The following is a 60,948-nucleotide window of genomic DNA, read 5'->3' on the forward strand; positions in this document are numbered from 1 at the left end:
GTGCCAGAGGGAAATGGGGTCATGATTTGTGTAAAATCAAAAGAGCATGAGAGTACTGAAGACATTTTATTGCATTTGTGTGTAAGGTTATGGGATTTATTGTGCACTAAAATGACGATTGGCCTGAGGTTGGCACTAGAGGAAAGCTCAAGCAATGGATGAATGTTTTTCTCAAGTGTTATCTCTGCTGTTCCTCCATCTTTCGCCTGACCTTACAGGTAAAACGCTAACCTTCGCTCGGACCGTGGACATTCCCCGGTCGGTGTACAACTTGCGCTTCTTTGCGTCGTCGGTGCTCCACCACACCAACGACTGCAGCGTGATGGACCACATGGGCTGCCTGAACTACACGATCCGTTCCCCCGTGGGAGTAGGTGAGGAGAGCTCAGAGTGTGTGTTTTAAAACCTCTCCTGTTGGTGATGTGTTTTTAAATATGTGTGTGTGTGTGTGTGTGTGTGTGTGTGTGTGTGTGTGTGTGTGTGTGTGTGTGTGTGTGTGTGTGTGTGTGTGTGTAGCTGGTCTGATCAGCCCCTGGAATCTCCCCCTGTACCTGCTGACCTGGAAGATTGCACCTGCGATCGCTGCAGGCAACACGGTGGTGGCGAAACCCAGCGAGATGACCTCCGTGACCGCCTGGATGATGTGCAAGTTGATGCAGCAAGCTGGTAGGACTACAGCACCCATAATGCAATAGCGAGCCATTCTCTTAGGAATGTGATTCTTGACAAAACTACACTTTTACTGGGTTTAAAATGAGTAATAAGGAATGTATGAACGTGCCTGTTTCTGCAGGAGTCCCTCCAGGAGTGGTCAACGTTGTGTTTGGCACCGGCCCGAGGGCAGGCGACGCCCTCGTCGGCCATCCCGACGTCCCACTGGTCTCCTTCACTGGGTCCACGGCAACCGCCCAGCGCATCACAGAGCGGAGCGCCCCCTACTGTAAGAAGCTCTCACTGGAGCTGGGAGGTAAAAACCCTGCTATTATTTTTGCGGACGCCGACTTGGACCAATGCATCGAGACAACGCTTCGCTCCAGCTTCTCCAATCAGGTAAGTTTATGTTTATATTTGACATGCTCTTGTGAGCGTTATTATCAAGGCTGGTAATTCAGAACTGCAGAGCCCCCAAAAGCTCAAAGCCCATTGTGGGTCAACTGTTTTATGCAAATTTAATTTGGATTTTTTTTTGTGATGTTTGCTCAATTTAAGCATCACAAGTCATGGTCTGTTAAGATTTATTTTTGTTAAAATTCAAATCAACTGAAATGTTTAAGATATAGTTTGACATTTTGAGAAAACCTTCTCATAAAGTTCTCAGTAATCATATTTCTCTATAAGGGTCTACAGGTGGGTCCTCATCTTGAAGCCCTACTTTAACACAATATGCGTCAAGAACTTTATATTAATACTTCATATTTCCAGATTAATGTCTACACACAGCACATTTGGGACCATGTTTCTGTTTTCTAATCTTTAAAGCCTTTTAAAGTGATGCATGATTAAACAATACATTTTATTCTTATTTATTGCTGAATTGATGTCACCGAATGACCATTTGTCCACAAGGGGGCGATCACAGTCCATATTTTGTCCCGAGGCAGATGAATGTTAACCCGTCTGAATCCTCTATCTTCCCCCTTCCTTCCTTCTCTCAGGGAGAAATCTGCCTCTGCACCAGCAGGATTTACGTAGAGAGGAGTATTTACTCCCAGTTCCTGGAAAGGTTCGTGGCTGCAGCCAAGCAGTGGAAGACGGGCGTGCCCTCTGACCCCGGCAACAACAACGGAGCGCTCATCAGCAAAGAGCACCTTGAGAAGGTAATGGGATAACTAGTGTTTCCATTGTTTTCAATACTCATAGAGTTTAAGTTGAAGTCCCCCCCTTTGACTGGATCCTCAGGTTCGAAGCTTCGTAGCACTCGCCAAATCCGAAGGCGGCGTCGTCCACTGTGGCGAAGGGGTCGACCGGCTTGACCTCCCCAAGCGCAACGCCAACGGCTATTTCATGCCGGCCACCGTCATTTCGGGCGTATCCGAGAGCTCCCGCGTCATGCAGGAGGAGATCTTCGGCCCCGTCACCTGCGTCAGCCCCTTCGACACGGAGGATGAGGCCGTTTCCAAGGGCAACGGCGTGCGTTACGGCCTGGGGGCCACCGTGTGGTCCCGAGACGTGGGGAAGGTTCACCGGGTGGCCAAGCGGCTACAGGCGGGCATGGTGTGGACCAACTGCTGGTTGGTGAGAGATCTGAACCTGCCCTTCGGAGGGATGAAGAACTCCGGCGTGGGGCGGGAGGGGGGGAAGGACTCCTACCACTTCTTCACCGAGGTGAAGACCATCACGATCAAACACTGAGGGAGGAAAGAAGGATGATGATGCAGAAGTCTTGCGGAAAAAGTTTCGTCGACATCAACTTTTTGTTGTCGGCAACTCTTTGGAATTCAAACGACGAATGTCTCCTCCTCCTGGATTGCTGGAGCCTGTAATAAAGTCCCATTTATAGAATACCAAAGTGGAAGAGAATAAACAAGCAGAGATCCAATAGAAATGTTGAGTGAAGAGGAAATACTTCACACTGCAAAAACACTTTTCATTAGTTGTTCAGCTGAATATGTTTGACTCACCGTCTTCCACTGAAGCATTGAATGGAGCGTGTTAGGGCTTCAGATTTTGAAGAAAAATAAAAACAAAACAAAAAAACAGATAAGGCAGAAATGTATTCATGGCCCATTTCAAGAAAAGAGATGGTATGTGCCTCAGGCTAACCGAAACCAAAGAGGAAATCATTTTCAAATCAATTTTAAGACCGAACTGCTAATTCTGTTATCCCAAATTAAAACACCTTTATATAAATTCCACGTCCATTGAGTTTTTATGGCTACTTTCAAACGACGTCTATGACACAATCTCCTCCAATGATTGATCACATGTCAGATCCTGGGTCTGTCAGAAGTGAACAGCTATGTTGACGGGTTAGCGTTCACCTTTTATCAGCACACTTTGTACTCTTTACGGCCGTCATGGTTAACCTTAATGGCTGTCTCGGTCAAAGTCTCTGTTTTGGAATGTTTTACGTATGTACTCAAAAGTAACTGTTTTACGTGGAGTTGTTTTCATGTCTGACCTGCTGACGTAGGGAAAGTGAATGAATGGCAAACCATCCCGTGTGGTGGCTGGACAACATGTCTGGAGAGAGGGAAAGGTGAGTGAACTACATGACCTAGCATGCAAACAATACCTAATTATCTAAAATAAAAATAAAAAAACTCTACATATTTCAGCTGATGGAAATGTCATGCATTTTGCTGGTATTCAGTCATAGGACAAAGTATCAGACAAATTCAATTCTTGGCCTGATGGTGGTGCTAGATCACCAAAGCTATAACAGTTCATCCTGATGACATGAATATTTCTACCAAATTGAATGGCAATCACTGGACCAAAGTCACATTTTGACTGCGTATTTTTAGGGATGCAGCGACCCGACTTTTTTCGGTATGGAATAATAAGACTGCAATAACCGGGCTTTGGGTCAGTCGATCGCCCGATACCAGATACCTATCCAATATCAATGAATTAATAAGTTTTATATGAGTGGGATCATTATTTTACCTGTAGGGAAACATTGCTTACTTAACTGTTTGTAAAACAATTTTTTTCAAATAAATACATAATAAAATAAGTAATAAACTTTGCAATTCCATCATGTAATATATTTCTAGCCAATTGGTCACATTGTTACAGATATTCCAGCTCTTTGAGTTAGTATCGACCTGATATCGGTGTGGTTGCTCCCTTATTTATTATTTTTGACAATCAAATCATTCAATCATCAAAAAAAAAGAAGGAAATACCAACTTAAAATGATGGGTGTCACAAAGGATTCTCAATAATACGTCACTTAAGTGAAGATCAAAATCCCACCTGGACTTCTGATCATGATTTAATGGCGCGTGAGATGACATTGAAGATGACATCATGCATGCATATGACCATGTGACCCCCTCCCCTCGTACCGCTTTAGGAAAAGGGTGCACGCAAGGGACCCACCCTATCCGTAACGCGAGTGTGTAAAATCACGTCCCCCAGTGAGGTGTAAGTGACATTTACCACAGAGCCTGTGTGTGTGTGTGTGTGTGTGTGTGTGTGTGTGTGTGTGTGTGTGTGTGTGTGTGTGTGTGTGTGTGTGTGTGTGTGTGTGTGTGTGTGTGTGTGTGTGTGTGTGTGTGTCCCTGTCCCACCCTCTGTGTTTTGGCTAGTGGAAGGGTAATGTGCCGTGTCACGCTGCATGATTGCATACACACATAACTGTGCTTCCTAGAACATAGCGTGTGATGAAATGGATACCACCCAAAAGTCAGGTTAGGAGGTCTGAAGTGGCGCGTTTCGTTGCACCAGCACACACACACACACACGCACACACACCAAGTCAACGTCTTACAAAAAAGAATGGGAACAAAGTAAGTCAGCAATTATTTCCTTTCCCTCCGTTTCCGCCCTTTTTTCTTGATTTATCTTTTATGTCCCCCCCTCCTCTTGTGGACGTTTCATTGAGAAGGAAAAGGCTCATTGAAATAAGTCTCGTACGTGACTTTGAGGACACCGCCGGTGGCTTCGGCCAAACCAAACTAACTTTCACCTCACTTTATCAGGCAGCGGGAGAAATGAAACTAGAACATCCTTCCATTTTATAAGTATGCGAGGAAACTGCAATATCTCGCTCGCCAGAACATATTAACGATCTGTTTTCATGCTGGCTGCAAGGATGTGATAGGGCTCCTGCAGAGGGCCCTCTCATTGCTATATAGAACAGCCGTTCTTTTTTCTCTTCTATTGGTCAAAACCCAGTGCAATACGCCTGAAAGGTTATCTTTGTATGTCTTTTAATTATAACAAACACACTGTTTGGAAAGGGGTGAATGTGTATAAGAGACATACAGGAACCTTTATGTTTATGTTGAACTAACGCAACCTCGTCCATTGTGACATCTGAAATCAGAGTTCAAATCAGGCTTTGGGCTTGGTCAATGAAAAGAAAAGGCCTTTTCTTAGTCGTATGAGAAGCATAAGGGCCAACTGGAACAGTAGCAACAAAACCAGCAATCAGGGCTTTTCAGCTTTTATCCTGGCTATATTCTTTTTTCCTCCTTTTCTCTCTTTTTTTTAATGCCATGTGTCACACAGTAGGCTTGCTTTCTCTCACCACAAGCCTCTCCTTCTCTCCATGCTCCCAGCCTCTCAAGGCTGTCTGTCACATCTAGGTTAAGGGAATTTTCCACAGTGGGCGGCCGGGGCTTTGTGGTAGATAAGCCCCGAGATGAAGCGGGGTCCTGAGAAAATGCTGTGGATCAAGCAGGTTAAGCAAACTCAGCCGAGAAACCTCACGTGTGTGTGGAGGGGACCGAGAGGGTTTATTTGGCCACAGAAGGCAAAATGTCTGCAGCTGCATGTAAATCTCTGTTAGGTGCATTATATTTTAGCAGTCTGAAGCTAGGGCCACATGCACAACCTATCAAGGAAAGATTTCAAAAGAGCATGACAAGGTCATAAGTGACGAGATGAAGAGTAATAAGTCATTTCACAAATGTCATCCATTTAAAGCGTTCATTTAAACTATTCTTATTGTAATGTGAGGCACTAGCCCTCCTTTTAGCTCCGTTTTTGGTCTCCACCAGCTGTTAAATGCTCCACTATGTACACTATAGCTACCTGTGTCTGCTGCATAAGCAGATGATGTAACATATAATGGGATTTAAAGCTTGTTTGCTAAATATGACACCTTTCAAATGACATCAAAATAATAATTTCTAACCCAAACTCAGCTGTATCTGCCCCTTCAATAGGCTATGGTGTGTGTTTCTAAATGTTCACCCCGGAGAACCGTGGCTGACCTTGAATGCTTAAGGTTAGGATAAGTTGTTGGGCAGCGATCACGCAAAAGTTTTTGTTTTTGCAAAGGTTTTTGTTTTTGCAAAAGTTTTTGCTTTTGCAAAAGTTTTTGTTTTTGCAAATCTGGGGGTAACCATCGCGATACAACCAGAGAAAATAATGGCAAAACTAAGTATGTCTGTATCATAACTTAAGTTACATAACTAAGTGAAGTATGTTAGGTAAGTTAACTTATGATAGCACAGGTTCTACCCATTGTCTTTGCACTAGTGGCCCGTGGTGCATGACACCACCAGAGGGCGCTGTTGTAGAAGTTTTAGGTTTTTCTCCATGTCACCTTGATGTGTTGGGCTAAACTAATAGCAAACTAATTTTGTGCATACGTGTGTTTAACATGAACTTTTCCAATCGCAAGTGGGGCCTGGCAGCCACGTATGCCATGGTGGGACAAAGAGGGGCTGATATTGTTCTGATGTGATTGCATGAAGGGGAAAATCAACACTGCAACGCTGCAATCATGAAACGGGCCTGAGACACCAAGTGTCAAGTCAATCGCAGCAGAGGTTCACTAAATGGGGCCGTTTGATTGCAGCAAAACTCAATGATTGTGCACTTTTCCCCAGTTCAGAGGCTGAACTGGGATGTGCTGTTAAACTATGAACAAATAAGGTGAAGCTGAAAACTAAGCGGCCTCTTTCAGCACAGTGAACTGAAGGCTCAATTTCTCTATTTAAACTTTTAACTGCCCTTCGTCGTAACTCTTCAAGATCTTCATCAGTAAGTCCAATTTACTGTTCATTTCTTCTTCATGTATTGATTGAGGGATTGACTGACATGCATTGAACGTGCCTGTTAGTCGATCTGAGTCCTCAGTCCTGCATGTTCCAAGACAAAGTGTTTTTGTTTGGTTTTGAACAGAAATCACTTTATGATGTCTGTTTTGGAGGTAAAAATGTGCTGCTTGTTGTCTTAATGCGGCTATAGATCGCAAGCACACTTTTAGGCATCGCAATTCACCTCCCATGGCAGCAATGATTCACGCTTGAATAAATAGCTCCCCTATCTCAAAGTGGTTCCCCGCTCATTATCTTTCTAGTATTTTGCCATTGGGAGTTCTTCACACCCATTTAGGAAGAGCTAGTTAGTATCTCATTCTCCCAATAACATAATGCAGGGGCAGGTACAGAACATTGATCCCTTTCTCATAGTCCTTTTGCAACACCGTCTGCTCATTTCTAGTGCAATAGACGTCACCGATCCGTAGGAGAAGTTTGCATAGCATCATGTTACAAATGCAGACACGAGACGACACAAAAGCTTGCAAAAACAACCAAGAAACCAGGTCAGCATGGAATATTAGATGTTTGCAAAGGGAGGTTTTCTTTTCCCCCCCCTATCACAATCTCAAGTCTGACATACGAGAAGAGTCAAGAAAATAGGTTACTAGGACCATGCTAGGACTATTTTGAAAATCCTTCACTGACTTATATAAAAGACTGTTGTTGCAGTGGGGTTTGAATAAATTTAACATGCAGGTTATTGCAGAATAATGATCTGCCTGTCCTGTGAAACCGAGCTACAATAAAATAGCATTTTTTTCCTTTTCGCCCTGCTGATTTCAAATTTAAGGAAATGATTTTTGTTCTTTTTGAATGGTTCAGGTTGTCATACCAACGTGTTTGCAACAAACCTGTTTTTATGTAAGATGCAGTTGAAGTACAGTGGCATTCAAGGTACTGCAGGCAGCAGAGTGAGAAGTGTCACCTGATTTGTGGGCCAACGTTCCTGACACTCCCTCTCCGCTGGTTACCTAACAGCACTCATCTGACACGGGGGAAGAAGAATACCGAACATGTTGACACTGCGTTCATGCAGGTTATAATTCATCATCAATGGAACAGAATGATTGTATGTGCGTGCTCACGTCTACATCTGCCCCAGATAACACATTCAATGTTTCACGTTAATGTGATGAATGTCTTAAATCCCATGACTCACTCTTCTTATAGAGTGCATTTCATACTGTCATGCTGTATGTCGATACTTGTTTGAGTAACCTACTCTACAGTTTGTGGTGCGATAAGGTTTTTTGGCCTGATTACATCGATTGTGTACTCACAACATGTGCCAACCAGTTAACCAATGTCACCGCTGACCTTGTCAATGTGTCACTGTCACAGGAAAGTGTCCCCATCTGCTTCACGGCAGCCGGCATCATCCCCGTACCTAATCACTACCGCTCTCTGGCCCCGCTCTGATGGAGTGCCAGAACCCGACAGATCCACAGATGATGTCATCTCTACGGTCTGCCAGCACTCGTGCATCTTCAAAATAACAACACTTTTACCAGACTGTTGTTGATTTCAGCTCAGCATCTCCCCGATGAAACAGATTGGTAAATTTAGCACTCTGGGCTGGAGTACCACACTCTGCAACTGGTAATTGGACTTCCTCACAAACAGACACCAGGCCCCTGGGAACACTGGAGCCCCCCAGGGTTGCGTGCTAAGCCCCCTCCTGTTCACACTGTACACCCACATTCTAAACTCAGAAAAAAGGACAGGACTCTACGGCGGGTGATTAATACCACCCAGAACAGAATTGGTACTGACCTACTGAGCATCAGCGTGATTGGTGAAAAGGGGTGCCTGCCAAGAGCTCAAAGGATATTAAAAAACAATACCCAACCCAGCCACAGCCTATTCACCTTGCTGCCATTTGGCAGGCGTTACAGAAGCATCTGCTGCCGTACCAGTCGACTCCAGAGAAGCTTCTTTCCTCAGGCTGCGTGACTCCTTACTTCATCCTCCATCTCCACATATAACACAGTTTTGTATCTTTTTCTTATATCAAAATGGGACTACATCACTACATTTTGTTGCGCAACCCTGTTAACAATAGATGAAGCTTGAAAGCATGAATAATGTGCATGGTGAATGAGGTATAGAGGATGGAGGAAGTGGACCAATGCCGTTTGAAGCCTGATAAAATAGCTTACGCCGTTTATGGGAACTGTCTTTGTTAGTTCAAATGACTGTCTGCCAAATATAAAAGAATATTATTTATCCTCCCTTTCATGCGCTCTGTATTCACTATCTGCCTTTCAGATCTTGCTGGATCATTTCAGACCGGAGCCCTGGGTGACTGCTTGACCTGGATTTATTGTGACTTAATTAAAGGGTTTTGAATGGAAGCAGACAACTGACCTTTCAGGTGAGTATATTTGGTTCAGGGGTCTTTTCAGTGGAAGTCACTTAATCTTGAAAGGTTATTCGATGTGAGATAGAGTAAAAAATAATAATAATGAGAAGTTTAAATCTTTTTTATTCAAGAATGTTACTTAGAAAAGCAAGTATTTGGTATAGAAAATTGGCTGCAGTTTTGAATCATATCTCATGGAATTATTTGACTTAAATATTAGGTTTGGTTTTCAACTTTTTGTAAACTGTAAGTTTATTATTATTAGTAATGCAAAAGCTTATAATGCTACAGTAACTTCTTATTTGTAACTGACTGTTTTTGAATGGAAAGTAGTGGCAAAGCCATTCTTTAGGTTTTAGAGATGCAACCCAATCAGAAAATCCCGAGCATGAAGCAAACTAATAGCTACTAATAACTCACTGTTGGAAGGAAAAACTTATGATTTGCTGGTGCAACCAAATAACATAATTCTGATGCAAACCAACCTTTTTCTTTATGTTTCTTGAAAACTCCATGACCAGGAAAGACATTTAGCCTTACACGGTCTCAATGTGGGCTTCTCTGCTGCATGCTGTTGAATATATGAATTCAAATTTCCTACAATAGGCCCTTTAAAAATAGACCTCATTGCAGTAATATCACACTGGAAAAAAAGGCTCACGAGGCTTGATTTCATTTTCCATGCAGAGAGGGAAGGATGACACCGAATCCTCCCCTGAATGGAGAAATAACGAAGCCAACGTGTCAGGGTGGAACAGTGTGCGAGGCCCGTCGCCTCCAGCACGGCTGCCTCACAAAGGCCATCAGAGCTCCGCTGAGACCAGCACAGAGCCGAGGCCTGTCTGTCTGTCAGTGCGTGGGTGGATATATGTGTGTGTGTGTGCATAAGGGGAAGAGCAGGGAGAGAGAAAAGCGAGACAGAGGGGGAGAGTTGCCTACTAAACGCTGACTGGTTCGTTTCAGGTTGCAGGACCAGATGGCCCAGTTTGGCTTCTGATTGCTCAGGCCATTGTCCAGGTAAACATTTGTCTACTCATGCACGTACATAAAACGATGCATACTGGAATAAACAAATCCTTTCCTCCCAGCCAAATGTTTCACATTAGTTTTCACTTCCTGCCTGAAAACTTTCTCTCTCAGCTTATAGCTTCTTCTCAGACCTTCCAACCAAACGGTGGGGTATTGATTATCGTATTGGATAGTAGAGTGAAATGGACCATTCTATGATCCGTGACGAGTTGAGGACACCGGAGTGTGAGCTTCTCTTGCCTCTGTGTGTGTTTATTCTGTAAGGCTATGGTTATGATGCAACCTGTTTGAATTGTCACTATGGGGAACTTAACTAAACTTACAAAGCGATAAAGTGATAAATATCAGCTTCCAGAGTTCTCCATCAATCCCACCGTCTGTGTATTCCTATCTGAGGTACAGTTGGTGTTATCGACCTGTTTTTACCCCACCAGCCTTTATTTTCTTTTCCAATCTTCCCCCGCTTGTGCAATCCATCTATCTCTTCACCACACTCGTATTTTCCTTCTTTTGGGGGGGATTGCACGCTTTCCTGCCATTTCATTGGTTAGCCAGCGACACACCGCCTCTGGCAACGCGCCTACCAAAGATCAAACGCACCTCACAAACACAAAGAGTGGCCGACCCTTCCTGGCACATGGCAGACAAGGCGCCGAGTGACCTCTCCATCTGTTTACATTTGCTTCCTGTCCATGACCAACAGTCCGACCTGCGTCTGACAACATTGATCGCTTGTCTCACCGTTGATGTAGATGATAAAGAAACTAGAATTCATAACATCCAAATTGCATATTATCGTACATTTATCTATTATTCAATCTCACTTTTCATCCATTTCTCTGTGCATCTAACTGTGTACACATTCTATGACCTAAATGTAGGCTGTAACATTTCCTAACACACCAAATGTTTACCTATCAAATCTGTGCAAGGCCAATTCTGTTCAATACTACTATTGCATTGACTCCACACACACACACACACACACACACACACACACACACACACACACACACACACACACACACACACACACACACACACACACTCTGACGCAAACACTCAGTGCCGTCTTGTTCAGGCCTTTGGTTAAAAACGGGGCCCTTGTCTCAGCGCATTTCCTGACTCGGTGCAGAGAGAAAGGGACGCTTTCCGGGGATTCTTCTGCCGTGTCGGGCTTGTCCGTGTCCATTATTGCAAACACACACACATTCGTGCACACTAAACACTAAACACTCCCGAGGGAAAATAAAATGACTCACCGTAATTTCACTAATTGGCCGTATGCCGTCACAAATGCGACCGCTTGCGAGCAGACAATGAGCCTGTTCGTGTCCTGTGTTCGTTGGCCGGTGTGCGAGTTCTGATATGATCGAAGCTGGTTTCCCGTTTTTACATGTCCGAGCAGTTCTCCACTCCCGGGACGTTTGGTGAACCCTGGACAGTCGAGATTATTCCTGGGGTTCTGAGTAAGAAAGCGTTGTTCTTACCTTTAGCACTTTGATCATAGCGCTGTTGTACTTAAGGTATCCTCACTGAACAGCTATACTCTACTCAGACGAGGACCTAAAACTTGTTTCTATTTTGTCGCTCTTACTTTATCGGCAATGATATGTTGTGGATTCTTTCTTTCGACAAATGTACTTATTGTAAGTCGCTTTGGACAAAAGCCCTAAAGTTCTTTTTCTATCTTTTTCTGACTTTTCTGGAGAAATAATATACTTTTTCTTCTCTTTTTGTGTCAAAACGTATTAAAATGTAACTCTAATGCATCTCAAATGTAGTCATAAGGGAAAGTCACATGAGTTTGGCAGGCCTTATTCATACGTTTCACCCTCCTCTCCCACTTCACCGATAATTGGACAATTTGGCTAAAGTGTATGTGTACTGGTCCTGCATGTATTGCGTAACCCTCCACTTGGGAAGTGCTTGAAAACGAAGCAGAGCACTTGTCCTGGCGTGCTGTCGGTCGTGCCGCTGCAACCAACTGTGGGCTTAACTGAAGAGGAGAGAGAGATGATCTAAGAGGGACACAAAAAGAAAGAGGGCTGTGTAAATGCACAGTGGGGCCTCACAACACCCGTAGGCCAGCCATAACTGGCCCAGTGGGATGCTGTGCTCAGGATACAACGGGACCAGTTGGGGCGATGAGGAGAGGAAGAGGAAGGAAGGCAGGCAGGGAGGAAGGAAATGTCAGAGATGGAGACAAAGAATGAGCTGGAGAATAAATCCCTTCTGAGAAAAGAGAAGAAAAAAGAGAAGAAGATGAGATATGGAGTCACGATAATATATTTTCAATAGTTGCACCATTGAAAGCAATCTAGTTGGTGGCTATGAGGCTCAACTTGGTGGTTTAAACACTATTACTAAAAGGAATTGGATTTGCTTGTATTGGATTGGCCTCTTTATTGTAGCTCTTCTAGACTGGGAAGGCTCTCATATGATATTTGGCACTTTCCATCTATAGTAACATACGTCACACTGACGTTTCATATGATAGGTTTAACGGCAGAGAAAATGAAACCTGTATGTCATTTCACTGCGAGTGGCTGGATGATGAGGTCAGCCTGCTGCTAAAAATATTCACTCCACCTGCAACGGCCAGACTGGGATGAAATACTGCTTTCAAAATGCATAGTTTCCTGTCAGTATAATTACATAATATCACATTCAAGCCGCACTCAAGGCACTGAGAATAGCAAAGTTGTCAATATATTTGCTATGTATGATCAAAACATAGTTTCTCAATCAGCTTGAGCGGTTCAGTAAACACATTTTCTGCGAAAATAAAGACATTTTTTCAATGAATATTGAATATTGTAGAGAAATACGTACTGTTTCAAGTTTCTCGGAGCTTTAAGTCTTCGTAATGGATCGACCTATTGGCTGCGTGCATTGACATGTAGAAAATCAGTAGGCTAACTGGGTTAAAATGATAGTGTGGTTTCACATCTTATCGCAGGAAAAAGTGCTTTCACCGCCAAGTTGATTTTTTTTTTGCATTGACCGCGACATCACGTGACCTTTTCTTCCAAAGAGTGGCCTGATGCAACCATATAATGTCACAACACGTCACCTTTTGCAGTGTTTTCCACACTGACGCAGCATTTAACATATTTTTCACGCAAAGATTTTTTTTAATCAATTGACCTGATTCCCTCAAACTGACCCGAAACAGCCCATAATTGGTCAATTCTGATTGACAACAAAAATGTCCACATGCTTTAAACCTGGCTTGTGCAATACTGTGGCGTCCCCATTAGGGATTTCTGGGAAGGTCTAATTGGATTGATTCAACCGCTATGAAAGCACATGCTTGTGTGTTTGTACTGTATATGCACATGTATCCACAGCAAAGCTTATCCTTCTCAACCCCCCAGTGGATTATTAGCTCGTCTCTCCAGATACCCTCGCATAAACACTCAAATAACAACGCTGTAAGATGTACACATGTTTATGTACAAGTATTGCAAAAGCTGGAAGGTGGGAGGATGTGGGGGCGAGGGAAGGAGGAGGAGAACGAGGTGCATGTTTTGTTTTGGAGTCTGAGGAAAAGGTGTGTACGGTTCAGGTCAGCATGGAGCCAGTAAACACACTGGAGGAAACGCTGTGTGTAATGTGGATGAATGAACCCTGCGGTTACTGCAGTACACACACTGAACATGGAGGTCCACCAAATCACTGAGTGAGCAAGTGCTATACATTTGCGCCCTCTTTCAAAAAGTATTAGTTTCAGCAAAAAACGCTTAGAACTGAGATGATTTTTTGTTTTTCTAGTTGTTGGCCATCTTGTCATGTTGTATTCTACCATTTAGAGAAGCTGCAAGACTTTATTTTTCACTTTGAACATTATTAACAACATGCTTCAGATTTCATAGAAGCTGAAGCAAAGTTCTGTAAATCTGTATGTCATTTTAACAGGTCTAAGCCGTTTCTTCCTATTTTCTAATAATGCAAATAGAAACTCAACCCTTCACATGCACTTTTTCTGGAAAGTCTAGCCAAGATTATTTATTTTGCAGAGATGAATCAAATGAATGTATAGTTTATATCACCATAAATACAAAAGAAAATATGCATTTGTTTTTAAAATAATCATATCCCACAATATCCCAAATGCTTCTCTTCTTTTTTTTATTGTGATCACAGAATATTTATTCAAATAACACATACCAGAATAGTGCACATGACCTTTGGCTTTTGAAAAATAGGATAGACATTGTAGCCAACAAATATTAAAAAAGAGAGGTAAGATTTCCTTATAGCCATGTCTCTAAAAATATCTAATTTGATGTGATCAAATCCTTTGTCTGATATGAATGCTGCTATCTCAGTCATACTATATTCAAGCCCCATAAAGGCTTTGGAAACAGTAAGCATTTTGTATGATATGGTGTATTAAAATGATGCAGATGGATATAGATATAGATGTTCCGCATGCTGCTGTTGCCTCGCTTTAAATCAAAAGGAAAATAAGTGGGGATTTACAAAGGAAGGCTGAAAAGACAGAGGATAGAGACTGGGTCATCACCTCCACACGGACTGATGGAGGCTTTGTGCTGCCTATCTATTTAAAGAGAAGAGCAGCGTTGAACTCATAATCAATGGCTAAAGGTTAAGGTCTGTATAAACAGAGGGGGTTTTTTGTGCATCGGTTCTTTTCTGGATCTAAGTCACTACCACTTGCATACATGTCATCAGATTGCGTGTGTCTGTGTTTGACCTGCAGGACATCAGCTCAGACTGCTGTCTCCATGGCGAGGGCTGCTTCCTGTCATCAGAAGGCTGGGCTTCCTGTGCTGAGGGCGCCGTTACAGTCGATGCGTGGACTGTATGTTTCTCATTTTTGGATGCTTGTCAGCGACAGGCGGAAGGGTAAGTCCGTGAATGCATATACAGTAAAAAGGAAACAAATATTGCATCAGTGTACAAGTACATTCTCAGAGGGACTAACATTGTTTAAAAGCTAATTTACTCCTGACCCAAAGAATCCTACTGGCCGTGCCTCGTCCCATTGTTTGGACGGCGGCAGGTCAGGGAGAAAGAAATCCAGGAAGCTGTTTTAATCCTGCACGCTGCATGACTCACCCTTTCATCTAGATTCGACTCCTATCAGCACGAGACCAAAAAGATGGTGGCGAACTCGGCAGAGGTGGGTGGGTGATGTTCGGGGCGAGGCTAGAGGTGGAGGGGAGCCTCTCAAAATAGCAGTGGCAGGCCAGAGCCATTGTTTGAAGTGTCCCAGTGTCTGTTCTATAGACTACTCCATCCCCGTTGGCCACACCCCTACTGCCACACCGGACTGGACAGGAGACACACAGGCACCGGGGGGGAAACTCTTTCACTGCAGGCCATTCTTTGACGGCGGCTATTGTAAAGCGTCAATAGGACAATAGCAGGGTGCTTTCCGTGAAATACATTTTGCAGATGAGCGTGCCGAATTGAACCTGAACCTTTTGTACTTTTTCTTTATGCATTTCAAATGACGACACGTTCCAGTTATAGAACAAAAAGGTAGTCTGTGTAACTGTACAGTATATTTTTTTGTTAAAATTATTCCAGTGACTTCTTAGTCCCACTGATCACTTAAATCCTCATCAGAGGCATGACAGGAATTCTCATGACCTTTTCTACGTACCTTTCATGCTTTTTACGTGACTGATGCAAACATAACAATGCACATACACACAATTCTTAAGGCAGTTTTGTAACTTTTGAAAAAGCAGGTCATTTCCTGCAAGGAACAGTAATTCTTTGGTCAAATTGGGGCCAAATTCACATTCCTATAATGTAATTTTTGGAATAAAATTAATGCTGAATGATTTAAAGGTACACATTTTGAGTTTTTGACCATGCTATAGATGGTTTTCAAGGTTTCAAACGCTTCAAAATCACTTCCACAAATGTTTTTTTAAAGAAAGACAATACATTCAACATATTTATTCAGCCCCAAGAATGTACAGAATGTGTTTTAGTGAGAAATAATGAATGTAAACTTTGTTCATTAACATAATAACTCTATGGGCACTTAAGCCTTAGCCTTAGCAAAAAAACAAAAAAACAACCTTAAATAACATAGACTGACCCAAAATGAATAGCTGGTTTAATCAAATCTTATAATATATTTACAACGAATAGTTGTATAACTTCATTGCTCAAAATACATTGTAATAGGACACAGATTGGATCATGCAGACAGTTGGTTTATGGATTCTGAAAGTAGAAAATAAGAAAACATTAATTTATTGTACAAATAGACGAGCCAACTCTTGTATCTGTGACATGCAGCAGTTGTAATATAATACTTCCTCGGACACCAGGCCGCTGGTTTGCCTGTAATGCTTTCCGTAATATCTTCATTGCCCAACATTGACAGTGAGAGAGGGAGAAGTGCTGATGTCCATCTGACTTTTCTGTCTTCTATCTCTTAGGAATCTGGTTTCTGGGACTCTCTGTTCTCTCTCACAGCCCTGTGGCATACCAACGTTTTTTTGTTTTTTGTTGCAAGGGATTGTTGACAACAGAAGATGTTGCTGTGTTTTACACTTACTTAAAAGAGTTTTCTGCAACTGACAACTTACATTACACTGTTTGTCCCAATGGAGCAAACGCCTCCCGTCTGCACCACACAGGATCAAACATTATATACACGCTGACACTTGCATGACCTGGCTCTGATACACATCTGACCAGGTGACAGTCAGCTGCTGCTCTGCGGTATCTGATGAAACTGTTTCATCTGACATCACCTGACATTTCAGCGAGGTACTGCACCCTGCACAGCGAGGCATCAGCATACTTACGTAACAGCTAATATGTATAAAGCAGAACTAAGAGAGCGATAAAGAGTGGCAGGATTGCAAAGAACACCTACACCATTTGTGTGTGTGTGTGTGTGTGTGTGTGTGTGTGTAAGAAGCAGTAGGTGTCACAGCAAAAATATGCAGCATGCCAGAGTTATAAAAGTGAGTTTTTCTGCAGGAAAGTTGCAGCCTACTCAGAGATTAGATAAAAAGAGAACAGGCTTTGAGCGCGGAGGCATCATTCTGATTTGGAAACCAACCACTCAAACCTGGACCGAGCTGTACTTAAAATACTTCCCTGTTTTATCTTTTCTGAGTGCCAGGGCTAAGAAAGGTGCAATAAATCGCCCCTCAAATACTTTTCCTGTGATTGTCGAAAACTTTATGACTCATTGTATTGTCCCGCGAGGCGAACCATACCCATCTGGTGCACGGGGAGGATAAATGAAACCCTGTAAAACAATCCGTAAATAGCATCTGCCCCATTTTGGCAGTAATCTTCAAAACTGGCCTCCTCGAATAGTGCTACACACACACACACACACACACACACACACACACACACACACACACACACACACACACACACACACACACACACACACACACACACACACTTGCAGCCAGGAACACATGGCTGCGTGGCGTTAAATAGATATTACAATTAAATTAAAAAATAAGCAGCGCTATTTCATAAAAAAAGCACCCTTTATACAGGGGTAAACCCATTTTAAAGGGTGCCTTATTTAAATCTAAATAAATAATCCACTGACCACAGCCCTCTGACATGACTGACCCTCATCCCTTCACGCCAAATCCAATCCATTCATCCTGCTCCCATGATGCAACTGTGAAATCAGTGATGTAATATCAGAATAACTACAGCAATAGCCTTTGGCGCAAGTGTTTTTTCTTCTTCCCCCAACAGAGAAAAACGTCAAACGGAGACATTAATATTCCCTGACAGACAGAGACAGAGCAAACTCACCAAATGATTACACTGAATAGTTATGTAACCTTGTGTGTGGTTGGGGACTGCCTCCTCCAATCATATCATTCAAATCTGGCTGTCCAATCAGAACCCTTTCTACAAACAAACACAGGTGGATAAAAAAAAACATGGTGAGGAATGGAGGAGAAGTTCATCGCTTATCAAAGAGAAACACATTTTTCCCTTTTGACCTCTTTCTCCTCTCTACCATTCTCTTTTATCCAGCTTTATTCCGCTTAATCTCTTCTTCTACACTCTCGTCTTCTTCATCTTTCATAAAGCTATCTTTGTATCCTTCACAGATCTAAGCTTACACGCAGACACGTTGTGCTGCATTTCGCAATCAAAGTACGAGTTAAGTGAGCACGCTGCTGATTTATGAATGTGCTATCCTTGCTGGGAATGCAGGCTGATCGCCAGCCCAGAGAAACTAATTACTCTGTCAGTTGGGAGCAATATGCCAGACCAGGGAGGAAGAGGATGCTGAGGGGAAGAGGAGGAGGAGGAGGGGGGAGATAAGGATGGAAAGAATGAAGGAAAAGAAGGAAAGATAATTAGAAGAAATAAAAGCGTAAACAGAGGAGGGAGATTTGGGTCGTGATAGTAAACAATTTGCTTTGGAGCGGGGGGGAGAAGGGAGGAGAGAAATGCTTGCTGACTTAGAGGAGTCAATTAGTAAGGAGTGTTGAGAGGAGAAGGAGGATAGGAGGAGACAGAGCGCGCACACAAACGACACACACGGGCAGGCGATCAGTAGAAATAATAGTGATGTCACGATCTGCCTGCTCTGTATACAAGACGTGATCCACCTCACCTCAGCTGCCCTCTGTGTGTGTGTGTGTGTGTGTGTGTGTGTGTGTGTGTGTGTGTGTGTGTGTGTGTGTGTGTGTGTGTGTGTGTGTGTGTGTGTGTGTGTGTGTGTGTGTGTGTGTGTGTGTGTGTGTGTGCGTGCGTGCGTGCGTGCGTGCGTGCGTGCGTGCGTGCGTGCGTGCGTGCGTGCGTGTGTGTGCTCATGAATTGGCATACCAAGACAATTCAGTCACCGAGTAGTTTCAGCAGGCCACCGGTCCACAGACCTGTACCGCGCTGTCATTGGTCCGAGGGATGAGCCACCTCAGCCAATGAGCTGGCAGCGAGATTTTATGGCGACGCTTTGTGGGTGTGCAATCAATTTAGGTGTGTGTGTGTGTGTGTGTGTGTGTGTGTGTGTGTGTGTGTGTGTGTGTGTGTGTGTGTACAAAGAGAGAGCGGGAGAGAGAGAGAAAGCAGCATATATGGTCAGAAAATAATAACATTAATAAGCAAGCCTGCAACATACAATGTTTGTGTCAGCATTTTCCTCAGGCTATAGAGAACATACTGCATAATGACACACTAGAAGCGACGTGATCCACACACACACACACACGCACACACACACACGCAGCATCTATTTATCATTCTGCCTGACTCCCTGCCTCCTACTCTTTCCCTCTTTTCTTGTGCCAGCTAATGGTTAAAGGAGCAGAAAGAAAGCCCTCGGGAATCAAACCGCAGAAGTCAAAGCACCACAGTCTGCAACCGGTGGTGCTTTGTACGCCGCACTTGGGCGGCTTCTTCATATTGGGATGATTCAAGCAGGAGTCACTGGGGATGAACCATGCATTCGGTGTATTTGACATTATGCAAGAAATTAAAAACACAGCTGGACTTGCAACAGGTAACCAAAATGTTCCCTTTTTTTTCTTGCATTTTTGCCCATTCCTGGTCAATATATATATATATATATATATATAGATATGATTCTGCTTTGTTACTTTTGTTAAGAGAGTGCAACGCCCACTAGTTTATTACTTAGAGAAATATCAGGTATTTTCATATAGTGGTTGTAAGTTAACGATACAGTTGATGTCACAAAATATCTGATGAAGCGAAATTTTTGCCCACTTCAACAAACAAATCTTGAAAATCTCACAAAGTCACGTTGTGTCTTTAGGGAGTCATTTGTTTTTGCAGGCGGTCAGATTTTCTTTCTATTTTTGTTTTCACTGTTTTTGTCAGGAGAGTATGTATTTCTTTCCCGGCTCAGTATTCCCTGGAACGTGGCCGAAACATCTCCATTTCAAAGCATCGCCGGAGTCTCTAAATCGTGTGTGCGTGTGCGTGTGTGCGTGTGCGTGTGTGTGTGTGTGTGTGCGTGTGCGTGTGTGTGTGTGTGTGTGTGCGTGTGGTCGTGCATGTGTGTGTGTGTACATCAGTGCCCGTGTTTGCAGGCGGCAGAACTCCGTGACGAGGACAGCTGTCTGAAATGTTCTGCTCAAATGTTCAGTGACATCTATGTTTGCCTCTTCCCCAAAAGCAAGACTCTTATCTTATAAACATTCTTCAAAGGCACACAAATGACTCGGCACTTTTTTTTTCACCCAGAGAGAAACTAAGTGAGCTGAATCAGGGACAGAGAGAAGAGAAGTCCTCAACAATCCTCAGTCTGTGCCGGTCTATAATAAAACATTTGATTGATTCATATTTACAACAAATGACATACTGTATATTTTACATTATTGTGGATGTGTTTTTATTTCTTCCTGCCCTCAGGTCCTTATACAGTTAATCCAGTACAAAGGATGATTTAATTTAATTATCTATGCTAAAATAAGATATAAGCTTACCTTTGCCTGTTTGAATGAGGCTCTTAGAAGTACTGTGTGTAGAATTAAGTGGAAAATTGTGTTTTTATTCATGTATAATCACCCGAAACCCGAAGTTTTTGTGTTTTGTTTTGTGAGCTGTTAATATCTACATAGGGAGTGGTTCCACTTCATGGACAAAGCAAACATTGGCTCTGAGCCTTTTTGCATTTTTACATTACCTGAAGTTCACCCTAGTTCTCTGACACGCTTGGAAAGGGAGGGGTCAGTGGAGAGGTATTCTGTTTACGCCACTAAATCTTATATACTCTTCATTTAGGACTTTATATTTCTCAATATGCAGTTTGGTTACACTTGGATTAAGGTTTTGGTGGTTCTGTCAACAACAAGCAAATCAATCTCTTTCAAAACTCAATAATTCAAAACACAATAATCGCTTTAAATGCAGTTTCTGAAGACCAGCTTGACTCGTGATTTATTTCTCCAACTTACATGTAATTAAATGCATTCAAAACTGAACATGTGCTAAAAAAAAGTGTCCATTGCTTTACATTTGATGCAACAAAATACACTTTGTTATTAATACTCCGGTATTTTCTTTCCTTTCCCTCAGCCGGAATCCTTAAAGAATCCACATGAATGAATGATGAAGGTGTTTACCAAATAAAGGCAGGAATGTGCATGCGTGTGATCTGAAGTAAAATAAGCAATGTGTAGATGGGGGTCTCGGGAGTCGGTGTAATGTGAGAGAACAAAGAAAACAACCACACTGCCTGGATGAGAAATGCATGTAAAACAGAGGGAGTAAAACAACAAGCCTTAAAGATGGAAGAGAATAAAAGATGAAGTGTTGCTCACTGGGGGCTACACATCAGCCTGCTCTGTCTTCCCCTGTACAAGAAGTTTATATTTATCCCTTTTAGATGATTTCACATATTTCTGCAGAAGTGGCTGTATTTATTCTATATAATATGTCTCATTTTTAAATGTTAATATAATGGAGAAAAGAAAGCATCTCAGTTTAACAGGGATGATGAATCCATCCAGTCAACCTCTGGGGCAGCAGCAGTTCATATTGTCCTCAGCTATGACTTTTGGCATGTAAGGAATTTAAAGGACAGGAAATAGCTCAAAGAAAACTCTTAGGGGTCATCTCTCCAGACAACATAGAGCACAGCAGATAACTTATCACAGTCAGTATCCGGCTGAATGGGCCACAAAATCGAACACAATCTAACACCGGCACTTTAATGCTGAAATCTTGATCGCCTTTCAGTGTGCTTCAGGAAAACCTCTGGAATCAATCTGTTGAATTTAATATAATAATTTCATGTTTCTATGCATGCCCAGTCAGCACAACTAGGTCTCTGATGACACAGCATGAGTGATGCTAGCTATCTGACAGTTTATAAATAATACATATAATAAGATTTTTTTTTTTGCATGTTGCGTTGCTGCACCGACAACATTTACTGTTGATGCTTAGTGTTTTTCATCAAAGACTTTCTGTATCCAAGAGGAATTCATTTGATTCTGGACCTAAATGTTAGAATTAATTGCACCTAATTTAGATTCTGTGTATCTGAATGCTCAGTGTGAGCAAATATTTTGTTTGTGTGCTCTTGGTTAATATAGTGTTAGCTTCTTCTGACAGCTCACTGGATATGTGAGGGTGTGTGTGTGTGTGTGTGTGTGTGTGTGTGTGTTGGGAAAACAGAAACCAGGCCACATCCCCTGGGGAGACAGACTGAGGCTCATATCCAATGCTCTTTATGAAAGAGAGCTGTCCCCCCTGTCAGATCTCTCTTCTCCCGGCGCCTTCATCTCCCTCCCCTCTTTATATTCATCTTTTTCTTCTCTCGCTCACATCTACTCACCCCTCCAGCACACTCCCCTATATTTCATTCATCTCTCCGTATCTTTTCTCGGAATCTATCAGGATTTCACTTTGAACTAGTTTCTCTCTCTCTCTCTCTCTCTCTCTCTCTCTCTCTCTCTCTCTCTCTCTCTCTCTCTCTCTCTCTCTCTCTCTCTCTCTCTCTCCCTCTCTCTCCCCCCGTACATGTCCTCTGCATTCAAGATGAAATTGAAACTCTTACCTTACAGCTGAAGCAGACGTCTTGACTCACGATTTATTTCCCGCAACGGATAGACTTGGAATGATTAGAATTTCCGAATCATTAGGAAATCAGTTGATAACCAGAGTGCTTTCATACAGGATGGCATCAAGTATGACTCATCAATCATTCAATGATGCTGTGTTTCTGGAGTTTTACGAGCAGATACCCAACATCAGTCTCTTAAACCATCCAACAACTTTTTTTTTTATGGCTGAATAAATCCTGCTGCATTGCAAAATCACTCTTTAACTTTTTTTTTTTTGAACACAGGAATGTCCCTTTTCTCCTTATCAATGTTTCTCATCTTTCCTCCCTCTGCTCTAGACCCCCTCATAGTGTTACCGTGGCGATGGGGGGCCGGCCGTCACTCACTGGTGTGGCGCCAGATAGGAAGCAGCTGACCGCTGTGCAGGAAGTGGACAATGAAGGACACACTGAACACTGAACCTCAGGCAAGTAAAGGTATACATACATATATATATATATATATATATATATATTGGAATCATTTAAATTAACCTGGTCAAAAGTGATTACTGATGCATTTAAATAGGAATAAACAGGATTGTGTCTGAAAACAAAATATTCCAACTTTATGGGAAAATTTTTATATATATATACACACACACACACACAACTAATGTAAGCTATGTTCATATATTATTTAAAATCAGTTAAAACGGTAGGGTTGAATGAATGAATCATTAATGCCTATTTATGCAACAACAAACAAACATAAATAATAAATATGCATTTAAATCAGTTAGAAGCGGTTTATCTGATATCTGCTGCTGGTGATTGGTCCGATGATGATCCTGACATCTGAGACTGAGGTCATAGTTGTTTAAGCACCAACGATTACCTTACAAGGAAAAGAGTAAATATAAGATTTCATAGCCAACGCACAGATCAGGGCGAAGGGAAAAGATTGGCATGCCACGAGCCTCCCGGGAGACCAAAGGCAGAAACAAAGCGTGTCTGTAAATAGGGCTGCTGTACGTCTGCATGCTCTCTGTGGCTCCTGCAGACTTCCTTATCTGACAGGCATCGCTCTCTGAAGTCGACGCTTCCCATTGTTCCTGGAAAGGCTGGAATGTCACAGCTGGTTCAATGGGAGTGACAGAAAGGGGCAAAGCAAAGGTTTGCCATGGGTCCATACATGGAAGCAGAGCAGACAATGGGGGACGCTTCCACCACAATAAGATGTGGAGTTGCCTCTGATCCAGCTGTGTGTCAAAAACAATACAAACGCATGAAACACAAGTATAATGGCATTAAAAAAAACATTCTTTTTGAGCAAAACTATTTCATTTAAACATACAATGTAGTTTAAAACTACTTAAAATGCCTATACGACTATTGATCTCAGGATTATGATGTAAATATTGTTTGGACCAGTCGGCAACAGAAAGAAAAAGCAGATTTATGGTTCACTGTATTTTTAAAGGAGAGACACAGGCTGAATATCTCAACCTGCTGTTTTTCCCTTGAAATTCAGAATTTTGCTTTGGAGGAAACAACATCTATATATATATAGAAGTTTTCAAAAGCATAAGAAACAAATCCCATATGAATAAAGACCCTTTTTATGCCTAGCGTGAAACTTTCCAGTCTCATAACTTTTTCAGCGGTTCAGCTCGGTTGAGATGTTAAAAATCGGGGTCGGATACGGTCTCTTTTTATTTTTTTGTGCAGGAGCAGAATGAACAGGCACAACGTCACCTTGATCACTTCCTAACAAGCTCATTTGTGCAGCCGAGGTTGAGTTTATGGCAATTTTGCTCCAGTATCTGACATCCCAATAATAAGTGTTTGTTATGTTGGGTTAGCATTCTGAAAACGACATCAAATGCAAAGGAAAACATGCAAATCGCCAAAACGGGAGATGCAGCACGCATGCAACAAGTGTGTGTGTGTGAGTGTGTTTATTCATGCCTTTGTGTTTTCTGGGGAGAATGAGATCAGCAGATGAAAAGATGTGATTAAATGCCTTTCGCTCGGTGTCCTTAGAGACACATGACTCAGGTGTGGGCGCTCACGAGGAGGTAATTTGTCCCCGAGTCCCCCCAGTTTATTCCTGTCAATCATCCATTGAAGACTGTATTATTGAAAAGGTCACAAGGCAGACAGACAGGCGGAGTAGAATATTTTAAATAGTTATCAGATCAAAATGGACAGGCAAGGAAAGGGATGGGGCCAAAAAAAAGAAGAAGAAATATCTCACCTAATTTCATCAGTGTCTTCAATCCTAAATCATCCTTCTTTCCAATATTCAGACACAAGTTTCTGCTCCACATTATTGATTTACGGAGCATGAAGTAGAACAGAATGTTCCTACACAACAAGCTCAGACCGTAGACCAGGTCAATCCCTGTCTCAGTATGTACAAGACAACCACAGCCGAAGGCACATACAGCACATACTTCACATTCTATACCTTCCAGGTCAAGTGAACGGCGTTCTTCATATGTAGGCCTTTCAATTATGTGTCCAACTCAAATATTCAACTCAAACTTAATGTGAATAGAAAGTCCTGATTGCTCCACACCTGCTGTGACCGCCATGCATTTCTTAAAATACATTTTTCAATCTTTTTTTTATGGTTAGGGAGTCCGAAAATGATCCATAACCCATATGGATTACATCGTAGTGCAAAATTGTTCATTTACTTCCTCTCATCCATGATAAGCTTATAGGCCTAGGGTGAATATGTGCAATATCTTGAAAGCAGCAGTGTAGGCCAGCTAATATTCACTCTATATCATATCATATTATATCATGTGTTCTCCCCTCCCCTGTCCCATGAGAGGCGGGTTCTCACAGCGCCTGTTCTTCCTGTCCCTCCGACCTTCAGGCAATTGGCTGAAAATAACTGAAAGTGAAAATGCTGAGAGGGTGTTCGACTTCTCCGCCAAATTCTTCACGTTCCTCGGCTGTCACCGCTTTGAAAAACCCTGTGACACGAACCACTAACAATGCTTTGCTATCCTTTGGCGCTCCTTGCACAGGTACATTCTGTGCTACAATATGTCTGGAACAAAACACTCACGCAAACACACACACACATCATTTTTTGGCAGTGATTCCTGGATATAACTGTGTCATGCGAGTAGAATCAGAGAGAGAAAAAGGAACAAATTAATGTTAAATTAGTGTGTGAGTCATTAATATAGTACACATGCACGTTTTTGAGCTGCTACAAAAGTTCATGACTCTCAAGGTATCCCTATTAATGAAAATAACTTTTATCAAAAATAAACTGCATGACTTAAATCACAGCAACTGAGGGATAAAGCACTCAAAAAGAAGTGAACATAAATCCCAGATCGACTAGAAAGCATACACACTGATTTATTATCGTGATTATGTTCTTTATTATAGTAATTATAGTATACGTTCATTTGAATGTTCTAGTTACATGACCTGGTGTCTGCTGCAGATGTCTTGACCCAAATGACACCATTATGTGCTCTGTGCATGGAGGACGGCGTGTTTAGAATTAGCATTGTGTTTGAAATGTACTCTACAAATGGGGCTTTGAATCGTCACAGGGTTGGACACGCTGACAGGAATTCTTGACATCAAGCCAACATAATAGCAAACACACTGTACTTACAGTGTGGATTCAGTCCTATAATCATTTCTGAGGCCTGGGTCAGGTGTGTTGCTGGAAGGCATTGCTTTATATTATAAATATTTTACATTATTGGGTCTAACTTGTAACCAGATGTCCGGGACATGAGATCCTCCAGCTAACTAAAAAAAAGAAAAATGGTGTGTCACTGTTTTCTTTCATCCCCAGAATGAAATAATTGAGTTAAATGATATAATAAGGTTACAAAGACCGGAATAAGTCTTGATATTTTCAACTCGAGTCAAAATCCCAAATGTTATTCTTTGGGTTTTCAGTTCTAAATACTTTATCATGCATGCCTCACTATTTTCATATACCTCAGAATTGTTGCATAACATAATGATAATTACCTTTACCATTAAATCAGTTAAACAAGTGATATTCATTTGAAAGTTTCTTAATCTTTGGGGTTTGAGGAGGATATCAAGTCTCAACCCAAGTCTGTATAAAGTGAAACGACATTTGACTCTATAAACGATAAGACTGCCATTTCTATCGGCAACAAATCCAATTAAAAGACCAAAACTAATTATAAATGAATCTGCTCCTCAATGCTTTGATTTCTCAAACCTGTCTGTGGCATCCAGGCCATTCATTCCTGACTTTGTATAAACCTTTTAAAGCCATCTACTCCGAAAGGAATCATTTCTGAATTTTTGTTTTTGGGACTACTTTCAGCAGCGGATTAATAAACATACAGAGCCTGTTTATTGTGGTGAAGGAACATGTTACTCAGTGCAACTGCTTAAACACTTTAAGTATATGATGCAAACAAATATGTTATATTAGCCTTTAGCTCCACAGGCAATTCCAGATCAATTCTTTGTTGGTTTTTGTCTTTTTACATACCTTTTTTCACAACACAAGGTATATAAAATATCATGGGTCTGAAGGCAAGACAGGAAATTTGTGACTGGAGTCTCGAGTCCAAGTCATGTGACTGGACTCCGACATGTATCAAGCACTGACTCTAATTTTTTGGTGGTCAAAGGTCACTGTGGCCTACCAAAATGGTCAAAACCCATTAATCATATGCTAATTATGACAATCTCACACCATGAATATGACAACATAATGAATTTTTTAGACAGACGTGGATGTAAACTGTAACCCGTATGGATGCCGGAGGCACTCGACTGGAAGGTGTGGAATGAAACATGACAAGTAAGTTAAGTTAACCCTGCAGAGGGAGTCTCACTCGCTACGTGTTGCTGCCGTTTCAGCTGACTGAGCACCGTGATCACATCCGGCCAGCGAGCCATTGTGATTGGTTGTCTCCTCTCCGGTTCTTTTTCCCCCTTCTGTCCTCTTTAGCTCAGCACTGCGGTGCTGTCGGTCCCATCGGGACTTGTTTCATGGCTGCGTTCCCCTCCCATGCACACCAACGCCGCGCTGCACCCCGACACACAAAAACACACACAACCTCACACACACACCGCCGTCACGAGGCACGCGAGCCTGCGTGTGCATCCCACCTCACATCCCATGCCTCCTTTTACGAGCCCCATTGCTACTCCTACGCATCACACACACACACACACACACACACACACACACACACACACACACACACACACACACACACACACACACACACACACACACACACACACACACACACACACACACACACGTGGCTGCTCATTAGGCAATGATAGATACAGTAAGCTTGACTTTAGGCCCTGGGGAGCCTTGAGGTAAAGTACACGACTGAAATACATACACAGGCATGAAACACCCCCACACTCCCAAAAATGGAGTTCATCACTCTATTCATTAGTCGAATGCGGCTGTCATAGGGAATTAATGTGGGTTACTGCACCTGTCAAACGTCGGTATTTACCAGTCAGTTATCTTGATACCAACACACACACACACACACACACTATAGTTACACCTTGTTTCATAATCCTGTGTCATTCCAACACCTTTGCTTCCTGAGATTATTCTCACAAAACAAATATTGTCAGTTTGCCTAACAATCTCACGTTCCCTATTACATCTACAGATGCAGATATTTTCACTTTCACCTGTTGAATCTGATTTGAAGGAATCACAGGATTTGTGACAATGTGGGAGCGTGTTCCCTATAATCAGCGTGGGAGAGAACTTGCAGCCGTGTGCGAGAGAAACGCTTTTAGAGATGCTCTTTGCTGCAGCCGGTGGAAGCAGAGCTATATGCTTAATTTACAGAAGCGACTCCGAGTCGAGAGCAGCTTTACCAAAGACGGTGGATGTGAGTGGGTGACGGAACACTATAAATGTGACCGCTGTAAACAATAATAATATCATTATTATCTCAATCGTATATATCGCCACTGTAAGTCTACATAACTCGGTCATGGTCAAGTTTTTTTTTTTTTTTGCAGCTGATACCATTTGCTGATTTTTACGACGACGTAATAGGGCCACTGTAGGAAAAAAAACAGCGGAGAGAGGGGGCAATACTAGAAAAAAAGTCACATTTGCAAGTTTATAAAGTCATATTTACGATGCTAACAACCGGCCTCTATGCTAGCTAACTTCCCATGAATGTACGCATTAATTGTTCTAATTAATACACAGAACATGTGACAATTCCTCATTAATTAGGGTGATAGATGTTGATGGTTATTGTTGGTTTTATTTATATGGTTCAAATTGTCATCTTATGGGTGTTTATTGATTGGGTGGATGGGCTAAGATGCTAGCACTTGTTGTCCTAGCAACGGCAAACATTGTGGAACCAATACTTTGTATATATTGGCTTTATATATTTATAAAGTGGTACATTTGCGACTTTGTTTCTTGGAATATTGCCCCCCCTCTCTCAGCTCCGTTTTGAGCCAGAAATCCAAACATCCAGAAATTCATTTTAACCTCTCTAAACCACCAAACATTCTTAATCTTCTACGTTGTTATCGCCATCTATAGTGGTTATGTGCATTAAAAAACAAACAATTCAAATGACCAGGAATTAAAGATTTTATTTTTATTGTTAAAAAATCAAATTTTTAATGACGTACTATAAGATGTTTACTGTTAAGAAGTCATATTCCCTCTCTAATATCTATATATTGCAGTGAAAACTCAAAAAACTCAAAAAGTTTTCAGTGAAAACGCCAAATTTACATTTAAAAAACTTAAGCTTAAATTCCAATTTAAGCTTAAGTTTGAAAAAATCATGATAATATTATCATTTCAATGAAGGCATCATACAGTAACTGAATGGAACAACTGCAACGGTTTCATCAGAGACGAGTTGGGGTGTTTCTCTTTCTCTCTCTATAAAAGGGCTGATGAGGATAAGCAGAGATTCTTCTTCGTTATATGATCAAAACATACCCAGAGGAGCTTATTAGCAGGCTGAGCTAGAAAGTGTATATTCCACCTCTGACCATCACAAGAGCTTAAAACAGCCTCGCTTGGCTTTCTATTAAAAGTTCTATCGGATGTGTACGATGTGATTATTCCCGGTAAACAATAAGCATGAAACTGCATGTAAACACACACCGCCACCTATCAGCTGTCGCCGTCGGATGCTGTTTTTGAGGGGGTAGCGGTTACATATCATACTTTACTTGCATCCAGCTCACTTTTAGGAAAATCCATTATTTATCAACTTTGCAATACTTTTGGCAATTCTCTGAACCATTTAAGAAAGCTTGTTAATTATTCATGGGCTTGCATTTAAATTCTCAAGAGCAGCAGAGAATCTGTGGGTCTTTCGGGAGATCACAGAATAATTTATGTGCTATAGAGCGATGTATTTGAGTGAGAAAATTGTTGCGGTTATGTAAGAGCGTTGCTGCTGTCGGACTACATAATAGAGATCTACAGATCTACGAGATATTTTGTCAAACCGGGCCTTCTTTTAGGATTATGAATGGATTCAACGAAGCAAACCTCTGCTGCTCACATTTAAAGAGCACCTTTTTTCTTTTGTTCCATTGTCTAGATGCAGTGAAGTTATTAAAAATGCACTTAATAGCTCAAACAATCTTTTATATCCGTCTGTGCTATAACCCTTTCAATTAAAACCATCCAATCTAAGGATGTTGATAAAACTCAGTGCATGTAAAGACTAATACAACTTTTTTTTAACGCTTTTATAGTGAAATTAGATGCAAACAGATGCCGGAGAAACAAAAGAAAGAGACAAATCCTGACGAGTTTTCCACAGAACAAAATATGTTTGCCTCAGTAAATTGGAGGCCACCCCCTGCTTTTGTGCAGTTGGGTGCAAAGCTGATTCCACCAATCATGGTTCCGTGTCATTACCGATGAGTCACTGTAGACTGAGTCCTGATTACAGTGCAAGGAGAACCACATCCCTCTCAATGTGACGCTGGGGCAAACCGTCGTGCTTGTTGCATAATCGCAGTTTAATTTCCACGTACAGCCGCGTGTTATCAAGAATCACCTTGTTTACACAGCGAGGGGTGGTGTTGCTTTTTTTTCCCGTTGAATAAGCAGTTCCTCAACATGTTCAAGACCATAACAGCCAATGTGGTTGTACTATTGTAAATAACACACTCCAGGAAGATGATTTATTTCAATAGCATTTATGCAAATCAAATCGTGCATTTATAAAAAGTCACTAGTACAAATATTCCACATGATTATCCTGGGTTTCCCTCCAACCGACCATGAAAGTAGTTTTTGTGACAATAACGAAGTGCTATGTTCTGATAAAAGAAGAAAAAAAGAAGCTACACAAATATGTCCTTGGATATCGCCCCAATTATGATTCAAGTCACACTTTGACATTAGCTGCTGGAAATGCCTCAGGCCATTTGAGTTTTGAGTTACAGCCAGCAAAGGTCAAGTTCAAACGAATTTCCCTCATCATTTGTCAAGTAGATATGACATTTGTGTGATATCATACGAGAAATGATTTTCCATGCGTTCTCCATACGAGTGTCCAGCATCACGAGTTGTAAGATGCACCTATAGCCACATAGCCACTGCCTATGTTTCTGAAAAGATGTTTTTTTGGGGTCAAAATGAGAATATTTGTCATGTTTCTTACGTTGGTGTTGTTAGTTAAGTATATGCTTGTTATGTAACAAGTTGGGAGCCCTGCACGATCCGGCTCACAACTTCCTGGGTTATATACAAATATTGATTCATCGTGTGAACAGTGAATGAGAGCAGCCTGCATGGGTGAAGTCAGTAAACATCTTTTAATTAATAATTAAAGACGACAAGCCGTCATAATACGAGAAAAAAATGCCAAACGGAAATAAAAAAAATCTGTATTTAAAACGTTATACAAAATGAAACTGCTCTTTCCTTTGGCAAAGTACTTAATTTATTAAGATTAGTATTCATTTGTAATGCAATACAGCCAGCTCACAATCAAAAACAGGATTTTAATTGTTGCTGCCAGGTTTTGCCGTGCATGTGAAGTGCAAGGAGCACGACTGACTTTTATCGTTCTTGGGTGTTGCATCAGGAAATTAAACCCTGTGTTATAGGAAGGCAAGGGCATACACATAAATATGATAATGTGTGTGTGTGTGTGTGTGTGTGTGTGCATGTTTGCATCAAATCCAGATGGACCAAAGCTGTCAGGAAAGATAGCACACTACATTAACTCCTCACACACTTACTGTGGCGGAGACATTTTGGGTGTCCCTGTCCTCTTCAGTCAGACAAGAAAAGAGGAAAGAACGTAGAAGGGGGGGATAAGTTTGAAGGAGGGAGAGAGAGAGAGAGAGAGAGAAGAGGGAGGTACCACCATCTACTGCAGCAGAGAAATGAGCGAGCGGAGGAACAGGGGGAGGGCAGAGTGGTGATGAGGGTGAGCTGGGGGAGAGAGAGAGAGAGAGAGAGAGAGAGAGAGAGAGAGAGAGAGAGAGACAGAGAGAGAGAATGGGAGGCGGTGTTGGCTCACTGCGGAGCCCCTTCATTGATAAAGTAGCGCTGGTGTGAGCCAGAGGACTGCAGCTGGACACATCACATCATCCACTTCCTGGGTGTTTGTTTACAGGCGGACACCACGGCGACAGCCACGCATCCACTCACAGTGCAGAACAGACATCACCACTGAGGACACACAAACACACACACACACACACACACACACACACTAACTCACACACAGATCACACACGGGCACGCTCTCATTGAAACGGACATCCTTGCAGACTCCCCCTCCTCTCCTGGGTATGGGGGCATGACAACAGGGGAAGGGACACCTGTATCTTAGGAGCGAGGAGTTGGTGCGTCTGATCTGGGAACAGTTTTCGGAGGATTCTGAGGATAAAACAAGAAGAGAAGCTGTTGAAGCTGCAGGAGGAACCAGCCAACGCACCAGCAAACAGGTATGGAAGGCATGCATGCATTTATGCACAGACATGTAAAGACACACAGCATGGGAATACACTTATATGTGCACGGATCAACTTCACACACACACACACACACACACACACACACACACACACGCATTTCAGACAGTACACTGAGATGCTTTCTGACTTCTGGCTGTTAACAGCAACAGGAGCTGGTACCTTCCTCCTCCTCCTCCTCCTCCTCTCCATCTTTTTGAGTGCACTCTCTCTCTCTTCCTCCCCATCTTTATCTCCATCACAATAATCTCTCTCTCAGTGCAGCATCCTGCTGCTGTCCCGCACATTTTGGTCCATCTGTTTCCTCCACCTCCCCTCACTCTCCTTTCACCCTCTTCTTTCCACCTCTCTCTCTCTCTCCCCCTCTCTCTCTCTCTCTCTCTCTCTCTCTCTCTCTCTCTCTCTCTTCCTCTCTCTCTCTCTCTCTCCACACAGAAGCATCCCTATCATTTTATGCCTCCTCGTGCCTAAAACAACTCTCCCTCTGCCTGTTTCAATCCCCGCCAGTCTGTCCGTCACGCTGGGCTCCACGGAGGCAAGCGGCGTGCCGGTGTCGGCCATGAAGCTGGTGAACGGGGGAGGAGGAAGAGGAGGAGGAGGAGGCGGGGGAGTAGGAGGAGGAGGTGGAGGAGGAGGAGGAGGAGGAGGAGAGAAGACTGCGTTTTCCTTTAAGAAGTGCTCCGCTTTCCAGTTTGTCAAGAGAAAGGTGAGTTAGGGTGACACACACACACACACACACATCCACACACACACACACACACACACATTTTGGGATGGATGCATATAAGCATGTGTGTGTATGCTCATGCAACAACACAACCAGAGTGAGAGGTATGTTGGCTGACAGAGGAGATGTCACAGCAAGAGTTCCCTCTCTCTATTTGTGTGTGTGTGTGTGTGTGTGTGTGTGTGTGTGTGTGTGTGTGTGTGTGTGTGTGTGTGTGTGTGTGTGTGTGTGTGTGTGTCAGAGATGATGTCATTGTGAAAAGCTAAGCCATGCTAATCAAACGCTAGATTGGACTCCTTGCGTACTTGTGCCCACTCTGTATGTGTGTGTGTGTGTGTGTGTGTGTGTGTGTGTGTGTGTGTGTGTGTGTGTGTGTGTGTGTGTGTGGCTCCAAAGCACTGTTGCATTACAGAACCCACAAGTGTCTGTTGTGTAGAAAACATGACATCACTGATCTGGAGAGGTCCTCCAGTTTGGGATCTATCAGCACATCCTGCATCGTGCTGCAGTGCTTCACACGGCTCACCCCCTGTGTAATGCTAACGGTTTGCATTAGTTCATTGGTTTTCTGGGTTGGCGTGATTGTGTTTGATTGTGTGTGTTGACTTCCACTTTTGCTACACTATTTAGACACAATTTTACTGCAGTTGTCCATCGTTTTGCAGGCCAGACGGCTTCTTTTTAAAGTGAGAAACTCAACTAAACCCTTATTAATGACTGACTCACGTTCTAACGAGCCACCAAGGCTGCAGTTATAAATGTTGGTAAGTCATTAATAAAGGGTCAAGGGTTGTTTGCTTATAAATGAGACATCAAGAACGAGCTAAAAGCAAAAAGTGAAGTATGCCAGAAGAGGATTTTTCCCCAATCAGGCACTTTAAGGTATTCTTATTGCTGCACAAAGATTAATAACTTGGTTATTAACATCAATAAAGCCATTATTTACTACTTGCTCACCCTTTTTGAAGTATGCAGCATCAGACAATAGTAGTTACTCCTTTGCTTGGATGGCATGCAGATAAGAAAAAAATGATGTAGAGCTAAGAAAAATTAATAGATAAACAGAAAAGTAATCAGCAACTTGATTGAGAATTGATTCATTATTTGGATAGTTTAGTAAAAGTGCAAAAAAAGTCACTGTTTCTGACTTTTCAAAGAAATTATCATTATTAATGGTAGTAACGTCATCATTGCACTCCATGCTAATGCTTATCTGTAAATATATAAAAATAAAAAATAAAATAAATCAGAGTCGATGAAAGTCAAGTTCCAAAAGAGAGGCGATAGGCCTACATATGGATTCCCAATGAATTGATGCTGGAAATGATGTCATAGCTCTTCTGATTTCCTGCCAAACTGGTTGACGTGATCAGAGTGGTTGGACTGGTGAACTCCATCAGAACCTCCATTAACGTTTGTTTCATTCACTGAAAACACGCCAAGCTTGACAAACGGCTCCACTTCTGCTCCCTCCGATCTGAATCACCGACTGCCGGATTTCCATCCGATCAAAAGAAAACATTGAGCAATATGACTGCAGGGCATGATGGGAAGGAACTGGCTAACATTACTTCCAGCTTGTGGAGGGGATGTGGGTTGACACATTTATTCAATAACTACTGTATTGCTTTGGGAATATGTTTTCTATTACCCAAAGAGTGTAATAGGATAAATCAGATGACAAAGTTATTGCAGGTTATTATGTTGAATTTACCAAATGTTCAGCCTTAGGGAGAGAATATAATCCAGGGTATTTGGCAATGATTAACAATGATAGGTAGCCTTTAGTTTTCGGTTGCTTTGATATATTTAGATACTCGTCTGATTGTGTTCTAGGGTTTTCCAAAGCGTGTGTTCTTCTCAGATGGCGTACACTATGGTTGTGGATCCCTGATGGCTCGGCCGGTTAATATGAGCAGATTGTGTTGTGTTAACACCCACTCGCAAACACAAACACACTCCCACAGGCACATTCTGCTGCGATGAGTCTCCCATGGGATTTAAAATGATATATTTAAAAAAAAATATGAATCCGTAATTAAGAGCCTGGGGATCCATCTATCTTTCTATGACAAATCTTTATCTGTTCTTGACTTTCTTTTGCATTTTTCTCGATAAAACTGCTTTTCCTTTCGCAATCCTCGCGACCAAAAACAACATGCATCATCAGCTCCACATCAGAATGAATGTGTGCTGCCGTTCTGTCTATACGAGCCTGATTACAACACGGGAAGAACATTCCAGAGCGAGCACTTTCACACACACGAGTAAGGGAAACCATGGAAGGAGATACAGAAAAACAGTGACTATATATCAAGTGTTGATTAGACATTCCGTTTGTGCAATATGGGAAAGAAATGAAATGCAACATTTCCCCGAAGTTGCATCAAAATATCATCAGCAGCTGAGTCGGCAGCTTTTCGAGACACGGCGTCAAACCAACTCACCGAGAAGACGATGCATAGCTCGTCACTGCTGGGATTACTGTGTTTAAGCTTCAGGTCCCACCTCCCGTCATTCTCAGCTCGGAGTGACACGTTAAACTGGAGGGATGACAGCGCGCCGTGTGAACCGCGGGGTGATGCCAAAAGCGTTTTCTCAGTTCGACTGTCATGGCAAATAACAAAAAGAAAGCGTCCTCTAATTGGATGTACCATCAATCCCATGTTCGTGTTGTGTGAAGACACTAGTCGTATTATTTGAGGAGTGTGTCATCAGATCGGCGCGCTAGTCCTCCAGCGGCTGGCTTGTTTTTCGTGTTGACCTGCTTGAGTGTTTTTCCTTAAGCCTCGACATGCCCTGACGTGCTGTCTGGCTATCCTTCGACTCAGGCATGTGTGTGTGTGTGTGTGTGTGTGTGTGTCTGGCCTCCGTTGGCCACTGCCCCTGTGGTGTGTGTTTGCTAAATGTTCGATCCACGCAGCAGGATGAAAATTCATAAGGCTTCTCATGAAAATGTAGCTGTTGCTTCCCTGTTGCTCTCCTTCTGTCTAGCATGTGCCCCCTTTTTTCTCTCTCCACTTTCATCACGTCTCCCCCAGTGTTTCTCTCCCCTAAACACACACACACACACACACACACACACACACACACACACACACACACACACTGCATTTGCAGTTCGTGCCAGTGCTTTTCTGGGAAGTCTTAGTCACTGCAGAAGAGATGTGTGTGTGTGTTTGCGATGAGCTTTGCATGCACCAACATGCTCATGAACACAATGTCGCACTCATTGTTTTTAGCATAAGGCTGCTTATGCAAACATGTAAGTGGCACGCAATGGCATAAAAAGTGGGTATGGGCGCCACAACGATGGTTAAAAAATAATTATAATATATAAATATACATATTTTTTTCTATATTTAGCTGCGTATTAGTTGTGCATTTCTAAATCATTTCTGCACTCCCTTAATGTTACAGTTGGAATTTTCTCAAACTGCTTTTGACCCGAAGGCTTCTTTCCCGTGCAGGTACGGAGATGGATGAGGAACCCCAAGGTGAGCGTGGAGAAAGCTCAAGGGAAAAGCCTCCATTACCCGTGTCCCAAGTGTCCGCTGGCTGACGAGCTGTGGTACTCGCACTTCCCCTCGCCGTACGGCTGCTGCCACTACGGCGGCCTGCAGGGCGGACAGTACTACCAGGAGCCCTGCTCGCCGTGCCCTGCCAGGGGGCAAACCAGCGGCCATGACAAGAGCAAGGGCTGCAAGGTAAGACAACTGAGAGAGAGAGAGAGACAGAGACAGAGACAGAGACAGAGACAGAGAGAGATGCATGTAAATGCGTTAGCGTCAGTAGTTAGTCATTAAGTCAATGTATCCTGTGACACACAATCAACTGCAGTATTAAACTCCTCAACAGACACACACACACACACACACACACACACACACACACACACACACACACACACACACACACACACACACACACACACACACACACACACACACACACACACACGCATTCAAAGACGTCACTCAAGGTTCAACAGGTCAAAAAACAAGTGATCCCTAAAACAAAGCAAGGTCTACTCACTCAATAATCTACAAGTGTAAACATGAAAAGATAATATTACAGGCAGTCTGGGGAAAAACATATAGTTGTGTTCTTTTTCTATCCAGTTAATCTACTCTGTCAGATGTATCTTCCCCAGGGTATGAACCATATAAACCAAATAAAACCAGATTATTTTATTCCACAGAAATGCACTCAAGCTTTCTATACTTAGCGTTGGAATAAGAAGGTGTCCGATGTTTTTTCTCCATTGAAAGAAACTCACAAGGGAAACCTAACGACTGAATGAAGGGTGAATAGGGGCAATGCAAGCTATAACATAAGGCTTGCCATACAGCGACAAAGTCCAACCCCCCTCCCACCATGAATCTCCACGTCTGGCCACACTCTTTCTACAGAGCTCCCCCTCTGTTTGCCCTTTAGCGTGTATTAAAAGTAGTCAAAGAAGCAAATGAGCTACGAGCAGGACTCCACCATGAGTTATGTAACACAAACACGGAAGAAGACTGGGGCGTTTTTTTTTTGCAAAAACAAAAAACCTTGCTGTCGTAGAGGCTGGTGGTTCCGGTATTAGAGCAGGAGGCATATCATCTGCAGGAACTAAAGATTCAATAAAAAAAACATTCATTCTAATTAGTTAGTTCAGGTGTCCAGGTTGTCCTTGCAAATGCAATCATAATAGCCTTCCCTTTTCCTATCAATCATCGTATTGGTTCCCTGCTTGTGTGTGTGTGTGTGTGTGTGTGTGTGTGTGTGTGTGTGTGTGTGTTTCTCCAGTCCCATGGGCAACAGGAGAGAATGAGTCATCACTGTCCCAGCGCGACAAAGCCACACTGTGTACTCGTGTGCGGCGAGAACCAACGTTGAGTCATGTAAGAATATCACACAGGACCGTGTTGTTCCCCCATCACTCCATCCTCTCTCCACGTCTCGCTTCGTTTTGCCCCCCCGATCCAGTCACATCCATCTCACCCCACCTCTCCATCAATTCCACCTCTCGCCCTCACAGCCGATAGATCTGTCACTTATTTCTCACCGGAGGTAACCTGCTGCGGCGGAGAATTAATGGGTGTTGCGGTGAAGTGGGAGGGGGGGTTAAAGAGGAGGGGGGCTCCGTGGTGAGTCATAGTTCTCAGTGTGTGTTAAACCATTTAACACACACTGACCTATAGCAGCTTCTCAGATTTTGGTTGGGCGATCCAAGACTCAATCAATGATTAACCGCATGTAAACTGGAAACTTACAGCGTACAGTTTGAAGTGAAGTACACCACCTAAATATGGACCTAACTCCCCTTCCTGCCGTTGACAAATACTCCATGACGACACCATACACCATGTCTCGGCACACTGAGTCCAAACACTTCACATCTCCGGCCCTCGAGTGACACTTCCTTAAAAAAATAAAAAAGAAGGAGGCCACCCACGTCCTCGACTCAATCGCAAAATCTCTGCAAATTTGTCAGCCCCCCATCAAAGTGAACCGTATCAGCCGCTGTCGAACGCGTGTCACAGACTGAGTCTCCACAAAGTGGGGGGATGGCGCTGAGAGGCTGCTGTCACCTTTTAGAGGAGGAGGAGATGAATAAGACGCTGACAGACGGTGTCATTGAGGCCCGTACTCCTCAAGTGTGCAGAGACGGTAGGGAGGGAAGCTCCCTACCGACGGTAGGGAGGGAAGCTCTGAGGATGATCATTATTCTTTGCTTTTCATGCTCTTGTAAATTTAAGAACTTATGTTCCCTGTGTTATTGAATACTGAGCTTTTCTGCATTACACTGCGAGCAGACGCTTTTGAATTTGTTAATCCGTACTTAGCCACAGAATGCTGTTATTTTTTAGCGGATGAGCTGCACCTGAACTGAAATTTAAGTTTTGCTATCCCTTTAGAGACAAAAGAAAAGAAAGGAGAGTAAATAAATCACAAATATTTTGATTATTATAAAGACCTTCACCTGCGTTGTTCTCTCTCCAAAAAGGCTTCCCTGATGGATTGCCCTCCTCCTCCTCCTCATTGAAAATCCATCACAGCAGCTTTTCTAATCCCGGAGCATCAGCACCATTTAAAAATGCATGTAGCTTAGCCTTGACCCCAGCGCTCTTGCATAGCCTTGACCGCCCTGCTGTTTTATCAAAAAGCTAAATATAGAGCAACTTTATGGCTTTGATCTTATTATCAAATCATGACTACATTTATGGTGCCTGCGTTTATTAACCGATGGTTTATTACTGCATAGAACACGAGAGGAACGGAGGTTTACTGTGAGAAGGAGGAAAGATGGCTAACATTAAAAAAAATGGTGAACAGTGATGATTACGGTCCGGGGGGTTGTTGGAGCTGAGAGGAGACACATAAACACAGGAAACGGCCGTGATATATATATAGAGAGAGATGAGAGGAGCTGAGAGGACAGTTTTATTGGAAGATAGAGGATGAGGTCAGAGCATCTGCCCCGCTGCCTGAGCATGAGCAGGAATCAAAAGCATATAAATCCTCCTGATAAGGACGTCCTGTACTGTCCCATGTATGTGTGCACACACACACACACACACACACACACACACACACACACACACACACACACACACACACACACACACACACACACACAAAGCGAATGCAACCGCAGCCTTTTCTCTAATCTCTTTCATCAAACCTGGACTGTTCTTGATGAAGACTTAATCAAAAAATGGAAAAGAACATGAACTTCTGCTGACGGCTGGTTGTCCTGACATGTTATCTCACGTGTCAGTAGTCCTACAGGAGCTCTAGTTACATTTTAAATCAACACACAAAACAATATATGCAAAATATGACAGCAAAATCTAGCTTTTCTCCCATGTGTTACATGAGTTCAAAGTTATTACCAAAGTTGCTTACGGCATTATTTCCATTTCCTTATTGCCATGAACCATGTGATCGCGTTGTTAATCAGTCAGTGTGCTTGTCATGGTTTAAACAGCAACTTTATCCAGAAAAGACCTGACGGAGGAAGGAAGGAAGTGCAAGGAGATGAGAGAAACGACCTAGAAGAAGTGAGATTTTGATCTCCTCCCATGCAGCCTGTGAGATGTTGTCAACTAGATTAGATCGCTGCTGAATGCGGTGGTGGAAAAAACGGCACATGTACTTCTAGATCCCCCCGTTTGTTGGTGAGATAAGCTCATCTTGTGAATGTTTTGTTGGTCGGCCGGCTCTAAAAAGCTTCATTTGCCTTTGTCCTCGCGGTTACGTAAGAAACCACTCGGCTCAGACGAGCGGCGACATTTGAAGCGCGTGTTTCTCATGCGGAAGTTCGATCCTCGCTGTGACAAAACAGAAGGAGACGACCTCGTGACAAATCCACCTCTCTTCTTGTCCCTCGCGGTGACAAGGCCCTGTAGGCTAAGCTCTGCAGCGCGAATGCTAATGCATCCTGTCAGAGAGAGAGAGAGAGAGAGAGAGAGAAAGCCTGAGACCAGGAGGAGGCAATTGATGGAGGACTGATTTCATTCAAAGTCAGTCGATTTTAGAAGCTCACACCTTTGTCCTGCATATCGTTTTTGATCCACGAGGTTTTCTGATGTGAGAGCACGTTTTCGTCAGACTTTGAACCCCAGACTTTGTCTCTTGACGTAGTTTTATAAGTGAAGTGGTTTGCTTTCTGCATTTTGAGGGGCGGTAGATGACGTCTCAGCGGAGCTAATGGTTAATGACTTGTGTGTCCTATTCCAAGTTCGCACCACTTAACCGGCGACCTTTTCCTGGCGGCGAGGACGTGAACTCTGGATCCCAGCCATCTGCAGCAGCTGTTAAAATAGAAACTATAAGCTCTGAGTGGAAAATCTTGATTGGTGGCTGAGTTGAAAAAAAAAAAAATGTAGGTCAACTATTAGAAACTTCCAGTATTGTGAAACCAAAAATACTGCCGTCTCAGCAAACCTGTTGTTGCAGGGCTGTTGTGTTGGACAACTTGGTGACCTTTGTGGCCCTCAATTCCTCAGATGCCAAATAGGTGACCTAACACCTCAGTGGAATTCCAGCTTTAGCCGCATTAACGATGGATTGCATAACCGTCGAACCGTTTTTAGCTTGTTTTGGGTTTAAAAAGGAATTAAGAGGAACAACCCACAAGGTCCAATTATATTTGAGCCACAGAGGTACACAGAGAGTACTGGGAGCAACAACAAAAACAACCCTTTCCAAGTGGTTTGGCTTGTTCTGCGTATACCAATACCAGAGAGAAATGCCTCCCATTCCAAACTTCTGTTTGTGCTCTTTTAAATAGTTCTGTTAATTGACTCAAAACTTCCTTTTCTCCTCGTTAAAGCCACAAGTCAGAACCCCTTCCCCCACCTCCCGAGTCTTTTTTACCACTCTGTGCTTAGTAATGAATCTGGTGAGGTGCCAGTTTGGCTCAAAGCCAGTCTGTATCAGTTTGGCACACTTCCAGCTCCTTCTTCTCCTCCTGGCATTACCTGACGGAGTGAGCCGGTTGTCGACTTACCCTCTATCCTTAACAACCATGATTCTCTTCCTGCCATCATCCATTGGCCTCCGCGTTGTCATGACTCATGTTTTTCTCTCCACTGGTTTGAACATATTTAAGGCATGCAGCATTTAAGTGAGGACATTCTCCGAGGCTCTGGAAAGCAGCTCTAAGCTGCCCTGTCTAGCATACACTTAGCGACGGGGGAAACGGCTAATCCTTCGCTGTTCTTTTGTTCCGAAGCCAAGCGCTCTGGCAGCGGAAGAATGTGGTCGGTGGTAATAAACTCGGATTTCTTGCATGATCTCTTCTTCTTCGCTTACAGTGGATACACCTCAAATGGCACAATGCGTTTATTCCTGTCGCTACTGCAGCGTGGATAGGGGGATGATCTGCCAACGCACACAGAAAAAGAGACAAAGAAATAAAAGAAGCCACTTCGTTGCTTGGCTGCGGTTTCCTGGATCCGTCGTGACACACGGGGATCTGTGAATTAGCTGTTATGTTTTTACCCAACATTTATAACAAGCCGGGGCTGGAAAAGGAATATCCATCCTGACCTATCTGTGTCTGGTTTGATACAGATAACAACCTCATCCTGCCTACGTAGAGAGAGATTTATACATCGGCATGACTGAGTGTAACACAGCTTTATTTTTGATAATATTTTCAGGGTTCCAGTACTTAATCAGTAGGGCAGCCGATAGCGAGGTATGCTAACTGACTGAACTGAACTATGACGTAGACAAGACTCAAAAGAGCATATAAAACCACCACCTGTGGTTTAATCCCCCCATATCCGCTGGCATCAATGCTGCTCCCCCTTCCCCTCCCCCCCTTGGCCCCTCTCTCCCCCATGACATCTCATTGTGGGGGAACTTGGGCATTACACTGTTGTTCTAATCTACCCTGAGAACCCGGGTAATCCCATCTTCCATCTCGATGTTCCACACGCTAATGCCAAGAAACTGCTGCGCCACGGAGGCTCAGCAGCACCCTGACTATGCAGTGCAACTGTTTTTGTTTTTTCCTCTCGCGTTCACACACTCAGCTCTATTGAAACTGCTTAGTGCATTGAGGGTTGTTTTTTTTTTTGTATGGCTCTCAATCGATGACTAAGCCGAGAGGTGACCTGATCTGCTTCCACATGGACAATATGCCTACTCATGGTAAAGCCGGTGCACAACAAGCTATTGTAGTTTGTTACGACATATTGCAGTTTGTTGTGCTGTAGGCTCAGACCTGTTGGTCTCTGGGCTCATTCTGGATTTGTTGTGCTAAATCCTTAAGACTCGCAAACAAAATCCAATGAAAAAGATGCAAAACAAGTGTTTTTTTGCATGCTACAAAATCCTATATTTTTTTTGTTATCCATGTTGGATAAATGTTTGACAATCTCAGTGAGACAGCAGGTGAGCCTTAACGTGAAAACAGCGGAGGACTAAACAAATCTCATTATAGCAGCGAGCAAATAGGCTCAGTGCCGCGTAGATAATTCCTCTCTTACGGTTTATAGAAATGAAAGAGAGAGAGAGAGAGAAATATGGGAGATTAAGGAAGTCCAGAGAGATGGCAGCTTTTTTTAATTGACATGAAAAAACTGCAGAGAAACAGTGAATTCCCATGAATCGGCCTATAAGTGTTTACCAGGCAGGCAGCGCTGACCTCAGCACTCCTCAGGATTTATGAAAGGAGACAGAATATGACCCCATAGGAAGAAAATGGCCGCTGAGCAGCTTAGGGTCAATATCTTGAAATACCACACTTAACCCTTGGCAACAACATTACAGTTCTCTCCGTCCTCCTGTCTCATTTTCTCAGATACTCACCCTGGTTTTTCAGGTTGACTCTCCCTCTCCTTTCTCTGAAGAGTATTTCAAATCTTTTCTGCTTTTTTTTTGCGATAGTAACCAGAAAATCCGGGAAAAGAATGCGAGACGAAAGAAAGCAGCGACCTTGGTGTTAATGAGCAAGTTTTTATCTCTGACAGGGCTTATGTGAGGATATCTCACGCTCTCAGCCTCTCTGTTTATCTTTTTGTCTCTCAAACATATTTCTCTTTGTTGCCATATCCCCGCTCGCACCTCATCCCCTTCTCCTACTTTACGATACTCCCCCCCCCCCCCCCCCCCCACACACCGGCGCCCCCTCGCCTTCCCCTCGTTTCATTACCCTTTGATGCTCAGACATATGGGGGATGTCACACAGCTTGTTAGAGGTGGAGTAACGCAGCGAGGGGAGCTGCAAGGATAAGCAGGGTAGGGCAACTATACTAAAAGTGCCTGAGAATGCAATACAGCAGCGGTAAATACCAATTTAGAGACGCGTATTAGGCTAATGTCAGATTGGTTGGTTCTGCAAATATCCTAATAAATGTCTTTCAGTCACTGCTGGTCTGTTTGTGACTACTGTACATCTTTTTTCTGTTAATTGTCTGACTGACTGTAAAATAGCATATAAAAGGGCTAGTGCACTTGTAAAAGGGTGGGGATCTCACAAAAGTCATGTTGGAAAAAAACAATCTAAATCAGCGAAGGCCTGTCCAGACTATCTGTCCCTATTGGTTGAGACCCTCACTGCCTCTTAGATGCCCATTCTTCCAAACCCAACACTCTAGTTAATAATACCACGTTTCTACTAAAAACAAGGACATAAGCTTAATTAAAGCAATTCTTCCTGAAGGGCTACTGGATCTCACTCTGGAGTGATTCTGTTGTTTTGGGACTTTATGCAGAACCTTTCCTGATGCATAATGCATATGTTTATCGTTATGTGCATTCACGGTGTACTCGTGAGCAAGAAGGGTCACGATAACGCCGCAGCTTTATCATACAGTACTGTTTATGGTTAGATCTGCTGTAAGAGTGTAAAGGGTAAATCTTAAGGTCTTTACATAACTTTGTAAATGTCAATGACTGAGGCACTGTTGTTTCTCAAAGATGATGTGTACAGAACACAGACAAAGGGCAGTTAAAGAGGTTAGCAAGGAGGAGGAGGAGGAGGAAGACGAGGAGGAGGAGGAGGGCTCTGGTGTCCGGTGAAGTGTTGTGTAATGTTTTTTATTTCTTGATTTATGGGACTTTGTGTCTGATGTGTACATCCTGGCTCTAGTGGGAGAATTCCCCTGGACTATATTTAAATCCTGCGTTTATGAGGTGAGAGGAGAGATCTTAATGTACAGGCTCTATGAAACCTCCTTAACCGCGGGGCCACTGATGCCTTCACAGCACAAAACCAGGTCAAAGGGCAGGGGGTTAGGAGGAAGAGGAGTCTGGAGATGACATGCATAAATGTGTGTGTGTGTTATACTTCCTGTGCACATATTTCCTTACACACTTAAGAAATGCATGCCACTCTCTCTTGAACGAGGTTCAGCAAGAGGCCATACAATAAAGGATAATTTGCATGATAAACATCTACAGTTCACTCTCATAAAGAGCAGTTTATGGGTCCATGCATATATGATATGTCGCCGTAGAGAAGCTTTATGACTGTCCTTGGCAATAAATATGTAAATATATGCGTATGTACTTCACACACGCGTACACATGTATTTGAGCTAAAGGAATATATGAATTAGTATGCAAGATGTGAAAGAATAAGTCATTAAACGTTTAGCGAGAAACGCAATTAAAAATACATTTTATAGTGACAAAATGACAAATTTTCTGTTTTGTGTATTTCTTGACTGGGTGTATTAACTTTCATGAGTCTCCACTGGTTGCCTGGCAACTGCTCTGAGCCAAGAAGTTGTGTCATTTGACATGTTTGGTATGGATTAAATAAACACGATGTAAAATGATACATTTCTGAGTTTTAGAGTGGCTGGCAGGACCGGGTCCCACAGAACCAGGCTAGCTTCTTCCCGCACCTTTCCAGTCTTTGTGCTAAGCTAAGCTAAAATAACTGCAGCTTTATCTTTAACAGTGAACTTTTAAAAGTGGAATGAATATTTTCTTGTAACTCCAAGTGTAACTATTCCTTTAATAGAAATGATAATAGCAAGATGTATTGTTTGAATAAAATTCCCTTCACTAAAATGGTACCGTCTCAATATGTAACATTTGGATTTCACATGGACACAGATAGAGATAGTCCTTATACACACACACACACACACACACACACACACACACACACACACACACACACACACACAGCCTTATGACAGAATAGTATCATATTGTGTTCGACACCCTCAGTAATTGTTGAGGTCCGTTCTGTCCTTCCAGCGCTGAGCTGCAATTATAGTCGAGGGAGCAACGCTGGGAAAAGTTTTTTTGTCGAGTTGCATATTTTGGACTCTGATACACACACGCTCACTAAACCTCTCTCACGCGCATTTCCCCATGCCGGGTTTGTGGTAACGTAGAGGCCAGCAGAGCAGCAGCAGCCGCTGATAATGGCCTCGATAAGACTCATTTGAAATGGCTGCAGTCACTGAGCCTATTCAATCTGTGTGCCAAGGACACACTCCTTATATAACAGCCGTTCTGGGTCAATAACACATCCACCTACAGTTTGCAATTCCGTTTCCTCAAGAACTATGTGTACCTTGACCTTCTGCTGCCACGGACTCGTGTATCTTAAGCCCTCCAACCTTCTCTCTCCTGTGTATGTGTGCTTGAAGGGTATTTTTGGGGGTTTATGCACATGATATGTATTCAGTCGGAGTTGCATTTCAAATGATTGACAAGAGGTGTTTGTGATGGAAAGTGTGTTAGCGTGCAGCTGCCACGGGAGGAGATTACTCCCAAAGCTGAGACTAACTTGTGAAATGCAAATGTCACCCTCAGATATTTTTACTCGTGAAGTGAAGGTGCTGATGTGGTCGTTTAGTAGCTGATTTTCAAACAATGGAGTTGATTTTGAACAGCAAACACACCTTCCCTTATCTTCCCTCGCAGGTCAGGAAGTGGAAGATGCTGGCGCGGCATCACGCCGATGGTACAGGCAAGCAGAAGGAAGCGGAGTCGGAAGTCCACCTGGGCGGCTGTCAGTCCTGGGGGATCCACGCCTCGCCCCGCCTGGCGAGCCCCGTCATGCTGGAGTGCTCCGTCTGCAGCGGGCCCTACATCAGCTACACCCTGGAGGACACCTGGCAGCCGCGGCAACGCACACAGGTCAGCTAGCCGACAGCTAATTAAATCACACTGAGCAAACACATTTTATTATATTCATCAGTGGATCATAAAGCACGGGGAGTTTCTCATCATTGATGGGGGATTTAAGGAAATTCCCAGTCTTAGATACTGGCAATGAAAAAAATTGTTAACATTTTCTCAGATGGTTGATTATACTTTATTATAACAACTACTGGGAGTTAACAAAATTATGAAAACAGCTTGGAGAATAACAAGAATTCAGTTTGAAGTAACTAATTCAGAGCCAATCTATCTCAACATGGCGATGGCTGAGCTGGCAGCTTGCGGCTAACAGTGCTAACTGTGCTACAAGGAAATAAACTATTTATTTCCTTTTACTGTTAAGTTTATATACATATCTTATGGATTACAGTCCAATCATACAAGATCGTTAAGCCCTCACCATCACTTCAGATACCACTCCATCAGATCTCTATTCCGAGTCAATAATCAACCCAGAGGAAAAAAGAGGGAAAGAGTCAAACTCAAGGAGAAAGGAGCATGCATGGTAAAGTGACTGTCGACCGCAGAGAGATTTCAACAGTCTAACAGAGATGTATCGGCGGTGTGAGGGGAATATGGACGGCGAGCAGCATGATGTGTGTGAAAGAGGGGAAAAGATGGATAGACGAGGCTCCTGTCAGCTATATTGAGACTTATATGGAGATGAAATGATCAGCGCGACAGGCAGACTGTTGACAGCTTCACCTCCGGATGAACAAACAAAAGTGTTGAGGATGAAACAACTCATGCACACGCACACAAACATGCCTCAGCTTGTCTGAAAAAAGCACCCATGGGAGAATACTGAGAGCTGCGATAAGTTTGCAGACCTGCAACGTGGAAGAGCAAACTGGGTTAGGAGTGTATTTAGTCGATGAGTGACTGCGACATCACGAATCCTGTAAACGCTGCTGCTCCACAGATAGCTAACAGTTATACAGTTAATGCACGCGAAAAGGAAAAAATGTGTTTTTATTGGATTTTATTATCAAATGGAGTAGGTCAAAGGTCAACACCAGTCGATATGCAGTCGTGGACAGCAACAATATACAAATGTTAGTTACTGGTTACTTTTCAGAAGATTTTATATTTTAAAAAAGCTGAAAAGTTTAAGATTAAAGCAAGTGTGGAGTCTTTATGTCTCGTGGCATCTTGCAAAACACGGCGTCTGGTCGGAGGCCCTTTATCTACGAGTTGTTTTCAGCTCCAAGAGGAGACGCGTCCCCCTCGTGTTGTCTTTGATAGAGAGCCAGAGATAAAGGGATGCATTTGGGACTCTATAGATATGTTGCATGGTGAACTTAGCCTAGCGTGTGATGCGGGATGAAAAAAGCAGTTCATCTTGTTTTCATCCCGACGCTCAGTCCTGTGAAAGCACAATGGCTGTGTCGTCATGTTGTTAGAGCGAGCGTTTCTCCGACACAGGACTCGGGTGATTTAATGCCACCCTGGAAACCCAGCCTCATTAAAACGTGTTGCGTGGGGGAACCGACTGAAAGTGGGGCACGAGCAAGTCTGGGTCAGAAACGAGAAGATAAGAATAAAAAAATGAAATTATACGAAATTTAGTGGAGCAAAGAGATGTATTTTTTGTGCTGTTATCTTAATTGTTAAGCGTCTTTTTTGGATCTCAATCCCAAGGTTGAGAACCACTGACCTATTTATTTATTTTACATTTAAAAAAACAAAACTTTTTGAATGAGGACATAACAAGCCTCAGGGCTTTACAGTTGCCACGAGGTGTTCGAACGCCTTTTATCCATCCAACTGAATTCAAACAACAATATTTCCAAAACCGGATTTGCAGGGTTGTACACAACAACAACAGTAGAGCATTGCCTAATATGTCAGGTCAGTTATTAATCAACGAGCATTACTTTGAGAATCTAGAATTGTAGAATGAGAACATCTTTTACTTCGTTTATGTGCATGTTTTTGTCATAAAAGTATTTTTGAAGTAATGCCGTATTTCTCCCCAGGCGATGGACCTGTACTACCACAATGAGTCAGACCCAGACAGCTACTGTTGCCCTGGCGACAACGGTAAGGCCCTGCGACTAAACCCGTTGTTTTGTATTCTCCCACTTCCTTCCGTCTTTCCTTCTTTCCCATCGGTCTCCTCTGATATCTCTCTGTCTCTCTCTCTCTCTCTCTCTCTCTCTCTCTCTCTCTCTCTCTCTCTCTCTCTCTCTCTCTCTCTCCCCCTCCGCCATCAGTGTCTTTTTATTATCTGCAGTTTTGTTTATTTTCGCCATCATTCCTAAATATAATCTTCATTTTTGTTCTTGTTTATTGTTACCCTTCTGTCAAGCCCTGATGGCTGTGGGGGCAAAACTGATTCAGCCTACACACACACACACACACACACACACACACACACACACACACACACACACACACACACACACACACACACACACACACACACACACACACACACACACACACACTCACCACCTTACCTCACCACTTGGCTCTCTCATCCAGCCTCTAAGCTCCCCACCATAATAACTGTTGTCCATAAACCAAGATTACTGTCTTGTTGTTTTGTGCAAACGGGCTTTCGGAGCAAAACAGTGGTTACAAACACAATACTGAGCGCTGGTCATCATGACACGGTTACCTTTACCGCATCGTTAGCCCTTCAACTTTGGCAGCAATATGTGTTGGTCACCGGGTGAGAGTTCGGCATCAGTTTATAGCCACGGGGAGCGTGGTCTTTAATTTTCCACCGAGCCACAAATCATAGTCCGAACCAAAGTACACGTGTGTCAGCCTATCCGTTTCATCGCGACCTTTGCCTTTGCATGAGCTCTTCTCGTGAGTGCGTGCACTTTATTGGAGCTCACCATGACATTTGTTGTGTCCCATATTTTTTGGAGCTTTAAACTTTCCTTTCATTTTGGATTAAAAAATGCTGTGCATCTTTAAACCATGGATACATCGACCATTCATTTCCACTCTTGGATATCATGGGCGTCACTGAAACAGGAAAAGTTCTCAATGTAAAAGTAACAATACTGCAATATAACATTCAAGCTGCATTGAAAATGTCCCTTAAAGGTGTTAGATTTGATATTCAGAGCATAAATATAGCATCAAACCACAGTTTTCTATGTAAAGAAGAACCTTCGCTGAGCTCTCTCAGCACTGCTGCCATTGTTTTCACTGTTAGCATTGTCACCTGCAAGCGGCCGGCTCAGCCGTCCTCATGTTTAGAGCTGTGAGGAATAGAAATACTTTGAATTGAGTAAAAGCATATAGAAGCATACTTCCAAAGATATTTAAACTAACAAAATGATGTACTCATAATTCAGAATATAGGGTGTATTATGATTACAAACGATATCATTGGATTATTATTTCTGACTGATGTGAAAGTAGCATTTTATTATTGCAGTTGCTCAAGTAGTAGCTCATTTTCTATTGGCTAGTTTAATATTTAATAGTGCATCATATTTTATAAGGTCATGATAGCTTTATGTATAAAGTAATAACTGGTAATTAAAGATGAATAACGTGTCCAGGAGTGTGGAATGGAAATGCTCAAAGTACAAGTACTTAAGTACTTCAAGTGCTTAAGTACAGAAGTGAAGTCGCTGCTTGTCACTCCGTGCTCCAGCAATAACAACGTTGGACGCCTGCTTGAACATTCTCCGAAAAAGAAACGTGACTCTAAACACCAACACGCATGACACCCATATTCTGATGAACATGTTCTCCCTTGGGAGTGGTCTGCTGTTAATTATGGGAGGTTTTTTTTATTCGGCGCATGGAAAGACATCCGAGCAATTAGCCGAGCCGGTGACAAGCTGTTCCTGTGGCCTCGGCCGTGATGCTGCTACACCCTGTCGTTCCAAGCTCAGCAATTAGTGGCTTCTGGAGCACAAAAAAAAAAAAAAAAGTCACATGTGAGTCATTTACAGTGATGTGTGTGAAGAGGAAGCAGTAGAAAGCAATGATGGAGTGCCAGGGATGGTGCCAATAATAATAATTACAGGGAGTCGAGTCTGAGGAACAAACGGCAAACTGTTCCCTCACTAATGTTTTTTAACGTCGAGGAGCATATGCTGAGGAAAACCTCATTAAAACACGTTTGCATGTTCATCAACTCGCCAAAGAGCAGTTAATCAGCGTTTACGCGCTGACTGACTGTATAGTGCTCTTCTTCCTGAGATGCCGACACATTTAGTGGATGTAAGTGGTGATTACAAAGCCTGAGTCCTCGAACGCAACGCTTATGTTCTCAGTGAACACAATCATATCATAACACTGAAGCTTGTTGTTTACTCTTTTCTTCCAACGTCCATGACGTATCGCTCACCTGTGTCAACCTGCCCTCCGTGCAGAGACACACACCCATTCGGAAACACAAACCCGCTAAATAATGCTGTTTGTGATACCTCCCAAATCAGACAGTTTGGAGAAGTTTGTCCGAACAAGTTTGTTGCCATTACACCCAGAGGATTTGCAGTACTTGGGTGTTGGTACTGTATTGAGAGCCAAGGCAGCCAATGACATAATCCCTGCTCCCTTTGACCGTCGCAACCTCAACCTAATTCTAGCCTTAATCCAAAAGCCAAAATCCTCACCCATATGGGCCACAACAAAAATATGTGGATCAACCAAAATACCCGCTCTTTGCAAAAATGTTTTTTTGCTTTTTGCAAGATTTCCACTTTACATCCTGCTGAACATTTGTTGCACGTCATCCACCAGCGTTTACGCCCTAATTTCCTGTCATCTCTCTGCTGTCGCTATAAAAGAGACATAAAATTCCCCCCAAAAAACACTTTCCAACTTTTAGCATTTAAAACCCAAGAGTTTCTTCAAGGAGCAGTACTTTAAAAAAAATCAGGATTTCCAGATAACTTATGCAACATTGACCTTGAAAGAAGAAAATCAGCTTTTGGGTTTCCTTAAAATATATCTTTCATTATAACATTCCTTGATCAATTATTTTCAATAAATTACTGTATAGGTTATGCTGGTAATTAATTGGTATTTCATAATTGGTAGTGTACCCATTGAATACTGTCTCCTTATTACCTATATGAGTATCAAATGACATCACATGATTAATTCCAGAAACGCTCCAAACAATTGACAGTTAGATGAATATATTTAATTATAAGAAATTATTATAAAACTCCGGGTTCTAAAAAAGTAAAGTGTTACCACACGCACACACACACACACACACACACACACACACACAGCCTAGCCAAACACAACATAAAGGCCTAGCTGTCCTCTCTGAATAGCTGAGGACTTTATGTAATGGTGTCATTTGGTTCCTCACCACTGAGACTCATTTTCATTCAACGCCAGAACGACTGTAGCCACAAACCGCCTCGTCATCCCCGACACAGCGGCCGTTACCAGACGGAGGGATGGGAGGATGAAAGAAAGATGAAAGGATTTAATCGCTGGACGTCATCCGCCGGGAGACAATCGTGGATATGGGCATGTGCAGCTCGTTGCGTATGTGTGGGTAAACTGTGGCTGGGTGGGCCGAGGGAGCGTGTTTGTACTGCAGCTTGTAATATCACCTCAACCCCGCCGGCAGCGCGGCCAACCTCTTCCTGTCCTTTCATGAAATGGCCCCTTAAGTGTGTGTGTGTGTGTGTGTGTGTGTGTGTGTGTGTGTGTGTGTGTGTGTGTGTGTGTGAGAGCGAGTCTGTGCTGGCGTTGGCACCAGCGGCTTTGGCACTAGTGGGTTACATAACGCGCTAGTGTCTCGCGCACACACACACACACACCACACACACACACACACACTCACTCACACAGACACACACAGACAGAGAAAAGAGCACACAGCTTGAATATTGTGGAGCCTCCTCTTGTTCAGGGCCCAAGCAGCCTACAAATCTAGGACGGAGAGAAGGCCAGATAGGAAAAACACTGAGTGGACTATTGTTAGTATTGCTCTCTCTCTCTCTCTCTCTCTCTCTCTCTCTCTCTCTCTCTCTCTCTCTCTCTCTCTCTCTCTCTCTCTCTCTCTCTTTCTCAACACCCCTCTCTCTCATTTCATTAAACTCTGGACTATGACCACGGAAGCAGACACGGCAGCAGTGCTCACATCCCGGCAGAGGTAACATCTTCTTCATGGTGATCATATTTACTTCTCATTGCGTTGGTTAAGAGTTACTGCTCCCTGTTTAAACCCAGGGTCCTTTCAAGGTCAACGCCTTTCTAACTGTATGAGAAAACCAATATGCAATGTGCCGGCACGCGGTGCTTTCGGGTGCTGATGCGAGAACGGTCGGTTCGTGTCCGACTGCAGCGTTCGGCCGTGAGATGCTGCAGATGAAATGGCTGCTGGAGGGAGGCGAGCTGTGCCGTCTCAAGGAGGAATATCTTTTTTCGGATACAAACAGAGCCATGTTCTTGTTGGTGCAGGGAGGGAGAGGCAGGTTGGACACCTTGAGGGGATTTAGGAACCACCTGATGTGACCTTTCTCTCTCTCTCTCTTACTCGCTCTATCTGTTTTGTATGTGTGTGTGTGTGTGTGTGTGTGTGTGTGTGCGTGCATCAGGTGGCTTTGGGGGACAGATTAATAATAGATTTGACCCGAGTTAAAGGAGAAACAGCGACAGCAGTAGAAAGTTGATGCTATTTTGCAAAACTGCTGAGTCAAACTTGCACACTGGGGGGCTCAGGAGCAAAAGAACACACACTTTCTCTCTCTCTCTCTCTGTGTCTCTCTGATTTATCCACATTTTCTTCACTGCGTCCTCCTGTCCATATCGTCAAGGCTTTACCACCGATGTCCTTACATCTCTATGACATACATTAGTCTCTCTATTTCTCTACACTCTCAGTCACAACCAGATGCTATACATTATCCTGAGAAAACACCCTGCTTGTACACGCATGCACAAAATAGTTTGGGAGAGCGTTGCATCAATATCGCCTCGACTTGTTGGCAGCTTCCGAACTTTGACTTGAAGTAAAAACAGATCTCAGTTACCTTTTTAGGATCAGCTAGCAGGAAGAAGTGGCGGAAAAAAAACCTGCCTTCTACGGGAAATTAATGCAAAGCAAATGTTTGAATTTCATTTTTTTTTTACGATGAGTCATGATGTCGCCTTGATGCGATGTCGAAAGGTTTCTAATGAGTAGTTTCTTATGGAATGCAGACTAACTGATGATGTGGTTCACAATCATCACAATTACAATCCATATTTGTTATGTCATAAACATGCAGATTGGTAATATTTACAGCAACCTGCTTCCTTGTATTGGCGTGATTTCACTTCTAACCACTCCTCTGCAGGTATAGATAGTCATTAACGTATCAAATGCTGTTTTGTTCATTTTGCATTCATAATTAAAGTGAATTCTGTATTTCCAACGTTTTGAACTCGAAAGTGTGGAGCTTGTGAGGAGCATTTGAAGGCAGCACGCCCCCCCGCCGCCCCGCCCCGAGGAAAACTCATTGAGCCATGCATGAAACGCCAAAGTGTAGAGAGGGGAAGGAAAAAGAGGCGGGACGTCTCCGCCCTGAGAGGAAAGGGGGGGAACAAAATCTTCACGATGAATAATCTCCAAGAGGAGGAATGTGGTGTAGTTCGATTACCTGCCTGCCGAGGAACCTAAAGCCCCTCTCGTCGATTGATTCGGAAATTAAAGCGTCCCTATGAAAGACAAAACGACCGCTTTGACGTGTAAGTAGGCTGGATATTTATTTTAAAACCAACAGCGATGGGTTTCTCCATCCGAAAAAAAAAAAGAATCTGCATGATATTCCCATAATAGCCATTCTCCTGTAGACACTGTGGGGCAATAGAGTGTGTATTTCTACTTATTGTGATATTTATAGATTCCTTCAAGTGTAAAGATAAAGCTCCCTAACCTACTTTCTGTGTTTGAGGAGAAGGGGGGGTCTCCATCCACCCCGTAATTCAATGACCTGGTTTTTCTGGTTATCTATGGAAATCCTTTGCTGATTTGAGGAAGGGGGGATCCATTAAAAGTGTCAGATAAACCTTGTTTGTTTGTTTTTGCGCAACTTGTTGTCGAGCCCCTTGACGCTGCAGGCGGTGGAATGAAACCCCATTCGGATCTGAAAGGTGTGTTTGTGTTCAATGGAAACTGAAGCTGGTGTTTTTTTTTTTCTTCTTCTTCTTCTTCCAGGTAATTAAGAAATCCAGTAAGTGTGTAATTACACGGGTTTGGGTTGTTTTTACGCAGTACTTTATAAATGGTTGTATTGTGAGGTAAAGTTACTTAGCATTGCTTCCCCTCCTCCTCTATACGTTGTTACGTAAACTGTGCAGCGATGGATTAAGATTAGTTTTTTTTTTTTTTTTTTTTTTTTTACGCAATATCAGTATCCTTGTAAAATGGGTTTGGCCTCCATATGTGATACCGTCTTACATACTTCCATTGTACTCGGGCTTGCTGATAAAAACCTGAACCGGGTCCATTACATAACCATGCCGAGCAGAGCCCGTCTGCTCTTCTGTGTGCCAGCGCAAACACAAGTGGCAGCTTTCCACCACATTTCCTTCTGATCGCCACAATGAATGGTTTTCTTTTGGCTGCTCGCTGAGAGGCAGGTTGAAACACACTGATCTGGTCATTTGAGAGAAGTTTTTCACTCTGTACTTTTCCACTAGCAGCGAGGTTTTTTTCTCTCTCTCTCTCTTCTTGGCATCGGGCCCCCCCCTCGGCTCAGGCTCTCCCTCTCGGCTTTTGTACACCAATGGGGAACCTGCGTCACTCCCGGCCGTTTAAACGGAGAAGCAGCCAAACGGTGAAGCCGATAGGCCCAGTTAAGAGGCTGGGCAATCCGTTTATTTGTACAGGACAAGGTCGCGATCTCGGGGGGAATGGGTCAGACAGAGGGGGTGGGGGGGGGGGGGGGGGGGGGGGGGGGGGGGGGGGGGTGCGACACATCTGGATGTCATTAACCTACAGGTTTTACTTTTGCATGTTTGCAGACTTTGAAACATCGGTGTTTTGGTGAAAACTTGTGTGACACATGGGGATGTTAAACAAAGTTATGGTATTGCATAAACATATGTGCAAATATTAGAAGCCTTTCAGTCGGTCAGGACTTTTTTTCCCCTATTTATTTTGACGCAAGCACATCTTGAGGTGCGGCTATGACGCGCTAGGAGCGCAACGGCCTCTGATTGGCTCAACCATTAGGCTTAAATACATGTTTGCGGAGGATCCCGCCCACCAGGGGGTTGTGGTTGCGTGTGGGGCAGCTCCTCCCTCCCTCGCTGCCTCTTATAAAGCAAGAGCCAAAGGGGCCTGATAGTTGTATTTTAGCTTTGAGGCAGAGGCACAGCTGCCATTCACCTGAACACATCATGACGATCAAAAAGGAATCGGAAAAGTCGCTCCTGACTTACTCAAAATCCAAAGGACTAGTTTCGTTAATCACCGGTATGGAATCATAAGGATTTACAGCTGATTCTTCACCACATTGATGGACATCTTTATTTTATTTATTTAAACCTAAACATGATTTCCCCCCTTCTGTCTCTTGTGTTTGCAGCTTTTATGAAACAGAGGAGGATGGGACTGAACGACTTCATTCAGAGGCTCGCCACAAACTCCTACGCCTGCAAGCAGTGAGTACCATCTGACTCATGTTATTGTTCCGCGTTCACTGGAGGACAAGCCGTTGGGAAACACAGCGCCAATGATCTGTCCTCTGGAGACGCTTTGTCACTAAATGTGACTCCCGAATCAGCTGATTTCTCAACTCTGAACTCTTTGTTTTTTCAGTCCCGAAGTTCAGTCTATTCTGAACTTGAGTCCTCCTCAGGAAGCTGAGCTCATGAACGTGAACCCGTCGCCTCCTGTGAGTATATTTGCATTAAACAGGCCGATTGTGCGCTTCTTCCTCTGTTTGCATTTCACCGCGCGTCCTCTGTTTACATCTGGCTCTAACTTCCTCCGTCTTCTCCTCCTCTCGCAGCCCAGTCCGTCACAACAGATCAACCTCGGCCCGTCCTTGAACCCCTCGGCCAAACCCAGCGACTTCCACTTCCTCAAGGTGATCGGCAAGGGGAGCTTCGGGAAGGTCCTGCTCGCGCGCCACCGCACCGATGACCAATTTTACGCAGTCAAAGTCTTACAGAAGAAAGCCATCCTGAAGAAGAAGGAGGTAAACGTGCACGCCGACCCCCACGTACAGCGAAAAGGTGTCTCCTCGTCAGCCGCTCTAACCTTCGACGCTCTTTGTGTTCCTCAGGAGAAACACATTATGTCGGAGAGGAATGTGCTGCTGAAGAATGTCAAGCACCCGTTCCTGGTCGGCCTGCACTACTCTTTCCAAACAGCGGACAAACTCTACTTCATCTTGGACTACATCAACGGTGGAGAGGTGAGTCGACCGCTGAGCTGCCGCCGGAAAAAAGGAATGATAATAAAGTGCCAGAATCGGAGATAAATATGAAGCCGAATCACAGACAGACAGAGTGGATATCCTGTCATGAGAAGTAGAGTAGAAGCTGCACCTCTTTTCTTTCTGTTAAGGAAACACTTCTCAGGAAATTGTATAAGGGGGGGGGGGGGGGGGGGGTTGTAATAGCAGGAGAGCCAAAATTAGCAGCGCCATTCAGACTCACTGTGTGTCTAATCGAGCTAATTTCCTGCGATTGTTGGACTAGCAGAGACAGCGCTGATTAAATATGGGGCTCATCGGGAAACGGGACCCATTTGCTCTACTTATCCTCTTTCTCTTTTCTCCCCCCACCCCCCCTCTCTCGCTCCACCTTTGCCTCTGGTTTCATCTGTCTTCGCCTTGTCAAACTTTTTAAGCCTTCCTGCCTCTTTATTTCCTCCCATCCGGTTTCCTCTCTGTCTGTCTATTTTTTTTTTATGGTTTCGCTCTTCTAACTTCCTATCCCTGCAGCGCAGATAGTCTATCAGATCATCAAGACTGGATCTTGTTACTAAAAACAACTTCTTTTTTTTTGTATTGTCTTCCAGTTGTTCTACCACCTGCAGAGAGAACGCTGCTTCCTGGAGCCCAGGGCCAGGTTCTACGCGGCGGAGATCGCCAGCGCGCTTGGCTACCTCCACTCCCTCAACATCGTCTACAGAGACCTGAAGCCGGAGAACATCCTGCTGGACTCGCAGGGACACATCATCCTCACAGACTTCGGCCTCTGCAAGGAGAACATTGAACCCAACGGGACCACGTCGACCTTCTGCGGTACGCCAGAGGTAAGGAGAACAATAGATACAGTACTTAAAGTATATTTATGTGATGTTAAGCAGCGTAGCTCACCGCTTCTCCCGTGTCTCCTTCTACCTCCAGTATTTAGCTCCCGAGGTGCTACACAAGCAGCCGTATGACAGGACGGTAGACTGGTGGTGTTTAGGAGCTGTTCTCTACGAGATGCTCTATGGCCTGGTGAGTAACATTCACATTCACCTTGATTTCATGCTAAAGTGTGTGGATATCCTTGCTTTCTTGTTGCCATGGTGCTGATCGGTTCGTTTTCCTCCCCAGCCTCCGTTCTACAGTCGCAACACGGCGGAGATGTACGACAACATCCTGAACAAGCCGCTGCAGCTGAAGCCCAACATTTCCAACGCCGCCAGACACCTGCTGGAGGGCCTGCTGCAGAAGGACCGGACCAAGAGGCTGGGATGCACCGATGACTTTGTAAGTGTAGTTGTTTCATTGTCATGTGTGAATCTGTACGTATGCATGTTTTCCCCCCGATGTGTGCGTTCAAGGACGTTGTTTAATTATTTTGAATTTGTGTCTCTTCACAGACTGAAATCAAGAACCACATTTTCTTCTCCCCCATCAACTGGGATGAGCTCAATGCCAAAAAGATCACCCCTCCCTTCAACCCCAATGTGGTACGTTCCTTTTTAATACAGATTTATGATTTTCTATAATAGTAGCGAGGCGTGCTCATGTCTTAGTCCTCCGTATTGACATTTTCATGACGAGATCAAGAGCATGGAACATCTATATTTCCAATGAATGGTATTTGGCGGTCTCACTAACCCTCCCCTCCTTCCTCCCTGCCAGACGGGACCCAACGACCTGCGGCACTTTGATCCGGAGTTCACAGACGAGCCGGTTCCCAGCTCCATCGGCTGCTCCCCTGACAGCGCGCTCGTCACAGCCAGCATCAAAGAGGCGGCGGAGGCCTTCGTGGGCTTCTCCTACGCCCCGTCCATGGACTCCTACCTATAGGATTTAAACACAGGCACAGAATGGGGCACCCATTCAGACTTACAGGACATGAACTGTGGCGTGTCCGTGGACTCTGCATCTTGACCCCCCACCTTACATTTTTTTCCACGGGGTGTGATGGATATTCCCCCGAAACCAAAACCCTGCAACACGTCTGTATCTGCAACGAATCTCAACATGTGTACTTGCCATAGTCTCTCCAACTCTTGAAAAGAAGACTTGCTACGAGAGGAAGCCTGCCTTGATTCGTTGACTCATCGGGATTGTAAATCCTTCATCGTACCCTGATTTGCCGATGCACAAATTCTTCGTACTTTCCACGACAGACACAAAAGCGCAGCGTTCAATTTCCCCCGATAGTGGAGGTCCTTTGCACACAGCTCAGGCAGCTTAAAGAACCCTCAAACCCCAACTGACAAGCACACACACTAACGTCCACCTCCAGAAGGCCGGACTCTACTGGACCAGCCTCGACAAGGATTTCCATCTTCATCTATGTAGCGAAACATCCCCCCCCACCCCTCCTTTTGAATTACTGTCCGACCACCCAGGGGGGGCTACTCGTTGAGCTTGAATAACGCGCTTGGGGACGACATTTATGCAGTGCTTTAGTTTCTTCTCATTTACCTTCCGTGTGGTTGAAAAGGGAGTCGTTGAAGCTGAATGTTACAACGGGGGATGCTTTATTTATTCTCTCAAACGTGCCTTTTATTTGAGGTTTTTTTTTTTGCCTCTCCATCAGAGCTCGCGTCTTTTATTTCGTTTCCCGAATTAACGCGCCTGTTTGAGCATTAACGCGAGACGTAGAGAACTTGAAGAGTGTTTCATATCTTCGTTTGCACATAAAACAATACTGGTGAGAGAGAGAGAGAGAGAGAGAGAGAGAGAGAGAGAGAGAGAGCACAGCTGCTAGGTGAAAGTGAGAAAGAGTCCCCCCCTTCCCCCCACATATAGTCTTCCATTCACCTGACGGTCATTTAATGGGCTGACCACATCGAAACTGAACATTCCATTTTAATATTGCTGTAATGCAGTTTGACGGTATTTAAGTTTGTTTGTATATTTGGAGTCATGTGTACTAGTTTTAATGTATATTATTGAACAAAAAACGACAAAAGGTATGCTCAAATATGTATACGTAACAATTCATGTTCAATGTACTGTAAATTGTAAAATTGTTTGAAGATTTATGTGACCATGTCTGGTTTGCAATAAAAGTTTAACTTTATTACACCCTAACAACCTGGTCTGTGATTGTTGATGAATTCATTTTATGGATTTCCTTGTTGCAAAAGCTCATCTGGACATTGCATTTTTAAGATATCAAGTAATCTAAGAAAAATGATAATAATAAGGAAGATCTGGTTAACATTTATTTGTCCTGGTTGGAAGCAACTTGAGCTACTGACCCCTGCCAAATGTCCCACATAAGTGTAGAGTGGACTTTACACCCCTTAATACGTCAGCAGCCTTACATAACTGGGACGTCCAAGTGTGCTTAATGACCTGTCTATAGGTAAATGATTGGCTGGCCGCTGATGACGCAGTTCCAGGTTAAGATAAGGAAACCAGAGCAGTGTTACGATGAAGATAATTGATTTTTGAAGTAATCTTTAAACTGCACTTTGTAGATTATGTAATGTAAATAATATACCGTCCCTTCAGTCAGATTAGAGATGGGGTGGTGTGTTGATGTCCTTCTGGAGTTCATGTTAATTATTGTTAATTGAGTCTGCTGGGGTGTCATTGTGCAGGTGACCTCTGACCTCTAACTCCAT

At 43.3% G+C, this 60,948-nt stretch overlaps 2 protein-coding genes across 4 annotated transcripts in view; both read left to right on the plus strand.

Annotated features, from left to right (window-relative positions):
- aldh8a1 (aldehyde dehydrogenase 8 family, member A1) overlaps positions 1-3,211 on the plus strand; it is a 4,738-nt gene extending 1,527 nt beyond the window's left edge. The window contains exons 3-7 of the mRNA XM_084031157.1: positions 219-374; positions 517-666; positions 794-1,050; positions 1,656-1,817; positions 1,900-3,211. Coding sequence (XP_083887283.1) covers positions 219-374; positions 517-666; positions 794-1,050; positions 1,656-1,817; positions 1,900-2,352 — 1,178 coding nt within the window. The 3' untranslated portion in view covers positions 2,353-3,211. The remainder of the gene's footprint in view (positions 1-218; positions 375-516; positions 667-793; positions 1,051-1,655; positions 1,818-1,899) is intronic.
- A 29,959-nt stretch (positions 3,212-33,170) lies between these two features.
- sgk1 (serum/glucocorticoid regulated kinase 1) lies at positions 33,171-60,412 on the plus strand. Of its 3 annotated transcripts, XM_084030815.1 has the most exons (13): positions 33,171-33,332; positions 36,824-37,060; positions 46,743-46,958; positions 48,962-49,025; positions 56,501-56,576; positions 56,734-56,809; positions 56,927-57,115; positions 57,203-57,334; positions 57,943-58,179; positions 58,274-58,369; positions 58,469-58,624; positions 58,738-58,827; positions 59,003-60,412. In XM_084030815.1, the coding sequence occupies exons 1-13, from the start codon at positions 33,186-33,188 to the stop codon at positions 59,168-59,170; spliced, it is 1,884 nt and encodes a 627-aa protein (XP_083886941.1). In that variant the 5' UTR covers positions 33,171-33,185; the 3' UTR covers positions 59,171-60,412. The 3 variants fall into 3 exon arrangements, with proteins under 3 accessions (XP_083886941.1, XP_083886943.1, XP_083886942.1); XM_084030817.1 differs by lacking the exons at positions 33,171-33,332; positions 36,824-37,060; positions 46,743-46,958; positions 48,962-49,025 and adding an exon at positions 54,506-54,656; XM_084030816.1 differs by lacking the exons at positions 33,171-33,332; positions 36,824-37,060; positions 46,743-46,958; positions 48,962-49,025 and adding an exon at positions 56,240-56,388.
- Positions 60,413-60,948: the final 536 nt, after the last annotated feature.

This window comes from Eutrigla gurnardus, assembly GCF_963514095.1.
Source record: "Eutrigla gurnardus genome assembly, chromosome: 16".
NCBI classification, from domain to species: Eukaryota; Metazoa; Chordata; class Actinopteri; order Perciformes; family Triglidae; genus Eutrigla; species Eutrigla gurnardus.

Coding starts and splice junctions, on each gene's coding strand:
- sgk1 (XM_084030815.1), top strand. CDS start 33,186: ATGAAGCTGGTGAACGGGGGAGGAGGAAGAGGAGGAGGAGGAGGCGGG. Junction 46,959..48,961: donor AGCCGCGGCAACGCACACAG/GTCAGCTAGCCG, acceptor ATTTCTCCCCAG/GCGATGGACCTGTACTACCA. Junction 58,828..59,002: donor CTCCCTTCAACCCCAATGTG/GTACGTTCCTTT, acceptor CCTCCCTGCCAG/ACGGGACCCAACGACCTGCG.